The sequence below is a fragment of the Salvia hispanica genome, chromosome 1, assembly GCF_029641045.1.
Source record: "Salvia hispanica isolate PSC_SH4W2 chromosome 1, Shi_PSC_v1, whole genome shotgun sequence".
Lineage (NCBI taxonomy): Eukaryota > Viridiplantae > Streptophyta > Magnoliopsida > Lamiales > Lamiaceae > Salvia > Salvia hispanica.
Window position 1 is genome coordinate 58625558 of NC_142692.1, and position 72089 is coordinate 58697646.

At 40.2% G+C, this 72089-nt stretch overlaps 1 protein-coding gene and 1 pseudogene across 1 annotated transcript; one reads left to right on the forward strand and one right to left on the reverse strand.

Moving 5' to 3' along the window:
* The first annotated feature begins 369 nt into the window (after window positions 1-369).
* Window positions 370-3013, forward strand: LOC148934213 (uncharacterized; annotated as a pseudogene).
* A 3296-nt stretch (window positions 3014-6309) lies between these two features.
* Window positions 6310-6543, reverse strand: LOC125218812 (uncharacterized). The gene has a single exon (XM_048120585.1). It carries the CDS (start codon window positions 6541-6543, stop codon window positions 6310-6312), a length of 234 nt encoding a protein of 77 aa, XP_047976542.1.
* Window positions 6544-72089: the final 65546 nt, after the last annotated feature.

Here is a 72089-nt window from a genome sequence, read left to right on the forward strand (position 1 = left end):
TTTTTTGTGGGTTGAATCTGCAAAGAGGGAAAATTATATGTTTTTACAGTTTTTATGTGCAGCTGGGTTGTATGTTTGTTGTCTATGGTTTTTATGTGCATCTGGGTTGTATCTGCAAAGAGGGAAAATTGGTTGTAACTTTGTTTTTCTGCATTGGTGTTGTCCAGGGTTTTGGCTTGTACTTAGTGCAAATATGGTTTCCTTTGACCAGTTGGAATTGAACATATATTGTCTAGCACTAAATATGGTGATTTTGCCTCTTTGCAGGGATGATTTCACTATACAATTCCACCATGGTGGAAAGATGGTGCATGATGGAACCTTGCTGCTATATATTGGTGGGGAGGAAACATTGGGATGAGTTTGATGATGGGGGCCATTCCATCCACTGACAGAGAAGATGACACAGATTACTCCAGCTTAGATGGATTTATCTCTGATGATGATGAATATATCCATGCAAGAGACAAGTTTAAGAAATCAACTTTGAGGGTCATAACTGATGATCTGTTTAATGGTATTGTTACAAATGCTGGAGTTACCAATAGTACAGATGGATGTGGTGATTCAGATTATGTAGACTCTGATGGGGATTTTTTCTCTGATTCCACTGATGAAGAGGATGATCGTTCAAGGATCAAAGAAAGGCATCGGAGGCGTGTGTATGATCCTAAGTGTGACCACAAGTCATTGAAAGTTACACCTGGGTTGAGATTTAGGGATGGCTTCCAAGTAAGGTACGCTTTAATCAATAATGCTATAGAAAATGGTTGGGAAATACGCTTTAAAAGGGCCAGTCAGACCCAAGTGGAAGCTAAGTGTAAGAAACCGTGCAAGTGGAGGTGCTATGGGAGTTTCAATACCACTGTTGGAGCATTTCTATTGTCAAGAGTGGAGTATGAACATACTTGCTCTAGGAACATGAGAAATAAAATAGTTTCAGCCAATTGGATTGCTAAGAAGTATTTGAACGTGTTTAGGCTTAAGCCTGACACAACTGTGAAGGAGCTCCGGGCGGACTTAGTGTAGAGGTTTGCACATGATGCATCAAAGTGGAAGTTGTACAATGCAAAGAGGAAGATAATTGAGTTGTTGACAGGATCAGTGGAGGAGCATTATGCAAAGCTTAGGAGTTATGTTCTCGAGTTAATGAGGGTAGACAAAGAAGGGAGGTTTGAGATTGATGTTGGTATTGGATCTGTGTTCAATGGTATTTACATTGGGTTCAGTGGGTTGAGGAAGGGTTTTATGTTTGGATGCAGGAGAGTGATAGGGCTAGATGGTGCATTTCTTAAAACTTACTTAGGAGGTGCCATACTGACCGCTGTTGAAAGTGATGGGAACAATCAAATGTTCCCAATTGCATGGGCGGTTGTTCAGGCTGAGAATGAGGTCAACTGGAAATGGTTCCTTGGTATTCTTGCTGAAGATTTGGATTTGGGAAATGGTGTTGGAATCACCATAATCAGTGACCAACAAAAGGTACTTACTTGACCAAACTTGTTGAATATTTACATATTTATGCACTGTTAATAAACTTATTTGACCAAACACTATGAATATTTACATATTTAGGCACTGTTAATAAAGTTTGTTAATTTCAGGGCTTGGAGAATGCTATTAAGGAATTTATTCCTCTAGCAGAGCATAGGAATTGTGCTAGGCATGTGTATTCGAATTTGAAAAAGTCTCACAAGGCCCCAACACTAAAGAGTCTTTTCTGGGAAGTGGTTAGGAGCACATATGTTGAGGAATACCAGGCTGCATGCAATGAATTTGAGAAGGAAATGCCTGATGCCTTTGCTCATCTAATGACCAGAAACGTGACCAAATTCTGTAAGGCTTTCATAACTCCAGTTCAGAAATGTGACTCTATCTTGAACAATGTGTGTGAAAGTTTTAATGCATACATCGTTGATGCAAGGGCTAAGCATGTTATAAGCATGTTAGAGGACATTAGATCTTCTTTGATGGAGAGATGTTATAGGAAAATGCAAGAGGTGCGTGACAGTCATGATGTATTGTGTCCGAGGATAAAAAGAAAGTAGAGGATTTGATGTATAGGAGTCGTTATTGTATCACAACACCTGCTTTAAGGGGGCTGTTTGAGGTGACCTTTGAAGAGCACAGATTTGTGGTTAGACCATCCAAAAGGTCTTGTGGGTGTAGGTTTGGGATATTACGGGAATCCCTTGCATTCATGCTTGTTCTGCTGTGATTACATTCTTGAACGAGAAGGTTGAATCATATGTGAGTGAGCACTATACTGTGGAGAAGTACAAGTTGGCTCATAGCTTTGGCATTCCACCTTTGAATGGTGAGAATATGTGGCCTGAGGCTGAAGGATACAAAGTCATGCCACCTCCGGCTAAGAAGATGCCTGGCAGACCCAAATAATTGAGGAAAAGAGACCCATTCAAGAAGGATCTATCTAGGCCACACAAACTTCGCAAGATCTGTGTCATAACTTGTCAAAGATGCCTTCAGCAGGGGCACAATACTAGATCATGCAAAAATGATCCAGTTGCAAAGCCACCAAAGGAGAAGGTTGGTAACTTTACTTTGAAACTATTCTTGCTACAATTACCTTACAGTTGCTTACCTTAATACTTTTGAACTTGTTCTTATTAGGGTAAACCAAGTCGTCCTCGCAAGGCAGCACCACAAGTCGGCCCACATCCAGCAGCACCAGCACCAGCAAGTGGCCGCCCTGCACCAGCAGCTCCAGCAATGCGCCGCCGCATACCAGCTCCAGCAGCACCAGGTCGCCGCCCAGCACCTGCACCAGCTCGCCGCCCAGCACCAGCACCAGCAGCACCAGGTTGCCGCACAGGAACAACACCAGCAGCACCAGAACATTCGCAGCCTGCACGCCCAAAATGAGGACGCCCAAAAGCAACCTCCTCACACTCAGGCTTATCAACACAAGAGAGCAATATTTAAGTACTTGATTGGTGTATCTGAGCCTTTTTTGCCATCAAACTATATTCTTGATGATGGTTTTTTGCTATAGCTCAGTTGGGAAACAGTTTGAACCCATAACCAACGATTTGGATATGTTTTGGAAACAATTGTCTTTGATAGAAGACTACTTTAATTATTACTCTTGTTCTATTACTCATGTGTGCATGTTTACTTATAACCGTCTATTTATGTAACAAACAATCACCTAGGCAAGAAAGAACCACAAACCATGATTCTCATAACATAATAGCTTCCAAAAGGGTTCAAATATAGCTTCCAAAAGGTTTCACCATTAAGAAAGTAACACCAACATTCAAAAGACTACAACAATCCCAAATCTAGCTTTCAAAAGGGTTCACCATTAATAAAGTAACACCAACATCCAAAAGACTACAACAATCCCAAATCTAGCTTTCAAAAGGGTTCACCATTAACAAAGTAACACCAACATCCAAAAGACTACAACAATCCCAAATCTAGCCTTCAAAAGGGTTCACCATTAACAAAGTAACACTAACATCCAAAAGACTACAACAATCCCAAATCTAGCTTCATAAGATACCTAATAGCATCCAAAAGGGTTCGAATCTACCATCAAAAGCTACATAATGGCTACACATTACAACATAAAGTTACTACATAATGACAAATATTACAACACACAAAAGGAAGATCACAAGCTTCAACTTTATAGTGGTCCTGCCGAAATCTTCAATCATCAATTGCAGCATTTCACACTCTTCAATCTTAGCATTACACTCCTCAAGCTTGTCATTGTACTGCTCAATCTTCGCATTCAGTTTCTCTTCCAGAGAAATAGCCTTCAAGTGTGCACATCTTCATCTTTCTTCGAACACAGCTTTATCTTTCCGCGTCCTCTCAAGTAGAATTTCCTGGGTCAGGGAAGAAGTCAGTTCAATCCATCGAAAGAATTTTCAGTCATCATTCTACAAAATTAATACAAAACTTCAATTTTAGGTTGCTGATTACAAAAGGTTACAAGGATGAGTGGAGAATACCTTCCAAGACGGACAACGATAAAATCGTATTCCCGGATTACTATCAGTCCGCGACGTCCCAATCTCAGCCCGAACTCCATGGTTACAGATTACGAATTCACCTTCGGGCCAATTGACGTTGAAGCTTGAGGTTTGTGAAGAAAATGACATTTGAATTTCGACCTGGACATAAGAAAGTCAATTAAATCTTTTGAACATGAACACACAATTTGAATTTCGACCTACGATGTCTGAGGACATTTCAAACTCACGAAATTGATGATTTAGAAGATAGCAAATAACACCAACACCCAAATACTCAGAAAATTAACTCGCCTACCTGAGATGGAATGGAACGAAGATGAATTTGAAGGGAGGATGGATGAAGCCGCTGATTTTAGGGTTTAGGAGATTTCTGTAATGTTTTAAATGGAATTGGGTTGAAAACGACGTCGTTTTAGGGTGAAAATTCCGGCTTCCATGTCATTTTTGCGGCAGTCCACGTGGGACAGATTCTGACCGAAAATGGGTTATTCGGGTCGGGTTGGGAAATATCAACCGAAATGAAAGTTTGTGGTTTTAAAAACAAATCTCAAAGTTCATGGAAAAAACCGGAATTCGGGGAAAGTTTTTGGTTTCAAAAGCAAAAAACCCTAGATATTTCTTTGTCACGATTGCATAAAAAAATTATCTTTTCACTTAGTTCCGCCCTCTCATTCATGGAAATATTTTTGTTCTCTATTTTTCTTGTCGGAGGAGTGCCAAGTCTAGTAAAGTTGTTAAGCTACTAAATACGAATACCAAAGGAAACATCAATACTTATAAAAAGATTTAACATAATTCAAACACACATCAAGGATTCATTAACTTTAGAAGGTATTTCACAAGTTAAATTCCAAGTTGCATCATATTAAAGAAAGGAGGATGCAAAAGCATTGAGATCTTAAACACTGAAGTGCATAAACCTAGTGAGAGTAGTGTAAAACCACAGAAAAAACTGAAGTCTGAAACAACATTTTCAAGCCCCTAAGTCAGTTATAAATAAGACTCACAGTTAGTTGTGTTCTCACTCTCCCTCTCTCTCTTTGTGTGTGTGTGCATGTTGGGGGAGGGTAAGAGATTATATGTTGAAGCTCTATTAAATGTGTTCTGCAACTATTCAATCCCTAGCAGTCCCATTGACTTTTCTGCCCTCTTTTTGTAAAAATGATAAAAAATAGTTAAAGTGGAGAAATGTTATAGTAAGAGAGACAATAATGTAGATAAGACTCTTCTCTATATTATTTTCTCTCTTAATTTACCATTTCTCATTTTTAACTATTTTTTATCATTTTTACAAAAAGAGGGCAGAAAAGTCAATTGGACTGATAAAGCGGGACAGAGGGAGTAAATGACTAAATCTGCTTCTTCCAAATTAACATAATCTGGTTTACTTAATGACTGTCTTTGTTGGAACTCGTTATTAGTATGACGTATAACAATTCAATAATATGAAATACCCAAATACCCAATACGAACAACTAGGACTTAATATCTTTCTCCCACTAACTATTTCTTTCCTAAGGATTCACCCATGTTCTGATGATTTGGAAGCAACCACTTAAGTTGAAAAACTAAAATAAGATCATTCTATTAATGGGACATCCCAGCCTTCCAATATCATAATCATCACATATAGTATCTATCTTCTTCAAATATAAACAGAAAAACTGTCAATATCATATAATCCCACATAAACATCATATATCATTGTTACTTGCAAGTTCACATATACAACATGCCCACTACCATCCTTGTTGTCGAGCTGAAGATCATAACCATATTTTAGTAGACAAATTCACAGATTCAGAAGAATCTTTCCAACTGAACAAAGACATGTGAATATTAAAGAAATTGCTCTAATTATTCTCTAACATGTTGAAAAATAATAAGATCAACCAGAATAAGTGGTAAGTATATAGTGCAGGTGTGAGGCACAACTGGAAAAATCGAATAGATCACCTAAAGAGTCTAGAATCAAACTAGTGCATTCTTAGCCTATATAAAAATGTCAATCCTAATCATGAGGTTCAGTTCTCTAAAGTATTTGGAGTATGAAAGTGCATACCCTCCACTACTAATTTGTGTATGCATACGCGCACATGTGTTAACAGAGGGTTGGAATCACCAAGTTTGCAAGGAATATACTCTGACTATTAAAATACATTGTTGTTGAATATCTATTCTTATCAAACATATATGTGGCCAAGGAACCCCCTTAAACAAAGCAGTTCGATGAATACGTGAAAAGTGAAACAAAACTTACTTACCAATTAAAACAATCCCTTTAAATTAAGGGAGGCAAGCATCACCCTGACACCATTTTCACAATAATGTAGAGCAAATTGAGAAGTATAAGAGGCACTCGTAAGTACTGAGTTGCGTAAATAAGACCAAGTATTTGCCCCTTGAATGAGTTTCTCTTAATTCCAGAATACTCCTGGAAGCTCCATCCCCTAGGGGCAAGGAAATGATCTTCATTTATTATGCCCAGAGCATTTGCAAGAAGAAGAAAGCCTTCTAGAAGTGACCACAATCCCATTCTTGCACAGTTCAGAATCCCTTTCCTGGATTAGTTTGTGGCATAAAACAGGCTTTTTTCAACTTATTAATGGACCATAGAAACATCTACATAGTACAATTTGAGCCGATAGATCTAAGAAGGAAGTGAAATTCCCATTTTGAAAGGAAAGATGACTATGGAGGTGCTCGGCTTTCAGACCCTCGCCACTAAACAATAACACTACACTAATCAACTGGCAACTCAAAGGAAGAGGAATTGACTGAGTTTTTTTAATACAAAGCCCAAATCTCATCACAGATTAACAATGTCAAGGAATCCTAAATTGATCCAATGTGTCCCTACATTATCTGTGCTATGAGCGAAGACTAATGTTCAAATTGAGAAGAATGAATGTACCTGAAATCTGGTGCTGAGAGAAGCTGCGAAGGGTTACAGATTACGATCAACAGAGGCGGCGAGCGGCGGTGGTTGTGGGGAATGGGGGATCGCCGGATTTCAAATTGGGAATTTCTCTTCCTCTTTCACTTTTCACATTACTCCTTTTTCTTCCTTTTCCATTTACTCCTTCTCTTAACGCTAATTGGAACCATTTGAATTTGTTTATGTTCAAAAAATGTAGTACTACTACCGAAAATTAGTGGAATGTTAATGGTACTTTTATATACTCTCTTCATTTATAAGAAACGCACTTTACCTATTTTTTCTCTTTCTATTTCCTACTACCTCCGTCCTCCAAATATTGACACACTTTGATCCGACACAGATTTTAAGAAATGTAATAGAAAGTGGATTGAAAAGGTTGATGGGATGTGAGTCATACTTTTAAAGTATTAGTTTTTTTATAATAAAATGTGAGTAGGAATGAGTTAGTGGAATATGGGGTCCACTACCAAAAATGGTAAAAAGTGAAGTGTATCAAACTTTCACGGACGGACCGAAATGGCAAACTGTGTCAAAATTTCAGGGACGGAGGTAGTACATTTTTTTATCTTTGCTCTCTTACTTTTCCCCCTTCTCTAATACTACCCCGTCACACAAATAAGCACTACTTCATTTTTAATCCGTCTTTGTCCTACAAGAATATGCATTTTCTAATTTTGAAAACTCTTTCCTTCAGATGGGACTCATTCTCCACTAATAATACTTATTTACTTTTTCACTCTACCTCTCTGTTACTTTACCAATTTTGCATTAAAATCTATACCAAAACCAAAATGCATATTCTTTTGGGACGGAGGGAGTACTACTTTACTCACTTTTTTCTCACTCTCTCTTATTCTCTCCTTCGTCCGCGAATAGGAGTCCCGTTTTTTCATTTTCGTCCGTCCGCGGATAGGAGTCTCAGTTCACTTTTACCATAAATAGTAAAAGGGTCCCACCTTCCACTAACTCATTCCACTAACTTTTCTTAACATTTCTTAAAACCCGTGCCGCCAACAAATGGGACTCCTAATGGCGGACAGAGGGAGTACAAATTTATTATTAAAACTCGGGATGTCCATAAATAGATCTATTTTTTGGTGGACAAGGGAGTACTAATTTTATATTAAAATGTGAATGGAATAAGTTAATGGAATATGTCCACTAATAAAAAAATAATGCGATTAGTAAAAAATAAAGATGTCAAGTTGCTCTAGTGGATGTGATTATGAAGTGTGTTTCATCTAGCTCGATGCAGGTGGTATGGAATGGCAATTTAATAGAATCATTTCACCCACACCGAGGGTTGCGACAAGAGTGCCCACTTTCCCCCTATCTATTTAATTTGTTATGTGCATGGAGCAGTTAGCTCATGGTATTAAGAATGCGGTTAGAGTAGGGGAGTGGAAACCATTTCATATTTGCAAGAAAGGTCCACCGCTCACCCACCTTTTCTTTGCGGATGATCTACTCCTGTTCGGGCAGGCAGACATTATCACCTCTAAAGCTATTACAAATGTATTGGATGAGTTTTGCGCGAGCTCGGGGATGACAGTCAGCATGGCAAAAATCACGCTATTTTTCTCCAAGAAAATATACCTGGGAGTACGAGTGGAGGATGATTTTGGAAAATACCTGGGTGTTACCCTTTTAAATAAAAGAGTTTGCAAAATGACTTATTCCTACTTACTTGATCAGATGAAAAGCAAGATATCGAATTGGAATGCCTCTCATCTTTCTTTGGCTGGGAGAATCACACTCGCTCTTGGTGTTAGGCATCATGCCGTTGTATGCTATGCAGACATCTAATATTCCCTTAGGTACATGTGACGATATGGAAAGTGAAGGGGTTGGCAGCGGAAGCGCTCACATAAATCAATTACATAATAATTCTGATCTATTTAGCGGATTATTTAGACAAATTCTATTCGCGTAATTATCATATGTATCATGCTCATAACTCAAATAAAACATGCTTTAAATTAATTGAAACCTAAAACATGCTTTTCTACAGTTTAGCCATTATACCTTGAAGATTCTCCAAAGAATCGAAGATAGCTAGCGCCTTCTCTACGTGAAGATCTTTAGTACAAAACCACGGATCTTCTGTCTAGTTCCCGGACTGTAAACTGATATCAGGGTGGGCTGATCTCACCAGTGCACTAGGGCTTAAATAGAGAAGACAGAAATCCTATCCCACAAAGGAGAAATATTCGACCACTCCCAGGAATAGGGGGGGCGAAAATTTTGAGTATAATTAAGTATATTTTCTGTCTCCTTTATTCTCTTATTTATAATAAGTCACATATTGGGCCCAGACAGGGATCTATGGAAGGCTTTGGATATGGGCTCCTTCAATTAGCTTTTTACTAATTAAATTAAACCCAATTTAATATAAGCTTAAAATTGGAATTATACGAGCAGCCACTACAGAAGTAATATTGCACTCCCCATCCAAAACCGAAATTATAAGTACTTCAGGTTTCCATTACTTGATATTCATTTCCCGCGCTTAAGATAGAAATATCCATTAATTAATTATTGTCTGCTATGGACTTAATTAATTAATATCTTATTTATTCCAAGAGAGGACTCGCATGAAAAACTTATTTATTATTCTTAGAGTAATTAAACTCCAACTAGCTAGGTTCTGAATAATAAAACCTTATTTCAAGCTTCTCTTGAGGATGTTATCAAACGAGATTCACCTCGCGCACGATTAAACATAATAGCAATCCTAGCACCGCTAGATATTAATCACCATTACCCAATATACTAGGCTTATTGGGTTGCGAAAAACCCGCACCATTTGGTAAGTCAAAGTAGTGCATGATCTATACCGTATGCTCAATGCTAACGTACATTGATTTAGAAATAATAATTTACAAGACCTTGTCTCGCTGTTAGATCCATTCAGTGCTATACCACACCAACGCCATCTTATTTCAGTAAGGCTTAGAAATAATCGGATTGACATTGCAACCTTTCACGATAGGTAGTTGATAAGGCTAATTTCATGCATCGGTAATGTGCAAAAAATGTTACAATTTGCTGGGTCTAACAAGTTTCCTAAGCCAGGTGTGTGAAGAAAATTGCTAGATCAAGGAAGTTATGAAGGAGATGGTCTAGCGGGAGAATGGAAAGAAATGAGCAGGAATTACGAGGAAATTGGCGTGATAAAGGAAGTCTACAGCTGAGGGCGACAAAGTCATTATCAATACCTCGCTGGGCCCACTAAAACGCCTACAAATAGAGAAGAGCATGCAGCGCAATGGAGATAGTTTTTTTTACTCTTCTTAGCTCATATATTTTTTTACACACACTTGGGATAGGTTCTGGGGGTAATCGTGATAGGGGGGGTACTTTCTGAAAGATTTCGTGCTTGGTAACACCGTCCTAGTGAGGGCGAATATACAATTGCTTTTAATTTCAGTTGTTTTTGCTAGTTTCCACCGTCGAACTTCACTTTTGGGAGTCGACTTTGATGTTGATAATGTTTTACTGCTTTACCGTTCATGGATCTGCGTTGAGCTGTTTAATTTCAAGTTATTTTGCATAGATCTCTCTGCTGTTAGCGTAATTCTTCAATTGCTATGTCGATCTTTGTTTATTTCGTTATTAAGTTGTTTGATGTGGAATTTGGTGACAGATCTGTGGTTGTTTGAGTATTCGGAGTTCTTATTTGTAAAATCTGACGTGATGGAGAGTTTCTTCTGTTTGGAGTTCATGTCGGACGCTTGGATCCGAAGTGGATTTAGCGTCTGAGGTCGGTTTTGGCGTGTGGAAAGACAGTGGTAGATAGATTTGTTTTATTTCTTCTTGGTTTCCATTTCACTTCGTCTAGGGTATGCAGATCTGCTAAGTTTTTTTTGTTTATTATGCATAGATTTGATTTCAATGTCAGTAGCTCTGTTTTTTATTTAATTATGTGTTTTCTTAAGATGTTTTACGCAAATGTGGTTGTAGAAGACGATGTCACTGTCAGTTAGTACGAGAGTTAGTTATTCTGCCAACTTTTTAGTCGTACCTTGCTTTTTTTAGACGTGGTCCCACCGTAGATTTATTTCCTAGGTCTAGCTGTTAGGTTAAAGTTTTTTTAGGTTCCCAAGTCAAGTTAATTCTAAGTTTCCTCATCCCAAGAAAATGCGTGGCAGCAGCCAACACCAAAAATACTCTCAAATCCTTGATTATGAGTCTTACGCATCCTTCTCTGTGGGATCGATCCCTACTTCCCTATACTAGGTTTAGTAATGTGGTTGAGGGTTTTTGAAAGGAAAAGTGCTTTGTGTGTCCGACGACCGGGATTCCTCGCGACCCACGAGTTCCTAGACCGAGTGATCTAATGGACTTGCTGGATCTAGGGAACCTGTTATTTTCTTATCTGAACAGCCTTAGCACAAAACCAAACTCTTTTCAAGTGGCGCCGTTGCCGGGGAATGGATGGCGTTTGTTGTTATTAAGGATTTGGTGTAAATATTTTAATTTCTGTTATTTTCTTTCTCCCTGACAGTTTATGAAAGCGGGCTTCCAATCTGGAAGTTGGGCAAGCTCATCTGGATCAGGGAGTGGCCAGTACGAGTGGCGAATCAAGGAATCTACATCTACCATCACTACTAGATCAGGATTGAGAACAGAAGATCCATTCCCGTTCGAGTCAGAAAGTGAAAAGGAGTGGAATTCATCGACAGAGGAGAACCCAGGGACATCAACCGAACCAGAGCATTCCGAGACCGAGGAGGAGAAGGACCCAGATATGGCTCACCTACTAGACCCCAATCCGGAAATAGGGTCGCTCACCGCACATCTTGATGGTGAACCCGCTCATGCTATAGTCTCGAACCCACGACGGAGGTCGATCGACATCAAGACGAATGTGCTTGGAGTTCTACCTACCTTCTCTGGGCATAGGAACGAATGCCCTTATGAATTTCTGAACGAGTTCAGTAAACTATGCAGCATTCAGAAGCGACCCAACGAGGCAACAGAAGAGGACTACCGTCTTCGAGCAATTCCGTTTGCTCTCAAAGGGGAGGCGAACACTTGGCTGCTGAGACTTCCACCGGACTCGATCAACACGTGGAAGGATTTTAAACTGGAATTTTTGGATTACTTTTTTCCATCTAACAAGACGAATGCCTTGAAGAAGGAGATTCAGGAGTGCAAACAAGAATACGATGAGTCTCTAAGTTCTTATTGGTCCCGCTTCAAGGGGCTGCTGGATGCTTGTCCAAACCACAGGATGATAGAAGCGGAGACTTACTATTTGTTCAATGAGGGTGCAAACCCTGAGTCAAAGGACTTGATGAACTCCTCGAGCGGGGGAAATTTTACTAAGAACAAAGCAAGTGAAGCCAGGGAAACGCTGGGAAGATTGATTGAGGCGAAGAAGGCCTATGATAACCCGCGAAGCATATTGAGGAGAGGATCAGCTAATGCAGTGATGGATCAAGAAGACAAGAAGGTGGAAGATAGGATCGATAAACTGGAAAAGGCCTTGCTAAATGCGATCGAGAAATGCAATCCGCATGCTCCAGTGGAAAATGAGAAATCCCCTGGTCAAGAGGAAGGGCAACTGCAACCATACTACAGTCAGCCCTGCGAAGGGGAGTGCCCATGGAAAGATGGAATCCCGATGGAAGTTGGAATCAAGGAAGGCAGAGGGACGCTCCATGGAGGACTCACCCAAACTTCAGATGGACTGACCATGATCAAAGCCAGCCACCTCCCTTCCAGCTCACGAATTTTGCACACCCTCCGGAGAGGCAGTCCAATTGGTCAGGGAAGGGCCAAGAAGGACAATTGCAGCTGGGATACTGGAATCAGGACCAAGCTAATTGGGGGAACAAAAATCAAAACAACCCAGGAAACTCCTATGTGCCACCTCACCAAAGGAATAACCAAGGCAATTTTCAGAATTCCCAACAAAACCATCAAGGGTCTGGTGGCCAGTACAACAATTAAGGGTCGAATAACCAATACAATAATCATCAAGGAAATTTTCGACAGAATCAAGGTCAAGGACAAAATTTTGGTCAATTCAACTTCAGACCACAACGGAGTTTGGATGACATGGTCCATGATTTGGTAAATTCACAGCAGTTCATGCAGGGTAACCTACATTCCAACAATGACATGGTGCACAAATTACAAGATGCTCAGTCAGAGCAAAAAGCCGCCATGGACATGATGGCAAAACAACTTTCCCAGATCGCAGTATCTTTGAACGAGATGCGAGGGAATGAAGGTAAACTTCCTGCTACCGTCAAACCGCCAGACCGGGCAAATATTAGTCAAATCACTTTGAGATCTGGGCGGGGCTACGAAGGGCCAACGTTGGGAGCTGATGAGGAAGCGCCTATGCAAGCCAAAGAAGGGAAACAGAGTCAGAAACAACAAGAAGGAGGCGCTGAACCAAGGGAGATCATTGTTCAGAGAGACCCCCAAAAGGAAGATTTAGGGGGATCTCTACCTCGACCAAGGGACCCGTTCTTCCTAGACCCCGAACCTGAGGAAGTAAGCAGGGAAGGAAACAAAGCAGTTGATGAAACCCAGGATGGTACTTCCACAAATGCAGTAAAGCGAACAAAACCATTTCCATATCGAGGGGAGGCGAAGAAGATATAGGATGACACAGAGGATCTCATGGAGATTTTCAGCAAGTTGGAAATCAACTTGCCATTCTTGCAAGCCTTGAAAATGCCCACCTTCAGTAAGTTCATCAAGGAGTTTATTGCAGGGAAAACCAAACTAGATGGGAAGATTGTGATTGGAGAAACTGTGTCTGCTGTGATACAGAAAAGAAGGATGCCCTCACAATGCACCGACCCAGGTATGTTTACATTACCCATATCTTTAGGGGATATCAAGGTTGAGCATGCCATGTGTGATCTAGGGGCGTCAATAAACGTTTTGCCACTTTCAATCTATAAGAGGTTAACTGGGGTAAGAATGGTTGATACCAAGGTAGTGATCCAGCTAGCAGATAGAACTTGCATTTGCCCTGAAGGAGTGTTGGAAAATATTATAGTCAAAGTGCATGAATTTCTATATCCTGCTGATTTTTACGTGATCAAGATGAATGATAATGAGTCTGATGAGTCTAGTGGGGTACTTTTGGGGAGGCCATTTTTGCGTACGGCTAAGACCATTATCGATGTGTTTGATGGAACAATTTGCTTGGACTATAATGGGGAAAAATATACCTTTAGCATAAATGAGGGATGAAAAGACCTTTAGATGTTGAGATTCTCTACGCTATTGATGTTATTAACCCTTTAGTCCAAGAATATCTTGAGACAGAATTGATACAGGAACAAATCGACAACTCGGAGTTGAGCCATTCGATTGACAAAGAGGTTGTGGGGTGGTGTGCAGCAGTGAACATAGAGGAATTGACAGATGAAGAGCTCACACAGGCCATTATGGAATTCTGCAGAAGCCCGGAATCAGCTAGGTCCAAGGGATCAGCTTATGTGGCCAGCTTGGAAAAATCTCCTGGGTCGGGGAAAGAGACTTCACCGAAAAATTCAGAAAAAAATCCCTTGCCCCAGGAGACGAATGGAATTAAAAAAGAGCTGAAAACACTTCCACCAGGTCTTAAGTATGCTTACTTGGAGGAGGACGGGACATTTCCAGTAATAGTCAATAGCAACCTGACCAAGGGACAAGAGAAGGAGTTGTTGGAGGTCATCAAAAGGAACAAGAAGGCAATAGGATGGACTCTCTCAGATTTAGTGGGAATAAGTCCGGATCTTTGCATGCACCACATCCGTTTAGAAGAAAGTGCAAAGGCTCATCGCGATGCACAACGGAAGCTGAACCCAAACATGCGAGAGGAAGTCTTGAAAGAGGTATTGAAGTTGCTTGCTCTAGGAATCATTTACTCCATTCCTGACAGTGAGTGGATTAGTCCTGTCCATATGGTGCCAAAGAAGTCTGGGATACAAGTTGTCAAAAATGAGAAGAATGAATTGGTACCCACCAGATTAGTGATAGGGTAGAGGATGTGCATCGACTACAGGAAGTTGAACGAAGCCACAAAGAAGGATCATTTTCCTTTACCATTCATCGATCAGATGCTGGAGAGATTGGCGGGCAAACAGTATTTTTGTTTCCTTGACGGATACAACGGCTATTTCCAAATCTACGTTAATCCAGAGGATCAAGAGAAGACCACATTCACGTGCCCTTTTGGTACATATGCATACCGAAGAATGCCATTTGGATTGTGTAATGCACCGGGGACTTTTCAACGATGTATGATGAGCATTTTTTCGGATCTGTTGGAAGTGTGCATTGAGATTTTCATGGACGATTTCACCGTCTATGGGAACTCATTTGATGCTTGTTTAGCCTGCCTTGATCTAGTGTTGCAGAGATGTCAGGAAAAGCATTTAGTGTTGAACTTCGAGAAGTGCCACTTCATGGTGACTGAAGGCATTGTCCTAGGTCACGTGGTTTCTGAGAGGGGTATCCAGGTAGACAAGGCAAAGGTGGATGTGATCTCAAAATTACCATACCCTACGAATCAAAAAGAGGTGAGAGGTTTCCTAGGCCATGCAGGGTTCTATAGGAGGTTCATAAAGGATTTTGCAAAGATCGCTCAACCACTCACTCGGTTGCTACAAAATGATGTGGAATTCGTCTTTGACGAAGGATGTGAGAGGGCGTTCCAGCTGCTTAAGGACAGGTTAGTATCAGCACCAATAATCAGGGCACCAGACTGGAACCATCCTTTCGAGATAATGTGTGATGCAAGCGATTTCACTGTGGGAGCCGTCTTAGGACAAAAAATTGATGGAAAAAGCTATGTGATCTTCTATGCTTCCAAAACACTAAATCAAGCTCAGAAGAATTATGACACCACGGAGAAGGAAATGTTAGCCATTGTGTATTCCTTTGAAAAATTCCGACCCTACCTTCTTGGGTCAAGGGTTATAGTCTTCACGGATCACGCAGCAATAAAGTACTTACAGGCTAAGAAGGAGTCGAAGCCAAGGTTAATCCGTTGGGTGTTACTTTTACAAGAGTTTGATTGGGAAGTACGAGATAAAAGAGGAACGAAGAATAGGGTAGCAGATCATTTGAGCAGAATCTTCCAAGGAGAAACAGAAGAGGCCATACTCGATGCCTTTCCCGAGGAACATTTGTACCTTTTGGAGAAATTTCCTAGACCACCTGACTGGGATGCAGTTTTGGCCTTGACCGGTCTAGGGGAATCGGATAAAGGGAAGCGCACGCTGAATGCAGAACCGTGGTTTGCTGATCTAGCCACTACTTGGTCACGGGAGAAATGCCGATTTCAGAAGAAGTTTCCCGGGCCCAGAGGATGAAGATTAAAAGCAAATCCAAATTTTATTTTAGGGATGATCCTTACCTGTGGAAAATGTGCTCAGATCAAGTGATTAGGCGCTGCATTCCCGAATGGGAACAAAGAGATGTGTTGAATCATTGCCACGCGTTAGCATGCGGAGGCCACTTTGGGCCAAGGAAAACAGCGAGGAAGGTTCTCGACAGCGGATTTTATTGGCCAACATTGAATAAGGATGCTTTCGAATTCTGCCAGTGTTGTGAGAGATGCCAACAGACAGGGGGAATTTCAAGGAGAGATGAGATTCCTCTGATCCCAGTGATTGTGTGCGATATTTTTGATGTTTGGGGAATGGACTTTATGGGACCGTTCCCGTCATCATGTGGGAATACTTACATATTGGTGGCAGTGGATTATGTATCTAAGTGGATAGAAGCTAAGGCCACCACAACTTGCGAATCGAAGAAGGTGGCAAAATTTCTCAGGGATAATATTTTCAATAGATACGGAGTTCCTAGAGCCATCATCTCAGACCAAGGAACACATTTCTGTAATCGCACCATCGAGGCTTTGATGAAGAAATATGATGTACACCATCGAGTGTCAACTCCTTACCATCCTCAGTCTAATGGCCAGGCAGAGATTTATAATCGCGAGATCAAGGCGATATTGGAGAAAACAGTTAATCCGTCAAGGAAAGACTGGAGCAAAAGACTCGGGGACGCATTGTGGGCCTATAGAACTGCTTTTAAAACACCTATTGGAATGTCACCCTACAGACTTGTGTTTGGTAAGATGTGTCACTTACCTGTAGGAATTGAACACAAGGCATACTGGGCAGTGAAAGAAATGAACATGAAGCCGATAGCATGCGAAGAAGAGAAGAAGTTGCAATTGCAAGAGTTGGAGGAACTTCGGCTGGAGTCGTATGAGTCTGCCATGTGGTACAAAGAAAGAACGAAGTTATGGCATGATAAAAACCTTCGGGTCAAGGAACTTCATGTGGGACAGAAAGTGCTCCTTCTTCAGTCTCGGCTTAAGCTCATGCCAGGGAAACTGAAGTCTAAATGGATTGGCCCATACACCATCGTTGGCATCCGAGCAAATGGAGCAGTGGAGATCCAGGGAAGTGCTCCAAACTCCGTTCCTTTCCTTGTAAACGGTCATAGAGTGAAAGTTTTTAGGGATAATTCCGAGTTGTGTGTAGTGGACGAGATTCCGCTACACACACTCCCTATTATTGCCTAAAAGGACAGGGGTAATTTCCGATGAATTCTTGGGTCAAGGGGTAAGCTGATAATTTTAAAAATTCACAACTGAACCAGGGAATCTCGGAAATACAACATGTAAATAGTTTAATTCTTCTCTAAAATACAACATGTACTTATGTGTATATAATTTCGAAGCACCAGACTCCTAGGAGAACCCGTATTTTGTGCCCTAACCTCGACCCAGGGGTCTGGAACCTTCAATTTTTATTTTGTAGGGCATGGTCGAGGGGATTCGCCAGGAGGAGAGCCTAAAGAAAGGAGTCAAGGAGGGAAAAGATATTTTGAATTTCAAATTCTGGCCGATAATTATGGGAGACGTACGGTTGCTTACATCACGCCTGCAACCGCACCATCTTTTCACCAGAAAAGGCAACCGTCGTCCTTCTCTCTCCACTCACTCCAAATTAGACAAAAATTGTGTTTGCTCTTCCTTCTCTCTTCATTCACTCTCTCTCTCCATTCACTCTCTCTCTCTAATACACGAACGAAACCCTAACCAAAAAATCGCCCAGTTTCTTTCATTTTTCAGATCTATACCGATGGATTCTACCAAGAGCACTGAGTATGACCCCACCTTGTTGGTCGAATTGACACAGAAGGTGGGAAGCATAGAGAAAGCTAAAGAGGTGTACGCCCTATTCGCCGCAAGTCTCATGCCGACTGCACCGTCACTGCCAATTCCGGCAGATTCGACCGCGACACCGGCAAGTCTCTCTGCAAAAGGATCGCAAGTCGCTGAACCACCGCATGCAAAGACCGTTCCGCAAGTGGCGGAGAAAGAGGAGGCCTTACACAGAAAAGCGGAGGACGGTGAACCGACACATGACGAGACCTTGAAGGAGACAGAAGGTAATGTACCGGAGAACCCTGATCTTGAGGGTAGGGAAATGTGTGAGGGGGAAACCCCTATTGCTGATGAAATTCTTGAGGGGGAAACCCCTATTGCTGTTGAAATGTGTGAGGGGGAAACCCCGATTGCTTTTGAAGTTCGTGAGGGGGAAACCCCGGTTTCTGTTGAAATTGCTGAGGGGGAAACCCCTATGTTTGAAACAACTACTGAGGGGGAAACCCCTATGTTTAAAACAACTACTGAGGGGGAAACCCCTACTTTGGAGAGAATCGCTGAGGGGGCAACCCCAATATTGATTGGAGAGGGGGAAACCCCAGAAAAGCTGTTGGCCGAGTCAGATCTACATTCGACGGAGGTACCGGAGCCCGAGGAAGGGCTGAAACTGATCGTGGACCTGGTTGATGACCAGGAAGCAAGTGAGCCCAAGATTGATGAAAGGGCCGAAAGGAGGCGCACTAGGAGAAGCCTCCTTGACGAAGTTGATGACTTTATACCTATAGCGACAGAGACAGAGGCGCGCTTGGCCAAGGAGAAAGCAAGAAAAGGAAAGGCGCCGGCGACTACATCTACCCGGTCAAGGAAAGCTCCCTCCGTCCAGGAGGTCGAGGAGACCCTTTCCCCTGTGACCGAGGAACCCTTTGTCGAGGAGCAAGACGAGCCCATCCCTGAACCCAGCTATAATTCTGAGGAGGTTGAAGAAGAGCCGATTCCCGGACGCCCGGTGATTTGGCTGACTAAGAGCTTGCTGGAGGAGATGAGACAGTTTGACGACCAGAAGAGGATCGCGGTGTACAAGGAAAGATGCAGCGCAGGGAAGATGGCCAAGTCGGGAAAACAGTATAGCAAGAGGGAACTCAAGATGATTGCATGTGATAAAGAATTCCGCGCCTATATCCAAGCAATAGGGTTTGAGTGGCTGTTGGAGCACAGCCAATAGAGGGTACCAGTGGATCTAGCAAGGGAGTTTTTCTCCACTTTTCGTTTGAAGAATACCATAGACCTGGACGCGGATTCTATCACATTCAGGCTTTTCAATCAGGAGCACGAGTTGAGCATTAGGGAGTGGTCCCTACGGATGGGGTTGTTCACTAAGGAAGAAGATGAAGAGGGGGCATGGAACGACAGGATGGTGGGGATGCCAAAGAACACACCTGGTTTCAAAGTCCAGACAGCATGGGAACTGGTCACGCACTCTAAATCAGGGGCGTTTAAATCCAGCTACTCCTAAGCCTCCCACATCGAGGACCGGATCCTCCGTTTTGCTCAAACATTTATAGAAATATAGAAATGACGAGCAACCCGGGGCGTCATATGTACACCTGCCACCTCATCGGCGCTTACCTCCAGAGGAATATAGAAATGAGAATTGCCAAGGCCGCTCCGCTAGTAGTCATGTGCGACCCCCCAGAAGTGTTTAGTGTTGATTATTTTTTCAACAAGGGGTTGCTGCAGACTCAAGGCACCAAAACTCTCTTCTATTCATTAGGAGACAAGGTGAAGGCAGAGCCGGAGGAAGCCGAAGAAGCCATGCCGAGTGAAGAGATCGAGGAGCTGCGAAAGGAAGTCCAGAACGTGAAAAAAGAGATGCAGATGATGAGGAGAGATATGATGAAGGAACTCGGTGGGATAAGGAACGAATTGATGGGAAATCGGGAGGCAGTGCAGACCCTGAGGGGAAATATTGCTGATTTGGCAGTGAAGTGTGCCAAACAGAATGATAGGATGACGGAAGCGGTGGAGCTTTCAATGAAGATGTTGAAGTGGATGTAGCAGACACTCCCCTTGACCCAGTTGAGGACAACTCCTGGGTCCAACAGTGAAGTCAGGTAGCCCACTCTGAGCAGTCCCTCCGTCAAGCGACCACAGCAGTCGCTTCAGTTAATCTCCCCGACCATTCCCGTGCAAGTTCCAGGCCCACCAAAATCAAAGTCTATCGTGAGAAAGTCAGTACCGGAAATCCCAGAGCAGAAGGAGGAAGAGCTGGAGCAGCCAGCTAAGAAGAAGGTGAAAGTTACCCACCCCGGAATCCCACCCCAGTCTGGCTCTCGAGGGAGCCAGTCCCAGAAGTGATCCATCGTCTCTTGACCAAGTAACTTTTATTTGTCGTTCTTTTCGTTTTTTTTATTGTCTACCTGTTATATATGTGTTTAACATTTGTTATATCTTCTCCCACTTAGCCCACTGCGTAGCCTAAGTGTGAGAAGTTTGTGTTTTCTGTTGTTTTATTTGTTTTCCTATGTTTTTCTGTGTCTTTCTCCCACTTAGCCCATTGCTTGGTCTAAGTGTGAGAAGTTTTATGATTTTAGTTTTGCATTGATCTCTCTGTTCCCCCCTTCACGACGATGGCTTAGGGACAAGCTTGAGTGAAGTGGGAGGGGGAGAGGAGTCAATGCATTACCCGTGTTGCATGTTAAGAGTCTGTTAGTTTTAAGTGTTGTCGCATGAGCCAGTGGATTTAATACGGCATGATTCCCTTAGTGAAAGTAATTGAAGATAGGAGGCATTTCAACTTAGAAGCTTTTTCCTTAAATAAGCCTAGTTAATTTGAGTGAAGCGAGAACGACAGAGAATGCCTCTACTTACTTAGTTGTGAAGCCCTACTATATAGTGAGTTATAAACCTCAGATAACTTTGAGCTAACACATGTTTAAGGGCCACCACTGAATGCTTAGGGAAGAAGAGCTATGAAGGAGAAAAAATTGGGAATTGGGTTATGAAGGTATAAGCTGGACGAAGTCCAGGGAAAGGCGTTATAAGCTGGACGAAGTCCAGAAGAAAGGAAAAAATGGAGGAATAAGCTGGACAAAGTCCAGATGTTGAAAAAAAAAAAAAAAAAAAAAAAGAAAAAAAGATGGAGAGGAGGAATAAGCTGGACGAAGTCCAGAGGGGGGAATGGTCTAAAAAAGGAATAATAATAGCCTGACCCAGGAAGGAGAAAACTCTCATAACCCAACGCTTCAGTGGTGTAGCATTAACTTAAGAGAGAATCGATCCTAACATCCCTGGTGAGGAATGAGTGATCGAGTGAATCTAACAATTGGGTAAGTAGAAAGCTATCTTGACAAGCTGACAGATTGGCTAGGTAAAGGAAGGGAAAGGGCCTATTTGGAGGAGTGCAAACTATTGGAATGACCTTAATCTTGTGGGGACAGATGCCTGAAATTGAAACTAGCTCATGTATGTGTGTTTTGCATGTTTGTGTGATTTTCTTATATTTTTTTAGTTTTTTCTTGTGTCTAGGTCTAGGAGTCGGTCAAGAGATAACCTCGCTTGAAATTTGCCTTATTCTTTCTTTTCTTTTCTTGTCTTTATACTTGAGGACAAGTATGGTTTAAGTGTGAGCAGTTTGATAAGGCTAATTTCATGCATCGGTAATGTGCAAAAAATGTTACAATTTGCTGGGTCTAACAAGTTTCCTAAGCCAGGTGTGTGAAGAAAATTGCTAGATCAAGGAAGTTATGAAGGAGATGGTCTAGCGGGAGAATGGAACGAAATGAGCAGGAATTATGATGAAATTGGCGTGATAAAGGAAGTCTACAGCTGAGGGCGACAAAGTCATTATCAATACCTCGCTGGGCCCACTAAAACGCCTACAAATAGAGAAGAGCATGCAGCGCAATGGAGATAGTTTTTTTTACTCTTCTTAGCTCATATATTTTTTTACACACACTTGGGATAGGTTCTGGGGGTAATCGTGATAGGGGGGGTACTTTCTGAAAGATTTCGTGCTTGGTAACACCGTCCTAGTGAGGGCGAAGATACAATTGCTTTTAATTTCAGTTGTTTTTGCTAGTTTCCACCGTCGAACTTCACTTTTGGGAGTCGACTTTGATGTTGATAATGTTTTACTGCTTTACCGTTCATGGATCTGCGTTGAGCTGTTTAATTTCAAGTTATTTTGCATAGATCTCTCTGCTGTTAGCGTAATTCTTCAATTGCTATGTCGATCTCTATTTATTTCGTTATTAAGGTGTTTGATGTGGAATTTGGTGACAGAACTGTGGTTGTTTGAGTATTCGGAGTTCTTATTTGTAAAATCTGACGTGATGGAGAGTTTCTTCTGTTTGGAGTTCATGTCGGACGCTTGGATCCGGAGTGGATTTAGCGTCTGAGGTCGGTTTTGGCGTGTGGAAAGACAGTGGTAGATAGATTTGTTTTATTTCTTCTTGGTTTCCATTTCACTTCGTCTAGGGTATGCAGATCTGCTAAGTTTTTTTTTGTTTATTATGCATAGATTTGATTTCAATGTCAGTAGCTCTGTTTTTGATTTACTTATGTGTTTTTCTTAAGAAGTTTTACGCAAATGTGGTTGTAGAAGACGATGTCACTGTCAGTTAGTACGAGAGTTAGTTATTCTGCCAACTTTTTAGTCGTACCTTGCTTTTTTTAGACGTGGTCCCCACCGTAGATTTATTTCCTAGGTCTAGCTGTTAGGTTAAAGTTTTTTTAGGTTCCCAACTCAAGTTAATTCTAATTTTCCTCATCCCAAGAAAATGCGTGGCAGCAGCCAATACCAAAAATACTCCCAAATCCTTGATTATGAGTCTTACGCATCCTTCTCGGTGGGATCGATCCCTCCTTCCCTATACTAGGTTTAGTAAAGTGGTTGAGGGTTTTTGAAAGGAAAAGTGCTTTGTGTGTCCGACGACCGGGATTCCTCGCGACCCACGAGTTCCTAGACCGAGTGATCTAGTGGACTTGCTGGATCTAGGGAACCTGTTATTTTCTTATCTGAACAGCCTTAGCACAAAACCAAGCTCTTTTCAGTAGTCTAAGCCTATCTAGGTTGTGAAATTATTCTTTTTCTTTGTTTAGAACTATTCGTGTTACCTTAAAGTGAAAGACGCCCACAACCGGTCAACTAAAACAAAGACTTAGACTTTGTTAAGTTACTTATACATTTAAACATGTAATAAACATCCATTAAATGTAAAATATAACAACATTATGACAAGAATAATCTGTTTATTCCTTTGGAAAATAAAATAAGAATCTTAACAGTATTCAATCACTCGAAAGGTGATTTCTAGTATACAAACTCTAACAAAATAGCTTTTGAGTATACAAAATAAAATGTGCACTACGTCTAATTCTCCCACTTATACTGAAAGCAAGTTGAGGTCTCGAGCAAGTCGAAATCCCATTCCTTCTACATGGCGCTTGAACGGTTTGACCGCCAATGCCTTAGTAAAAGGATCTGTCAGGTTGTTCTCTGACGCAATCTTGACCACTTGTATGTCTCCTCTTTGCACTATATCTCTGATGATATGATACTTCCTCTCAATGTGTTTGCTTGCTTTGTGAGCTCTTGGTTCCTTCGAATTTGCCACAGCACCAGAATTGTCACAATAAATGGTGATGCACGGGCAGATTCGTAACCACACCTAAGTCCATAAGAAAGTTCTTGAGCCATACAGCCTCCTTTGCAGCCTCCGAAGCTGCCACATATTCGGCTTCCATGGTAGAGTCTGCAATGCATTTCTGCTTCACACTCTTCCAAATTACAGCTCCACCTCCTAAGGTAAACACATAACTAGAAGTAGATTTCCTCGAGTCCTGATCAGCTTGAAAGTCTGAATCAGTATATCCCAAAGGACATAGCTCGCATGCTTTGTAAACTAGAACATAGTCCTTAGTCCGTTTAAGGTACTTGAGTATGTTCTTTACTGCAGTCCAATGCCCTTGGCCTGGATTTGACTGATATCTTGCTACCATGCCAACAGCAAAGCAAATATCAGGCCTTGTACAAAGCATAACATACATGAGGCTACCAACTGCCGAAGCGTATGGTATCCTTCTCATCTCTGCTATCTCAGATGCAGTCTTAGGACACATCTCTTGAGATAAATGGATGCCATGTCTAAAAGGTAAGAAACCTTTCTTGGCATCTTTCATGCTGAAACGACTAAGTACAGTGTCGATGTAGGGCTCTTGAGATAAGCACAACATCCTTTTCTCACGGTCCCGTAGGACCTTGATCCCTAGAATGTGTCCCGCGTCTCCCATATCCTTCATCTCGAACTGGTTTGACAACCACGTTCGTACTGATGACAACATCTTTTTATTGTTTCCAATAAGAAGAATGTCATCTACATATAAAACTAAGAACACCACATTCCCCTTTTCAACCTTCTTGTACACGCAGCTCTCGTTAGGGAATTTTTCGAATCCAAACTTATGAACAGTCTGATTGAAACACTGATTCCATGACCTGGATGCTTGCTTGAGACCATAAATGGCCTTCTTAAGCTTCCAAACCATGTGCTCTTTGCCCTTAACGGCATAACCCTCGGGTTGTTCCATGTAGATGGTCTCCTCAAGACTACCGTTCAAGAACGCAGTCTTAACGTCCATCTGCCACACATCCCAATCCATGTAAGCAGCTATAGACAATAGTATCCGGATCGATTTGAGCATGGCCACCGGGGAGAAGGTCTCGTCGTAATCGACACCTTCCTTTTGGGTATACCCCTTAGCCACTAGTCTTGCCTTTAAGACTTTAACTCGTCCATCGGGTCCACATTTACGTTTGTATATCCACTTGCTCCCAATGGCAGTACAGCCTTCGGGTAGGACAGATAAATCATAGACATCTTTGTCTATCATAGATTGTAGTTCTGAATCCATTGCATTTACCCATTGGCAATGATCGACATCCGCCTGTGCCTCTGCAAAATTCCAGGTACAGTGTTGTCCGAGGAGTGATCCATAGATTCCCCCAAACCAATGTACCTTTCGGGCTCATGAGAGACCCTCCCATTGCGGCGTGGCACTACAACATTAGGTGTAGATGTTGAAGGTTCGGGAATTGGTTGTACTATAGTTACTTGTTCTTGGTTAATGGAACTTGTAACTGAAGTGAGCTCTTCAAGAGCCACCTCACTGCTGGGTTTATGATTCATAACGAAGTCTTCCTCTAAGAACGTCGCGTGAGTACTCACTATGACTTTCTTGTCTCGGAGACTATAGAATTCATAAGCTTTCGATCCTTTGGGGTATCCTATAAACAAACATACCTCTGTCCTTAAGTCCAGCTTAGTTGGACACTTTTCCAAAACATGAGCTGGACACCCCCATATCTTGAGATGCTCTAGATTGGGCTTGCGCCCAGTCCACAACTCATATGGAGTGGCAGGAACAGATTTTGACGGTAAATTGTCTAAAATATGGCTCGCAGAAAACAAGGCATGTCCCCAAAACGAAATAGGCAGTCGTGCATAACTCATCATCGATCGGACCATGTTTAACAAGGTCTTGTTCCTTCTTTCAGCTACGCCATTCTGCTGGGGTGTGCCCGGCACAGTCAGTTGGGATTTTATTCCCTCTACCGATAAGTAGTCCAAAAACTCGGCGTTGAGGTATTCGCCTCCGCGATCAGATCGCAGGCTTTTGATACGTTTTTCATGATGCGTCTCGGCATAAACCTTAAACTCCTTGAACTTGTCAAAAGCTTCAGACTTAAAGCGTATCAAATAAACATATCCAACTTTTGTGTAATCATCAATAAAAGTGATGAAATAGCGAAAGCCGCCTCTTGCCTCGGTTGACATTGGTCCACACACATCAGTATGAACGAGTTCTAGTACTTCCTTGGCCCTATTACCTTTCACCCTAAAAGGTCGCTTAGTCATCTTGCCTTCCAAGCAGGATTCACACGTGGAAAATGATTCAGTATCTAGTCCTTAAGAAGGTCTTGATCCACGAGAGTTTGAATCCTCCTTTGGTTGGCATGACCAAGTCTAAGGTGCCATAAGTACGTTTCGTTCATTGAACTTGAAGGTTCTTTTCTTTTCTTTGAAATTTTCGATGCATTATTGAGTTCTAATTTGCGATTATTAAATTGTGTAGATATGATTGTGTACAGATTGTTTTCCACGATACCAAGACAGATATAAGAACCATCTTTCTTAATAACACAACTGTCATTAAAAGAAATCGAATATCCATCAAAAACCAATTTAGAAACTGAAATTAAATTTCTTCTAAAAGAAGGTATCAACAAAACATTCTTCATAACCAAAAATCTACCACTACTAAAACACAAATAAACGTCTTCCACTGCAACGGCCGCCACTTTAGTAGCGTCACCCAACTGGACTTCGATCTCTCCATCATATAGCCGTCTTGTCACCTGCATTAAATCAGGATCAAAACAAATATGATCAGTCGCACCAGTGTCTATAACCCAAGTATGAGATGAAGTCGAAGCCAAACATGACTCAACAACTAGAGCTTGGTGCATACTGTAGCCTTGCCCTTTTTAGGGCAGTCTGGCTTCCAATGCCCCTTCTCTCCACACTTGAAACACTTTCCGGTTTGCTTCTCTCCCGACCTCCTCTTTCTCTTTCCCTTAGCTTCCTTAGGTGCGACCTGGTTTGTCACTTTCTTCTTTCCTACGCCAGGCCTAGGGCCAGAGGAACGATGTGACGAACTGACCATCGCAGCCTTCTATTGGTTCATGAGATCCTCTGCCGACTGAAGTTCAGTCAACAACTCAGCCAAGGTGTAATTTCTCTTTTTCATCTCAAAGTTGAGCTTGAACTGCTGAAAGCTGGGGGGCAGACTATGAAGGATGATTGTAACCCGGGACTAGACAAGTATGGTTTAAGTGTGAGCAGTTTGATAAGGCTAATTTCATGCATCGGTAATGTGCAAAAAATGTTACAATTTGCTGGGTCTAACAAGTTTCCTAAGCCAGGTGTGTGAAGAAAATTGCTAGATCAAGGAAGTTATGAAGGAGATGGTCTAGCGGGAGAATGGAACGAAATGAGCAGGAATTACGAGGAAATTGGCGTGATAAAGGAAGTCTACAGCTGAGGGCGACAAAGTCATTATCAATACTTCGTTGGGCCCACTAAAACGCCTACAAATAGAGAAGAGCATGCAGCGCAATGGAGATAGTTTTTTTTACTCTTCTTAGCTCATATATTTTTTTACACACACTTGGGATAGGTTCTGGGGGTAATCGTGATAGGAGGGGTACTTTCTGAAAGATTTCGTGCTTGGTAACACCGTCCTAGTGAGGGCGAAGATACAATTGCTTTTAATTTCAGTTGTTTTTGCTAGTTTCCACCGTCGAACTTCACTTTTGGGAGTCGACTTTGATGTTGATAATGTTTTACTGCTTTACCGTTCATGGATCTGCGTTGAGCTGTTTAATTTCAAGTTATTTTGCATAGATCTCTCTGCTGTTAGCGTAATTCTTCAATTGCTATGTCGATCTCTATTTATTTCGTTATTAAGGTGTTTGATGTGGAATTTGGTGACAGAACTGTGGTTGTTTGAGTATTCGGAGTTCTTATTTGTAAAATCTGACGTGATGGAGAGTTTCTTCTGTTTGGAGTTCATGTCGGACGCTTGGATCCGGAGTGGATTTAGCGTCTGAGGTCGGTTTTGGCGTGTGGAAAGACAGTGGTAGATAGATTTGTTTTATTTCTTCTTGGTTTCCATTTCACTTCGTCTAGGGTATGCAGATCTGCTAAGTTTTTTTTTGTTTATTATGCATAGATTTGATTTCAATGTCAGTAGCTCTGTTTTTGATTTACTTATGTGTTTTTCTTAAGAAGTTTTACGCAAATGTGGTTGTAGAAGACGATGTCACTGTCAGTTAGTACGAGAGTTAGTTATTCTGCTAACTTTTTAGTCGTACCTTGCTTTTTTTAGACGTGGTCCCCACCGTAGATTTATTTCCTAGGTCTAGCTGTTAGGTTAAAGTTTTTTTAGGTTCCCAACTCAAGTTAATTCTAATTTTCCTCATCCCAAGAAAATGCGTGGCAGCAGCCAACACCAAAAATACTCTCAAATCCTTGATTATGAGTCTTACGCATCCTTCTCGGTGGGATCGATCCCTCCTTCCCTATACTAGGTTTAGTAAAGTGGTTGAGGGTTTTTGAAAGGAAAAGTGCTTTGTGTGTCCGACGACCGGGATTCCTCGCGACCCACGAGTTCCTAGACCGAGTGATCTAGTGGACTTGCTGGATCTAGGGAACCTGTTATTTTCTTATCTGAACAGCCTTAGCACAAAACCAAGCTCTTTTCAGTAGTCTAAGCCTATCTAGGTTGTGAAATTATTCTTTTTCTTTGTTTAGAACTATTCGTGTTACCTTAAAGTGAAAGACGCCCACAACCGGTCAACTAAAACAAAGACTTAGACTTTGTTAAGTTACTTATACATTTAAACATGTAATAAACATCCATTAAATGTAAAATATAACAACATTATGACAAGAATAATCTGTTTATTCCTTTGGAAAATAAAATAAGAATCTTAACAGTATTCAATCACTCGAAAGGTGATTTCTAGTATACAAACTCTAACAAAATAGCTTTTGAGTATACAAAATAAAATGTGCACTACGTCTAATTCTCCCACTTATACTGAAAGCAAGTTGAGGTCTCGAGCAAGTCGAAATCCCATTCCTTCTACATGGCGCTTGAACGGTTTGACCGCCAACGCCTTAGTAAAAGGATCTGTCAGGTTGTTCTCTGACGCAATCTTGACCACTTGTGACCTCTTTGCACTATATCTCTGATGATATGATACTTCCTCTCAATGTGTTTGCTCGCTTTGTGAGCTCTTGGTTCCTTCGAATTTGCCACAGCACCAGAATTGTCACAATAAATGGTGATGCACGGGAATATTCGTAACCACACCTAAGTCCATAAGAAAGTTCTTGAGCCATACAGCCTCCTTTGCAGCCTCCGAAGCGGCCACATATTCGGCTTCCATGGTAGAGTCTGCAATGCATTTCTGCTTCACACTCTTCCAAATTACAGCTCCACCTCCTAAGGTAAACACATAACTAGAAGTAGATTTCCTCGAGTCCTGATCAGCTTGAAAGTCTGAATCAGTATATCCCAAAGGACATAGCTCGCATGCTTTGTAAACTAGAACATAGTCCTTAGTCCGTTTAAGGTACTTGAGTATGTTCTTTACTGCAGTCCAATGCCCTTGGCCTGGATTTGACTGATATCTTGCTACCATGCCAACAGCAAAGCAAATATCAGGCCTTGTACAAAGCATAGCATACATGAGGCTACCAACTGCCGAAGCGTATGGTATCCTTCTCATCTCTGCTATCTCAGATGCAGTCTTAGGACACATCTCTTGAGATAAATGGATGCCATGTCTAAAAGGTAAGAAACCTTTCTTGGCATCTTTCATGCTGAAACGACTAAGTACAGTGTCGATGTAGGGCTCTTGAGATAAGCACAACATCCTTTTCTCACGGTCCCGTAGGACCTTGACCCTAGAATGTGTCCCGCGTCTCCCATATCCTTCATCTCGAACTGGTTTGACAACCACGTTCGTACTGATGACAACATCTTTTTATTGTTTCCAATAAGAAGAATGTCATCTACATATAAAACTAAGAACACCACATTCCCCTTTTCAACCTTCTTGTACACGCAGCTCTCGTTAGGGAATTTTTCGAATCCAAACTTATGAACAGTCTGATTGAAACACTGATTCCATGACCTGGATGCTTGCTTGAGACCATAAATGGCCTTCTTAAGCTTCCAAACCATGTGCTCTTTGCCCTTAACGGCATAACCCTCGGGTTGTTCCATGTAGATGGTCTCCTCAAGACTACCGTTCAAGAACGCAGTCTTAACGTCCATCTGCCACACATCCCAATCCATGTAAGCAGCTATAGACAATAGTATCCGGATCGATTTGAGCATGGCCACCGGGGAGAAGGTCTCGTCGTAATCGACACCTTCCTTTTGGGTATACCCCTTAGCCACTAGTCTTGCCTTTAAGACTTTAACTCGTCCATCGGGTCCAAATTTACGTTTGTATATCCACTTGCTCCCAATGGCAGTACAGCCTTCGGGTAGGACAGATAAATCGTAGACATCTTTGTCTATCATAGATTGTAGTTCTGAATCCATTGCATTTACCCATTGGCAATGATCGACATCCGCCTGTGCCTCTGCAAAATTCCAGGTACATTGTTGTCCGAGGAGTGATCCATAGATTCTCCCAAACCAATGTACCTTTCGGGCTCATGAGAGACCCTCCCACTGCGGCGCGGCACTACAACATTAGGTGTAGATGTTGAAGGTTCGGGAATTGGTTGTACTATAGTTACTTGTTCTTGGTTAATGGAACTTGTAACTGAAGTGAGCTCTTCAAGAGCCACCTCACTGCTGGGTTTATGATTCATAACGAAGTCTTCCTCTAAGAACATCGCGTGAGTACTCACTATGACTTTCTTGTCTCGGAGACTATAGAATTCATAAGCTTTCGATCCTTTGGGGTATCCTATAAACAAACATACCTCTGTCCTTAAGTCCAGCTTAGTTGGACACTTTTCCAAAACATGAGCTGGACACCCCCATATCTTGAGATGCTCTAGATTGGGCTTGCGCCCAGTCCACAACTCATATGGAGTGGCAGGAACAGATTTTGACGGTAAATTGTCTAAAATATGGCTCGCAGAAAACAAGGCATGTCCCCAAAACGAAATAGGCAGTCGTGCATAACTCATCATCGATCGGACCATGTTTAACAAGGTCTTGTTCCTTCTTTCAGCTACGCCATTCTGCTGGGGTGTGCCCGGCACAGTCAGTTGGGATTTTATTCCCTCTACCGATAAGTAGTCCAAAAACTCGGCGCTGAGGTATTTGCCTCCGCGATCAGATCGCAGGCTTTTGATACGTTTTTCATGATGCGTCTCGGCATAAACCTTAAACTCCTTGAACTTTTCAAAAGCTTCAGACTTAAAGCGTATCAAATAAACATATCCAACTTTTGTGTAATCATCAATAAAAGTGATGAAATAGCGAAAGCCGCCTCTTGCCTCGGTTGACATTGGTCCACACACATCAGTATGAACGAGTTCTAGTACTTCCTTGGCCCTATTACCTTTCACCCTAAAAGGTCGCTTAGTCATCTTGCCTTCCAAGCAGGATTCACACGTGGAAAATGATTCAGTATCTAGTCCTTTAAGAAGGTCTTGATCCACGAGAGTTTGAATCCTCCTTTGGTTGGCATGACCAAGTCTAAGGTGCCATAAGTACGTTTCGTTCATTGAACTTGAAGGTTCTTTTCTTTTCTTTGAAATTTTCGATGCATTATTGAGTTCTAATTTGCGATTATTAAATTGTGTAGATATGATTGTGTACAGATTGTTTTCCACGATACCAAGACAGATATAAGAACCATCTTTCTTAATAACACAATTGTCATTAAAAGAAATCGAATATCCATCAAAAACCAATTTAGAAACTGAAATTAAATTTCTTCTAAAAGAAGGTATCAACAAAACATTCTTCATAACCAAAAATCTACCACTACTAAAACACAAATAAACGTCTTCCACTGCAACGGCCGCCACTTTAGTAGCGTCACCCAACTGGACTTCGATCTCTCCATCATATAGCCGTCTTGTCACCTGCATTAAATCAGGATCAAAACAAATATGATCAGTCGCACCAATGTCTATAACCCAAGTATGAGATGAAGTCGAAGCCAAACATGACTCAACAACTAGAGCTTGGTGCATACTGTAGCCTTGCCCTTTTTAGGGCAGTCTGGCTTCCAATGCCCCTTCTCTCCACACTTGAAACACTTTCCGGTTTGCTTCTCTCCCGACCTCCTCTTTCTCTTTCCCTTAGCTTCCTTAGGTGCGACCTGGTTTGTCACTTTCTTCTTTCCTACGCCAGGCCTAGGGCCAGAGGAACGATGTGACGAACTGACCATCGCAGCCTTCTATTGGTTCATGAGATCCTCTGCCGACTGAAGTTCAGTCAACAACTCAGCCAAGGTGTAATTTCTCTTGTTCATCTCAAAGTTGAGCTTGAACTGCTGAAAGCTGGGGGGCAGACTATGAAGGATGATTGTAACCTGGGACTAGGCATGAATGACACCTTCCAAAACCTCAATTTGATTGAGGTGGCTCATCATCTCGAGGACATGGTCCCGCACAGACGAGCCTTCCTTCATAGTCTTGCACATGATACTCCGAAAAGCTTGAGACTTAGCCGTTCGATTCTGAGTACCAAAGAGATTTGTGAGATTTTCCATAATCTCAGTGGCAGTTGCCATGGCGGCATGCTGATGTCTAAACACTGTTGACATGGAGGCCAACATATAACACTTAGCCATCTCATTCGCCTTGTGCCACCGTCTATGGGCATCTCGCGCTGCCTGCGCGGCGTTAGCCGCCGGCACTGGGGGCCGTGGAGTAGTGAGAACAAACTTGTACTCATCAGCCGTGAGAACGATGTCCAAATTTTGTTTCCATTCTATGTAATTTTGGCCCTCGAGTTTGTTTTCTTTAAGAATTGCAGAAAGAGGATTGAGTGACATGTTGACGATTTAGTTTGCACCGCAAAACATAATATTTACTATTTATCATAAACTTATGTGATGAAATTGAGTAGATTAACCATAAAACTTTTCAAATTCTCACAACTGTAAAATTAAAATTTTGTACCCTCAATCAGAGGTCAATACGTATTAAAATTTTAACATTTTTACTGGTGACAACACCGACGAATAGTCCAGAGACCGCAGCACGGCATGGCCGCCAAATGTTACCTAAGCACGACCATCAGATTTAGCATTACAGAATCTCATTTCTACAACACACTCCCATAATAATGCTCATGCGTTGATACCAAGACCAAGCTATCTCGTAAATTCTGTTTGAACTTCTGAAACTTGTAATTTCTTAGGATATTGTCCCCACAGCATGGGTGGCGATAATATTGGAAACTACTTTCTAGTCCACACTATTTACATATGAGAAGTCCACCTATATGAACTCGCTATTTCTTAGGATTACTGTCCCCACAGCGTGGGTGGCGATAAGATTCAGAAATTAGCTTCATAAGTTGTTGACCAATCGATGGAGACCATATACAAACTTAGTTTGTAATTATCGCTTAAATATTTAAGTTATGGTTTTTCATTAATTATCCTTAGCCTTAGTGCAGATTAAAGGCTTAATTAAATTCTGTTGGTATTTAAATTACTGGATAATTAAATCTTTTATAATCTTTTATATATCTTATTAAAGGATAATATATTAATTACTAAAGTTTAATCCATATTCATGTCTTCTATAAGATTTATCTAAAATAATTAATTATTTATATCTTTGACTGACATGAATAAATAAACTTTAAATTAATTCCTTATTAAGATTAGGAAGAGAATAATATATATTATTATTTAATGAAATCCTACATATCTATCCTTATTAGGACTCTAGATATATATAATATAATTAGGAAACTATTAAATTATTCTTGTCCATATCATCTAGGAATAGAATAAATCCATAGATATGGTCAATAATCTAAATATTCCTAAAATCCAGGGAAATCTTCCCAAAATATTTTATTTCCATTAAATAATAATATTTTATTGATATCTTTTAATATAGGAATCAAATAATCATTAAAAATAATATTTCATCGGTATTTCATCATACGAGGTTGGCACGTACAACGAACGACGAAGATATGCGCCGGGGTTGACCCGCCGGAATGGCGATTTCGCCGTCAGCCACCGCCGGCAGCCCGCTCTCGGCGCGGCTGCTCCCGTTTTATCCCACTGCGGTGCGAACGCGCCGCTACTCCCTCCACCGTCGTCGCGCAGAGCGCCGCTGACGCCGCGCAGCACCGGCGATCTTCCTCCGGCGCCGATCGTACTCGCCCCATCCTGCTAACGCCGGAAGCGGCGTCGCAGTTCTTGGATTGGCGACGATCAGTCAAAGGTCGACTAGGGTTAGGGTTTAGGCTAGGGTTAGGGTTCCGGTTTGGAGAAGTTGTCGCGGTCTTGCCGGCGGCGTGGACGAGCCGAAGCTCGTATTCACGTCGCCTCATGACCGCAGCCACCCTCCCACTCTATTGGCCGCGATTTGTTGGAGTTCGTCGGTTCCGGTGGTCGCGCCGGCGGCGCACACGAGACCACTCTCGTTCGTGCATCGCCGGTTGATCACCCTCCGTTCGCTCCCACTCGCTCGACAACCCTAATTTGAATCGCATGTCGCGCGATTCATCTAGGCGCAAGCGCCGACGAATCACACGTCTCGTGCGTTCCAAGTATTTGAGTTCTTTGTTTCGATTGTTCTTAAGTTCATCATGCAGTGTTATTTTGTGAGTTAAAGAAGAGAGAGTAAAGTAAGAGAGAGGGAAAAGTAGAGATAAAGTTATTTCTATTTTAAGAAACGTTTCATTTTTAATGGGACAATCCAAAAAGGAAAATGTTTCATTTCTAGTGGGACAGAGGGAGTAACAACTAAAAACAAGAACATGCTTCAAAAACAAAAACGCATGCATACATGAATTTCGCGAAATTTAAATCCAAATAATCAGAGCCAAAGACTGGCTCTGATACCAATTGAAGGGTTTGGCAGCGGAAGCGCTCACATGAATCAATTACATAATAATTCTGATCTATTTAGCGGATTATTTAGACAAATTCTATTCGCGTAATTATCACATGTATCATGCTCATAACTCAAATAAAACATGCTTTAAATTAATTGAAACCTAAAACATGCTTTTCTACGGTTTAGCCATTATACCTTGAAGATTCTCCAAAGAATCAAAGACAGCTAGCGCCTTCTCCACGTGAAGATCTTTAGTACAAAACCACGGATCTTTAGTCTGGTTCCAGGACTGTAAACTGATATCAGGGTGGGCTGATCTCACCAGTGCACTAGGACTTAAACAGAGATGCAGAAATCCTATCCCACAAAGGAGAAATATTCGACCACTCCTAGGAATAGGGGGGGCGAAAATTTTGAGTATAATTAAGTATATTTTCTGTCTCCTTTATTCTCCTATTTATAATAAGTCACATATTGGGCCCAGACAGGGATCTATGGAAGCCTTTGGATATGAGCTCCTCCAATTAGCTTTTTACTAATTAAATTAAACCCAATTTAATATAAGCTTAAAATTAGAATATTACGAGTAGCCACTACAGAAGTAATATTGCACTCCCCATCCAAATCCGAAATTATAAGTACTTCAGGTTTCCATTACTTGATATTCATTTCTCGCGCTTAAGATAGAAACATCCATTAATTAATTATTGTCTGCCATGTACTTAATTAATTAATATCTTATTTATTCCTAGAGTTTTAACAGTATTCAATCACTCGAAAGGTGATTTCTAGTATACAAACTCTAACAAAAAGGTGATAAGAAGCTTATATGGGGTAATAAAGAGCCAGAGCAGAGACGGAGTAAAGTGGCCTGGAGCAAGGTCACACGTCCTAAAGAAGAGGGTGGCCTAGGGATCCATGACTTGCGTTCACTTAACCGTGCATTTGGGATGAATGTTGGGAGATTTTTAAGAAACCAAAGTCTTTGTGGAGCAGACTTTCATGCTCAAAGTATCATTTTGATCCTCCATTGGATTTTGATCCATGTGCACCCGTTTCATGCACACCGTTCTGGAGGCTTATTTGTATCTCTTGGGCAATAATGCGGAGGAATCTAGTTTAGGCACTAGGAGCAGGTACAATCGTGCAGTTCTAGAACCATCGATGGGTCCCAAATATAGATGGGCCACTTAATGAAGTCGTTGTACAACGTATTCTAGACCATATGCTTTATAGATCCGTGGATTATTTTGCGGATGGTTCAGCGTGGGATTGGTCGAAATTTCAACATCTGTTGCCAGCTGAAATTATTGATCTCATAGCTTCCATTATGCCTCCGTCAGTGTCGTAAGGGGAAAATGAAGTTTTTTGGGGCCTACCATCATCTGGAGATATCTCGAGTAAAATGGGCTTACAAAGATTTGGTGGAAGGCCACATTACACATGATTTCCTGCCATGGAAAAGGGTTTGGAGTTGGTATGGTTTGCAGCGGATAAAGACATTCTTCTGGTTGCTGTTGAATAAAGGTATTTTGGTTAATGAAAAAAGAGCGTGGAGGTGCATCTCTTCAACAACAATTTGTAGTATGTGTGGTAAAAGATCTGAAAGTGGTATGCATATACTTCGAGACTGCCCCGATGCAAAGAAAACTTGGGAGGGACTATTGAGATATGGTGGGGTGGATGGTTTTTTCGACATGTCTTTGCACTTGAAAGTATTGGCTTTCAGACCCTAGCCACTAAACAATAACACTACACTAATCAACTGGCAACTCAAAGCCCAAATCTCATCACAGATTAACAATGTCAAGGAATCCTAAATTGATCCAATGTGTCCCTACATTATCTATGCTATGAGCGAAGACCAATGTTCAAATTGAGAAGAATGAATGTACCTGAAATCTGGAGCTGAGAGAAGCTGCAAAGGGTTACAGATTAATCAGCAGAGGCGGTGAGCGGCGTCGAAATTGGGAATGGGAGATCGCCGGATTGCACCCAATCGGTTCAAATTGGGAATTTCACTTCCTTTTTAACTTTTCACATTACTCTTTCTTCCTTTTACATTTACTCCTTAAGTCCACGTTAATTGGAACTATTTGAATTTGTTTATTTTTTAAACAAAAGTACTCCACTGAAAATGAAGGAAAAAAGTCAGTGGAATGTTAATGATACTTTTATATTTTCTCTTAGTTCATAAGAAATAGTCATATTTTATTATTTTTGAATGTCTACAAAAAATAATCTCATTTCAGAAATGAAAACTTTTTCTCATATTTTACCTATTTTTTCTTATTCGCTTTCTTACTTTTTCTTGCATCTCTCTTATTATTCTCTCTTCCCTCATACTACCTCGTCCCACAATAATATGCACTATTTATTTTTTAATCTGTCCAAAGATATGCACTTTCTAATTTAGAAAACTCTTTCCTTCAAATGAACTCATTCTTCACTAACAATACTTTATTTTTTTCTCCCCACATCTCTCTTACTTTATCAATTTTGCATTAAAGTTCATGCCGAACCCAAAATGCATATTCTTTTGGGACGGAGGGAGTACAACCTTACTCATTTTTTTCTCACTCTCTCTTACTCTCTCCGTCCACGAAAAATAGGGCATATTTGCCATTTTTGGTTGTCCACAAAAAATAGGACACATTCAAAAAAGGAAAGTTTTCAACAACTTCTCTCTTACTTTTTTCTCTTCCCTCTTACTAATAATATGAATCCCACATTCCACTCACCGTGCGAATTTCAGGTCATTCTTCCACAGACAAAATCCAACGTAAATACGCATAAAGTGATTAATTATTAGAGTTAAACCTTATATCTATGGTGTGTCCTAATGACATCTCAGCCCGATTTCTAAGCACCTTGCGAATTTAATTTCATCGTGCGAATTTCAACTCATTCTAATAAATCAAATTCTAAAAATTACAAAAAGTAAATCAAATCTTAACAACTGATCAATAAATCATAAAATAAGCTAAATAGTCATATAAAGATATTATTCTTTCTACTATTGGTGTCACACTTCCTAACTTTTGATGTCGTCGGAAGGCCACGTTGGTTTGATGGAGGCGGAGAAGGCGGAGGCAAAGACGAAGGCCCAAGGGTGTTTGCTGTGATCCTTCAAGCCTTGGATGAAATAACCGAAGATAGAATTGCTTCTTTCCGAGTGAAGATGGATAAAAATTTGGCTCGTATATATATATATATATATATATATATAGGGATGTACTAATATGCTAACTAATTTTAAAGTGCTAACGTACATCCAATCACGTGTTGCCACGTGGCACGAAAAATGCAATATTATATACAGAAAAATGCAATATAAATTTCGACAGGTTGCATTTTTGTTATATGAAGATTGCATTTTTTATTGTTGAGTTTTGCATTTTCGATATTGACTATTTAATTTGCATTTTATATCTATACAGATTGCATTTATATATGTGAAAATGCAAAACTTAACATTATAAAATGCAATTTATGTGAAAATGAAAAACTTAACGATAAAAAATGCAATTTTTCTATAACTAAAATGCAATATGCGGAAATGCGTGAACAACTTCACAAATGTGTATTGCATTTTTATATATACAATATTGCATTTTTCGTGCCACATGGCAGCACGTGGTTGGATGTACGTTAGCACTCTAATTAAGGTTGCGCCTTAGTGCTCCCTTATATATATATATATATATATATAGTCCTATTAACCACAAATCCACCCTTAAAGACCGAACCAGAGACCAAATTAGGGCCACTCATTTTTCTTAATCTTATGGTTATGATTAATTTACAATTAATTTAATATTTTATTAAACAATTTTTTATTTTTTATATTTAGATTTTTTTAATTTTTTTAATTTTTTTTTAATTTTTTAAAAAAAATTTAAATTTTTTTCTAATTTTATTTAATTTTTTTTAAACAAAATTTTTAAAATTTTTTTTTTTTAATTTTTTTTATTCGATAAAAACTTGCTGGAGTAAATAATGAACTAAATGAATGTATGTTATGAACTTATTACTTTATTCAGTCGTGCTATTACTTCATTCCGTTAGTTTATTACTTCATTTATTCATGTTATTACTTCATTCTATTAGTTTATTACTTCATTCAGTCATGCTATTACTTTATTCCATTAGTTTATTACTTCATAATGTGTTATGACATAATTATCTTTCAATTGAGTTTAGGGTTATTACTTCATTCCGTTAGTTTATTACTTCATTCAGTCATGTTATTACTTCATTCCGTTAGTTTATTACTTCATTCAGTCATGCTATTACTTCATTATGTTAGTTTATTACTTCATTCAGTCATGTTATTACTTCATTCCATTAGTTTATTACTTCATAATGTGTTATGACATAATTATCTTTCAGTTGGGTTTAGGGTTATTACTTCATTCCGTTAGTTTATCACTCCATTCAGTCATGTTATTACTTCATGCTATTAGTTTAGTACTTCATTCCGTTAGTTTATTACTTCATTCAGTCATGCTATTACTTCATTCCGTTAGTTTATTACTTCATTCAGTTATGTTATTACTTCATTTTATTAGTTTACTACTTCATTTTATTAGTTTATTACTTCATAATGTGTTATGACATAATTTTCTTTCAGTTGAAGTAAATTCAGTATATAATAAATGCGAAACATTACTTCATAACATACATTCATTTAGTTCATTATGTAGTGAATATAGTTCATTATTTACTCCAACAAGTTTTTATCGAATAAAAAAAATTTAAAAAAAATTCTAAATATATTTTTTTAAAAGTTTAAATTTTTTTTTTTAATTTAAAAAAAAATTTAAAAAAAATTAAAAACGTTTTTATTTAAGAAGGGTCTCTAGTTCGGTCCAAATGAGTGGCCCAAATTTGGTCTCTAGTTCGGTCTTTAAGAAGGGTTCGACATTGATCACAACTCTCTCTCTCTCTCTCTATATATATAGGGGTGCATTAAGCTCCTTTTACCCCTTAAGATACTATTTCCTTCTTAATCACATCCATTAAATTATAGTATTGGACGGTCAAGATTAGATTTATGAAATGAATCCCGTGTTGCATTATGAGTAACATTCTGTGCATTATAAGGTTATAATAGTAAAAACATATTGTCTGGAACACGTTTCAAAACGGAAGTCCCGATAATTAAGCGGGATTCTGATACACCTTTCCAACTTCTTACTCTCTCTCTCCCATTCTATCAAATCAAAAACCGAACATAAACAATTCTCTCAATTTTCAAAACCAGTTGAACCCTAGCCGCCGCCGTTGAAATTGCATTGAACCGGTCGTGACTTCGATTGTTACAGTGAAAAGCGACGTGGGTCGACGATTCCCAGTCTCACGGTTCAGTTTTAAGAGCGCGGTCACCGTCGGTCAAGTATACATCTCCGATCTTCATATACGGTACGAGTATGAAGTCTCAATTTTTACTAAATTTTATGTGATAAATGTGAAATTGTGAGCATTAGATGATGGGTTTTCAGTATTTGGATGTTTATTGTTGGTTTGTGAGTTGAATTTGGTTTAATGTTAGGGTTTTGGGTTGTATCGTCCTCAATTTGACGATTATTGTCACTTTTGCATTAGATGTTCCTTTCTTGTGGTTCTGTTGTGTTTTCTAACGCGGTTTCTGTTGTTGGTGTTGTTGTTCTCTGTGTTAGTTTTGCGATGTCGAAAAGAGGACACCCCTACAAGAGCCAGCCCATGCAGACCGAAGGTGAGAATGCTGCGCCTTTATACGAAATTGAAAGTGTGATTTTTCATTGTGTAGTTCATTATTTAACGTTCGTTGTGCATTTTATGTTTATTTGTTTGCATTACAACTCATTTACATTGCTGTGTAGTTGTTCTTACAAGTGGTTTCTGAATTATTTATTTCGGTTTCATTATTTTTTGGTCTACAGTGCAGCTGCACAGAAGTTTGATAACTTTGTGGACATTTTTTGTGGATTTTGTTCCTGTTTTTTTGCTTTACAAATGTATTCCATCTCTTTGTTAATGTTGGTAGAAGTGGTTTACCTTTTTGTTACATTAGTAAGTTCTTTTTATGCATTATTCAATGGGATATCAACATTATTGTTGTTGATTGCAAATTTATGAACATTATTCATGCATTCTCTTCTTGTCTGTTTGCATTACAACTATATTGCATCTCTACTTTAATGTTGCTAGAGGTGGTTTACCCTTTTTTTACATACTGCAGTTCTTATTCTGCATTATTTGTGTTTGTGTTAGTTTTGTTGATGAAGGTGTGTAGCTCTAGTGGTTAATGTGGTTGGAATACTACATTGCTGCTGCTTAGTGAGCTTTAACAATTAGTAGGTGGCTTGCAGTTTAGATTTCTACATTATTTAACTTTTTTGGTGCATTTTGTTCCTGTTCTTATGCATTACAACCACAGGGTGGACTAGAGATAAGTTTCATACATTATGAACGCATGTTGGTGCATTTTATTCCTGTCTTTTTGCATTACAACTGTGTTTCATCTCTGCTTTAATGTTGCTAGAGGTGGTTTACCTTTTTTTCACATTATTTAGGTTCATTATCTGGATTATTTGTGTTTGTGTTAGTTATGTTCATGAGGGTGTGTAGTTGTAGTGCTTATGTAGTTGGAAAACTACATAGTTGCTAACAGAACTTTAAGGGTTAGTAGATGGCTTGTAGTCAAGATTTCTCCATTATTCTACATTTTTGCTGCATTTTTGGTCATGTTTTTTTGCATTACAAATATATTCCATATCTGACTAAATGTTGCCAGAAATTGTACACGTTTTTGTTACAAGTACATTATCCAGTTATTATTATGTATTAATGGTAATTGTGTACTTATTCCTTTTTGCAGCTTCCAAACATCCAAGGTTGGATATAGATCAGGCTGTGGATGATGTACTGCCTTTATCAGTAGCACAAAAGTTTAGGGATAGACTTAAGGAACAGCAGAGGGCAGAGGCTAGTACCTCTACTGAAGAAGAGGATAAGAGGAAGGCACGAGGGAAAAAGGTTGACCATTTATACACCAGGAGCACCACAAAATTTGTAAATTGTTTGAAAGGTCTTACCCCACGGCATAAGGAAACAGTGGAAGAACTTGGATTCGGGGCCATGCTACACTACAACATCAGCGAGATCCCCGGGTACATCGCCTACTGGTTCTCAACTCATTGAATCTTGCACGCTGCCAGATACCTTTGTGTGGGGGTGGAGGCTTGACGATCGATGAGGACGATGTCCATCTGACGCTAGGTTTTCCAAAAGGGCCAATACCAATCTCAAGGCCAGTTGATAAGCAAACCGAATTCCAGTTCAACGACTACGTTGCAGAACGTTATGGAAAGAGTCGTTACAAAATGACAGCGGGTGACGTTGCGAAACTGATTAAGATTCTACATGTCATCGACGACGTTGATGAGATTAGGAATCTCAACTGGTGCGGCTACGTCTTATCAGTATTGACTCAAGCGAGGGAGGATGAGGAGGAGTACAGTCAAGAGTGGATTGATGAGATGGAAAAGATGATGGCGGCATATGACAAGAAGAAGACGATTGCAAGAGGCTTCGATAGGCCATCTTTTGTGCTGGACGGATTTGAATGTCCTGACCCGTTTGCTACACAACAAACCCAGACAACAGACGGGGCTGGTGGTTCAGGGACAAGAACCAATGATGATACAGCACAAGATGAGCCGGTGGGCGCTGCTGACCAGCCTGAGGACATGCCCGTGCTAGAAGAAATTGTCAGTGATATCCCTGATAACAGAGCAGTCAATGATGGTGGTGGCCGGCCTGAGAAACCTTCCAGGTTAGCAGCGACTGAGGTATGTACTAAGAAACAAAATGCTTAAGTGTTATTAATTAGTAACAGTATTACACATTTTTTATTTGTGTTCCATTGTTTGCAGGTGCCTAGAAGCAGTGTCGAAGATGATGGGATGGATAGGGAGGATGCAGCGGCCAAGAGTAAAGCCGAGAAAAATAAAGACAAATCAAAGAGTGCAGCCGTAGAGGACACCGTCAAGGTAAATATATGCCCCAAGCATTACTTGCATTGGGTAATAAAATTCTTACATTATTGAAAGTAAAGTTGTACATTATATGTATATATTACTACATTAATCAGTTCATTTTGTTTAACTATTTTTTAAAATAACCCAGACAACCAAAGGGAGACGCGCTGAGGTTCCGGCAGCCAAGAGAAAACAGCCAGCTAGGGGGGAGCTTCAAAGGCAACAAAGGGCAAACAGATGGACATTCGGCAGGAGGTTGAATATCTAAATTGAGCCACAATTTTATGCATTATTACGTTGATGTCATGCATTATTAAATTGTAATACTTTTTTCTTGTTTACATGTACAGACTGCTGCACCCCGTAAGGGCGTAGAGATTGGTGTTGCGCAAACAAATGAGCCACTACAACTTGTAGTTCCTAAACATGGAGGTCGAAAGGTTGGTGATCAAGAAAAGGCGAGAGGGAAACACATTACAGAGGAGTCGGATGCGGATGAGGTATCGAATAGCGTAGTTAATTCAAAGACTAAAGTAATAGATCCACTAATTGCTTTATATGTGTCTTTATTTTTTTCCAGAACGGAACATGACGAATGAAGAAGCCTAGTCTGGCTGCCCGGTCTCCATTCAACGAGAGAGCGGTAAGACTGACCACAAAGCCACACACATTGGACAAGCAAATCTACTACTGGGTTCTTAGCACAGCGGAGAAGAACAAGTAAAAATTATACTTTAGATATTCTCATTTTTGGGACATGTGAATTTGTTTTAACTGGGTAAACATGTACAGGGATTCAGTTATCTACCACGACAACTTTAAGAGTACTGTGCAGATCGAGATGCAGTCATTAGCACCATTCAAACCAGTGAGCCCCGATGTTATCGACACATGGAGCTCTTACCTGAATACAATGGAAAAGAACAAGGCGCCGGAGACAGTTTCTAGGCTTTTCTTCTCAACAAGACCATGCGTGAGTGTACACCGTTCTCTCCATGTTTCTGTCAAGTTACTATAATAACTTAAAGTTTGTAACGGCTAACACAAACAAACTACAGATTCAATCAATGGTGGACGCACAACCCGAATGGACGGAAGAATTCCAGTTTGATACGTTCTGGACCAGGGTGTTGGAGGAAACAATTGGAACGGGCAGCTATCAGTAGGACAAGTATGAAATGGTGAGTTATAGTGAAATAATGTAGTCGTTTCTTAGATGTACTGGAGATAATAATGTGTTGTAATGGTCCTTCCGTTCTGCAGTTCTTCTTCCCAGTTTGGGGAGCGTCCCATCAGTATGTGGTCTGTTTTGATCTTCGAGATTCCAAGATGAACATCATTGATCACACATTGGCTGAGACACACGGGACATTTGGAGAAAAATATGGGGACACACCCTCTGTTCTGGTAATATACATTACAGTACATAATTTCTGCATTACACATCACAAATTGCACATTATATTCCAGTGTTCATTTTTTATTTTTTTTGCCGTGTAGAAAAAGTTCTTTGCAGCAGCCCTTACGAAGTCCAAGGTTTCAAAAATGGCGGCACACGTCAAAAAATGTAGTGCGCATGTCGTGACAATGCCGTGGAGGAACAACAGTGGCACCGTAGACACGGGGGTGTATGTGATGAGGCATATGGAGACGTACTTCGGAGAGAGGGAGAAGGATTGAGACTGTGGTCTATATGGCAAAGGAACGAAGAGCCTGGAATTGTTGCGAATGAAGTTTGCAACTGCTCTGCTAACTTCTCCACACAACTCGAAGACTGGGACCAACCAAACACAAGCCACGAAGCATTGGATGGATAGGCCGCCAAAATTCAGCTTTGAAAAGTGGGTCGAGAATTATGGGATCGAGTGAACTAGATGGTTTTTGATTTGGATATGAAGTAGATGTTTTTTTTATGATGGAAGGGTGAACATTGAATTTGTGGGATCGAATGCTTTGTATATGGTGGAATGTTTTGGATATCTTGGTACTAAATGTTTTGGATACCCATAAACTAGGTGATTTAGAATGTTTTGGATATCTTGGTACTAAATGCTTGCTGCACAAAACTGGTAATGGCTTCAAATAACTTAATAATTACAAATTATTTCCTAATAATGTACAATATTCAGGGAATAATGTATTAAAAAACTACGACCATATTAATGTTATACATTGTGTAAAATACAATGCATATAAGTGAACAAATAATGTAAATAACTTGATTTATAATGCACTTTTCCGTGATATTAATGAAGTGACATACCAATGCATATAACACAATAATGTAACACTTATGCATGCATAATGTATGTAAATATGCATATAATGCACGGTTATTCACATTATGGAAAATACCATTTCTCCAAAACACCCGGCTCCTGTAATAATTCAGAATACGTTGCAAGTAGTAAATTCAAATAATGTAAAAAATAGATAACAATAATGCACAAATAAAACTTTTATAAAGAACAATCAAAAAACCTTGTTCAAGGTGGGAAGAAATAGACTTAAATGTTGAGCATAAAACGCAAAAAAAAAGAAAAATAATGATGTTATAATGAAAATAAATCAACATTTCCTCTTTCCCTTACGCAGCTCATTCTCCGTTTCAAGCTCTTTAAGCATTGGACAATTTCTAGAGTCGTGATGGCACAACTCATCGCATGCCTTACACCGTTTAAGGGACCTAGTAGCATCCTTGATAGCCTTTTCTCTCTTGGAAATCAGACGACTAGCGGAGCTGCTCGCGTGCCCCTTCGTCTTTACCACATCCGGGGGGTGGACCTCGACGACTTCCGGCCTTTCAATTCCATAAAACTGTTCAATCATTCGCCTCTTCTCAGAAGCGGATGTTAAAGGAGTTCCATCTTGAAGTGAATTACCAAGTTCCTCTAGTCCACCTACGAATGCACGAAGCACATCAATGTTCGTCTCAAATCGACGAAGAAAACCATAGAACAGTGAGATCCCTTGCTTTGAGACGTTTTGCCTTTCATCAACAACGTACTATGTAGGTAAAGTCTCATCAACATGTCCATGGACAACCTTAGCTAGCGGAGTCTTCATCCATCTACATGCTCAGTAGTTATCCGAAATCTTTTTCACTTCATTGTTCCTAAACAAAAAGAATATATGACTGCACAGATATCCCTGCCTACCGAAAAGTTTGCAATCGCATGAGTATGACTCGTCACTCTTATCATGTCTCACAAAGTACGAATTGCGAAGGCTGTCTCCGAGTTTGTAGGTGTCGACCATGTCTGCAGACGAGAACCCCAAAACGCGGCTCCCTCAACAATCTCCTCTTGTATTTTCTTGAACATACTATCTGTGTACAGAGTAGAAGCATGTTTCTCGAAAGGCAGAGTAGTGGCCAATATAGGCAGGGCAGTCGCGTCTTGGTAGTCCAGCTTTGTTCTACTATTTCGCTGAAAATCCACAGCTTGGTTGAAATTCAAGTAGAATTCTGCAATGTTGTTGCGTGGCTTCATAAATTTTTTATAGAAGTTGTTCTCTGACTCAGAAATAGAGGTGGTCCTAATCATTGAGCCCATCGGGAAATCTCTGAAGTATGCAGGTATCCATAATTTCCTGTAGTCTTACAATGTCTTCAACCAACCATGGTCTTCCAGGTCGTAACGTTCAAGTACTCCATTCCACTCTTCTTCGAACTCGTTGGGTTCAAGCAGATCCGACCAGTTGCAGGCATTGAACTCTTTCTTGAAATCTTCGTCCCGCAACAACCGACCAGGAACTTTATTGGCCAACTTATGCATGATATGCCACATACACCATCTGTGGCAAGTCCCAACAAGAATCTCTTCAATAGCCGATCTCATCCCCAAATCTTGATCTGTAACAATCATCTTCGGAGCAACACCCATACATTGGACAAAATGTCTAAACAGCCATGCAAAAGCGTCTGTCTTCTCGTTGCTTACCAAACCAGCAGCGAAAGTTACTGGTCGTCCATGATTGTCCTTTCCCGTGAATGGCGCGAAGATCATATAATACCTGTGTAACATAAGCCAACATAATTCAAGCAAAGCACATGTATAATGCATAAACAGTATATATTAATGCATACAATAATGTACATATTAAACTGTTATAATGCACGACAGGTATATCTATTGGTGTTGTAGGTGGTGTCAAAAGCCACAATATCATCGAACATGTGGTAATTCCTCTTCATCAAACCATCACACCAGAACAGAGCAACCAGCTGGTTGCTAGCATTAACCTCGTACTCATATGTGAATGCCTCGGACATATCCTTCTTCCTAGCCATATCATCCAAAACTATTTGTACGTCAATACCATAAGCGTATGCTTTGATGTCTCGTGAAGCATTCCTTATATCCCCAACATTGCTGTCAACGAGCTGAAAACCACCGAGATTTTCCTTCAGCACATTAAACGTGAGCGTAGGGCCTATGTTAGCCTTTGAACAATCAAGGATAAATTGATGATGTACGTCGTCCAACTTTCGATTGATTGACATAAACTGCTGATGCTCTGTCCCAACCATGTAATGGTTATGAACTTCATTAAACTCCTCGACAGTATAACCTGAAACTCCTCCCTCGGAGAAGAACTTGAATAAGATACTGGCTTTACAACCACAACGCTTTGATAAATGTCGATGTTTTATCGAAAAACCAGACCGTGCATTTGCTTGGTCATCCTCGCTCGACTTCTTGCTGCCTTCCCTATTACAAACCACGTTATACCAAGTAATTATACCATCAGTTTTCCTCATTTGTGAATTGCGAGTATCAAAACCAACAGCACGGGCATACACATCGTAGAACGCGAAACAAAAATCCAGTGATTTGAACTTCTGCCCAACCACAGGCTTCAAATCTTTCGAGCACTCGGGTACAACAACCACTGCACATAATCACAAAAACAAAATCTCAGCTAAAATAAACATTATGAACAATAAAACGTGCATTATTTATCTAATAATTTACATTATACAGTACTAAATCTACATTATATGTATCTAATAACACAACACCCTAGTGTAATTAACGTGTCTACACCATAACCAATACAAAATAAAACGTGCATTATCTATCTAATAATTTACATTATACAGTACTAAATCTACATTATTTGTATCTAATAACACAACACCCTATATTAATTAACGTGTGTAAGCCATAAGCAAGACCAAATAAAACTTGGAACATGTATTCACAACTGTACATTATCTATTAATGAATGAACATTAAGATTAACAAAAAATACAACATCCCAGCCGCCGTTTCTAAACCCTAGCCCATGCAAACTCATGCTCCTTTTGAAGTAATGAAACGTGGATACAATAAACTATGACTTTTCAAAAAAATTTACCTTCGTCCATGTTTGAATCATAAGCTTCGTCCTTTGTTGAAGAACCACTTTCTTCCATTGTTTTGCACGAACGCAGGCTTTGTTAAAGCCGGAATTTAAAACCGGAATTTTAACGAACGAATAACGAAGAAAGATGAAAGAGAAGAAAGATGAAAGAACGACGAACGAGAAGAAACAATTCTGGGAGACAATGAAAAAACCGCTGTAAGATTTTGTGAGGGAGAAAATCATGGACTTTCCATAACCAACGATTTTGTCATTCCCTTAAAATCCCTTTTCCATTTTTTTAATTAATAAAAATTACTAGATCAGGCCCTAATTTCGGCCATTAGATATTAAGAATGAATGGTGGAGATTAAAAAGGAAAATGCATCAAATATAGGAAAAGTATATGAATACACCTCTATATATATATATATAGGGGTGCGTTAAAATGACAACACTCTTAAAATGACACTATGACACCACGCTAGACTGCAATATTATATATGTTAGACTGCAATAGTATAAACGCTAGACATCAACCTACAACAATTTATAGATTGCAGTCTAGCGTATTGGATATTGCAGTCTAGAGTATTGGATGTTGCAGTCCGCGTAAATTTACCCTTGTGAATTTTTTATGATTGCCACATGGCAGCTGGTTATTCGTCCACGTGTACAAATGATTGGCTAGCACTGGTATTATGGTGTTATTTTAAGATGAGTTGTCATTTTAACACATCCCTATATATATATATATATATATATATATATAGGGTTGTGATCAATTGAGATTATTTAGGCTAATTGAGAAATGAGATGTAATATCAGCCACTCATTTCTATTAAATGAGTGGTCCAGATTTTGACACACAATAAATATTATTAGATTAATTTAATATGAAAGGGTATAAGGGTCTTTTCACGTTTTAATTTAGGGTTCTTCATCATATTTCATCTTTGATCGGCGATTCTGGTGAGAATTTCATGATTCAATCCTATCATTGATTGAATCTATTTTAACGATTTATGATTCAATTGATTCGCAAAATTAGACTCGGCCGGTGTCAACGATTTCAACGATAGCAGATTTGCGATTCAATTTTCGAAAAATAGACGACCAGTTCGACTGATTTCTGTGTTGATTTTGAAGTTTTTCGGTCGATTTTTCCGACTTTGATTCTGTTTTTATGTTCTATTTGTTTATCTCCAGTCGAATTTGTTCCTAATCTATTTTTTTCTTTTTTTGCCTTACATATCATCTCTAGGTTCGATTTTTTCTTTTTTTGATTTTCTCATCTCTAGGTTCGATTTCAGTTCGTAATCAACCGCTAAGTGTTCTTTGATGGATTCTTCATCTTATTCCGAGTCTACGTCGACGAATGGTGGAGGTAGTCTGGTTTGATTTTCGTTAACATGAATTTTTTGTGTTATGTTGGTGATTTATGCTCTGTTGACATGATTTGAAGATCTATTGACATGATTTATGTTACTTGGTAAATATTCTATGTTATTGTTATGCTCTTTGTGGACATTCTGTTTGATTAACATTATTTTGTTGTGTTATGTTGGTGATTTATGCTCTGTTGACATGATTTATGTGTACTTGTTAAATATTCTGTTGACATCGTGTGTTTGAATTGGTGTATTCAGATTAAACTGAACATTTTGATCCTGGTAATTTGAAGCATATTCTGATATTTTGCCTTACATAACTTATAACAATTGTCTAAGAATTTTACAAGAGTGGAGCCACCTCTTTAGATATAACTATAGGGGTAATTTTCTGTTTTAATTGAAGCTACTTGAGAAATCAGCTCATTAATTCTTGACTGATGAAGTAAACGTTAGTCTAAGTGGATCAATGTTTTGTTGGATTTTCTTGAATGTAAAAGTCCATATGATATAACCATGATGAGAGTCCTTAATTTGACATAAAAAAATTGGTTAGTTATTGGCTAAGCAAATGATCACAAGACCTGATAAGGTTAAGAATCATGGCTGAGTTTGGAATCCATGGATACTTTAGGTGCAGACTGTTTAACCCTTTTTTCTTAATCAGTTCTGAGCTTTCAAGGGAGAAGTATGGGTTATGAGCTCTTTGTTGACATTCTGTTTCATTAACATTATTTTGTTGTGTTATGTTGTTGATTTATGCTCTGTTGACATGACTTGAAATTTGTTGACATGATTTATGTTTCTTGGTAAATATTCTGTGTTGTTTCTATGCTCTTTGTTGTCAGTCTGTTTCATTAACATTATTTTGTTTTGTTATGTTGTTGATTTATGCTCTGTTGACATGACTTGAAAAATCTGTTGACATGATTATGTTCCTTGGTAAATATTCTGTATTGTAGGGTCTGTGGAATTCAATAATTACACCTCTTAATTACACCTCTTAATTACACTCTCTTCTTTTCTTTCTGGAGGATACTACTTCATTATTGAAGCCTATTCACAGTCGTAAATTTGTTGGTCCTTAACTCACAGGAAGTGGAACTAAAAAAAAAAAAAGCAATTATGGTGCAGACTTGGCAGGGATAACATGTTATGTTAATTCACAACTGCCCATGCTCCAGATGTGGTTAGTACAAAAGGAGGTGCAATTGACAAGAAAAGCAGGATTAAGTCAAGCATAGAGAAAGCAATTGAAAAAGCAAATAAACCTCATAGGCGTTGTGGAAAGTGACATAAAGTTACTGATCATAATGCTAGAAGCTGCGGCAGAAACTAGACATGATTGTTTTTTTTTTAATAGTCAGAGTTGTTTTTTAGTTGTTGACATAGACTATAAATTATTGACATTTTCTCATTAGTTGTTTATATCTTATTTTACTCTCTATTGACATCTATTTATGATTCTGTTTTTTTATTTTAAGATTTGTTTTCTGAGTTGTAAACCTTTATACAAGGTGTTGACATTTGGTTATAAGTTGTTGACATTTCAATATAAGTTGGACCTGCCTTGCTTTCATGCTCCTTCATGTTTTAAAGGTGCACATGTCAACAACTTAAAAATTATGTCAACTATATATACTGGCCATGTCAACAAGTAATATAATTATGTCAACTATGGTGCACATCGTGTCAACGACACATACCAGTCATGTCAACTATGCTACATATCATGTCAACTACACGCACAAGTCATGTCAATTATGTTACAAGCCATGTCAACTAAACGTACTAGTCATGTCAACAACTAATATAATTATGTCAACTATGGTGCACATCGTGTCAACGGCATATACTAGTTGACAAGCCATGTCAACTATACATAGAAAACATGTTAATATCAGTATTACAATTATATCAACTATGGTGCATATCATGTCAACGGTACATAAAATTCATGTCAACTACTCGTTAGAGCCGTGTCAACTACACCTACAAGCATGTCAGGTATATTACATAGTATTTTAACTACACATAGAATCATGTCAACAAAAATTATAAGTCATGTCAACTACGTATAGACCCATGTCAACTACGTTACATACTATGTCAATTACGCACATAATCATTTCAACAACAATTATAAGTCATGTCAACTATGCACAGAACTATGTCAACAATAATTATATCAACTATGGTGCATATCTTGTCAACTGTACATGAAAGTCATGTCAATTACACGTTAAAGCCTTGTCAGATATATTACATACTATGTTAACCACACATAGAACCACGTCACCAAAAATTATATCTCATGTCAACAACAATTATAAGTCATGTCAACTACGCACAGAACTATGTCAACAATAAGCATAAGCCATGTCGACAACAATTATAAGTCATGTGAATAACAATTATATCAACTATGTTTCATATAGTGTCAACAGTACATAAAGGTCATGTCAATTACACGTTAAAGCCGTGTTAACTATATTATTTACTATTTTAAGTACGTATAAAACCATGTCAACAACAATTATGAGTCATGTCAATAACAATTATAAGCCATGTCAACAATAATAATAAGTCATGTGAATCATAACAAAATTAACAGAAAATATACATTCATTCAAAAGTAAGAAACCACAATAGTAGTTGTTTTGAAATCCATCCCAAAACAAGAAAGTTAACAACATTAGCATAAAGTTGCTAATTTCACAAGTCAGAATGCATAATAATCATTTTAAATCCAATCCAAAAAATAAGTTAACATCAAACATTAAAATCAGTTTTTGTTCACTTCCTCTTTCTACAACTAAACAATTTCTTGTATTTGTTGTTTAGCTTAAGCAGTTTGTCCATGTTTGCTTCCATCCAATCATGAGCCAATTGTAACATTGGCGATCTCTGGTTATTGTAAATTGATGCAATCATCGTGCAGCAATATCTTCCCCTGAGTACTTGGATAATCTTCAGACTACGCGCAGAGAAGCCGATATCCCAGTCACTGCCATTTTTCCCAACATAGGTCTCCATGTGCCTCATCAAATAGACACCGCAGTCCTTTATGTTTGTGGTTGTCGCCCATTCTAAATTCAGAAAGTTGAATGAAGACTTGTTTATATTTTCTGAAAGATCTAGCAATTTCTTCTCTATGAAGTATGCTTCGAACATATCTTTCTGCAAAATATATAAATAACTAAATTAAACTACACATACAAAGCATTTCAACACAATGTAGAGAATATGTCTATAACATAGATAAAAGCATACCATTAAGCCAATATCAATGTCATAATTCTTCAACGGATCTGTATCATTAGCTGGCTTCATATTATCTATGATGTCAATGATGTTTTTCTTCATCTAAAATACTACAAGGTAGTAATGGTTATCTGCACAAACTGGGAAGAAGACCTGTATGACATGAAAGATAAAATTATATTCATAGAATACTTGTTCATATTCTAACATAGATATTATTGTTAGATCTTATTACCAAATCAAATTTTCTCCAGTTGAAATCTGGTCTTCTTTCAACCTCATTATCTATCTGAGAAATGAAATTTCTCTTTGCTGTCAAAGCATCCCAATTTTCCTGCCGATTTGTTACATTGAAGTTCTGCATTTAACATGTTTGGTTAGGGAGACATCTGACTCAAACAGTTTACATATAATTTAAGATTACTTACACATGGAGATATACTCATAAAAAAGCGTGAAAGTGATGTTGTTGGCCTTTCATTTTCTCTGTTGTTCAGGTGTGAAGCCTATGCGTTAATTACACCCACATTAATTTCTACATGGGGCTTCAGTGATAAAAACAATTCCTTGGTCGCCCAAGTAAAATCATCTTCATAAACGCATGCATTTCTGAAATGAAGTTATACAAATTACATATGAAAATATTCATAAAGTATGTTTACTGCATAGAAAACTAAAAATACTTTTAAGATCAATGAAATAATTAAATAATGCATACTCATCTGTTCCTTCTGTTTCTAGTATGTAGTAGTAGACAGTTCTTTCATAAGTTTCCAGGTATGTTTTTGTATCTACAGCTCTTATGTCAACTGGAGAGCCTAGGAATGGGTCGGAATGCGTTTTATCATCAGACCTTTTTACACTAGCTTCTGGCAGTGGAATCGCAGAGAATGGAACAACAGTCTTCTGTCAGTGCAAATAAAATTCATGTTAGTTTCAATTAAAAATCATGTCAACTATATATACTAGTCATGTCAACAACTAGTATAATTATGTCAAGTATGGTGCATATCATGTCAACAACACATACGATTTATGTAAATTACGGTACATACTATGTCTGCTAGACACAGAACCATGTCAACAGTAAATAAAATTAATGTCAACAACAATTATAAGACATGTCAACTACACGTATAAATCATGTCAATAACAATTATAACCAAATCTAAACCACAATTTCAAGCAATTTTAACAACAATTCAGTCATTTTATAAAAACAATATACTATTTAATCTTAGTTTTAGTTACTTTACTTTAACAATATTCTCTTCTTTCTCTTTTCCTATCTCCTGTTGCTTTGTTTTGTTCATTTCAACATATGCGTCATCCATTGGACCTGCACCTGGTGTTGAGATAGGAGAGGTTGATTCACTATTGTCATCACCCACTGTGTCTTCTTTTGTTCCTTCATCTTCTTTTTCTTCAACAGCCTATTAAATTAGTAATTTATAATTAATATCAAATTAATTCTAAATACAAAAGATGAGATTTGGCTCACCCCTTTAGGATCAGAAACTGGCGATGTAGGGATAATTACTTTGTTTCTTTCTCCTGCCAACTGCTTTTAAATTAGTTTTACAACGTTAGTATCTAAATTATAGGAATAATCTAATGTCAACTCAAAGAAACATATGTAAACAAAATGATGTACTTACTTTATTAACGAGATGTCCGTATCTGAAAGTTGGAAACTCTGTCAAATCTTCAAGTGCTTCCTTTTCCTTTTCAATAGTAACTATTGATTCAATGATTGTTTTCCAGTTATCAAAATTATCAACCTTGTCTTCAAGGAACGTGGACAAATTAACAAACTTTTCGTTCACAGATTCAATTGGACTTGTTTGGCTTCCAAGTGCAGATCTAGCCATATCACACATCAATTCTAAAACAAATTTATTTTTGATGTGTGAGGGAGCTTCTGTAAAGGCCCTGATAAGATTCATCTTCCCATAATTCATCATAAGAATGTTTTTCACTACTTTCTGCAGGAATTCTTTTGGGAGTAGATTCAGGGGAGACTCAACACCATTGTCATCAACATTAGAACTTTTTTCTTGAAGCAACTCCTCCTCCTCCTCGTCCTCCATCTCCTCTTCCTCTTCCTCGTCCTCATTCTCATCTTCTTGTTCTTCCTCCTCCTCTTGATCCTCTTCCTGCTCCTCCTCTTGCTCCAGGTTATGGACATATCTCTTCTGGATAAGTCCCAAACCAAATTTTCCTGCATCTATCTCCTCATTTTCTCTATCTTGTAAATGTTGACTTGTCCATCCTTTCATTAAAGGAAGATTGCGAGGAACTGAACGTTTGTCTTTAGTAACTCTATCCATGTAGCAGAGCTGCATATACAATTGATTCTAAGCTCCCTCTGATAAAGGACAATCACAAAAATAAAGTTTCGCGAATTCACATGAAGAACAAAATCATTAGCTGGAGTTTTAAAAAAATTCTAACGAAATTCAAATAAGCTAGCGCCTGCAGAAACATCTAATTCACGCATTCTGCCTTAATCACAACAAGCTAACATAGCATAAACCTAACAATAACTCGATTTCGGTACTGAAATTGAACGAAACACAAATGTCGATCCTAACAGCCATTGAAACAAACATACCCTATGTCAATAGTTGTTGACATACTACTACAACCATACATTTGTATGTTTTCTACAGCCACTCTAATAAGCATACAATATGTCAATATTATTATGTCAATACCAAGCACAATTAACAGAATTATTTCATTAGATATCAATTGTGTGTATATTACTAAAATTATTTCATTAGATATACCAAGCACAATTAACAGAATTTCAGGCATTAAGTATGCTATGTCATTAACATAGCATACTTTGTTGACATAACCTGTTGATTATCTTATAAAGTTTATGGCAAGTATACTCTGTTTACATAAATATGACTATGTCAACTATTATTTAAATAAGCTTAGAATACGTCAATAGCTATTGACATACTACTAAAACCATACATATGTTTTGTACAGCCATCCTAACAGCCATTGAAACAAGCATACCCTATGTCAATAGTTGTTGACATACTACTACAGTCATACATTAGTATGTTTTCTACAGCCACTCTAACAAACATACAATATGTCAATATTATTATGTCAATACCTATTCAAACAACAATACACTACTGTCAACAGCATATTATTATAGCTATGTCAATAGCTAGTATATAAAATGTCAATAATTTTAAAAATTTAAACAAATCTTAACTGGAAGGTGAAGCTTCTTCTCTTCCTTTTTTTACAGCAGCATTTTTCTTTGCAATCTGTTCCGATTCCACCATCGCAAATCAACAAAAAAATTTAGCAAGTATCGAATTCATAAAAAAACGAAATCGAGATGTTTTTTCAAAGCAATATACTTAAAATTTGAATCAATTTCTTAACCTGAAGAAGTAGCTTCATGCATCGCCGATTTTGACTGCTGTTCCTCAGCTTCAATCGATTTTTCAACCGATTCTTTCCGATTTTCCTCTTCGTTCGTCATTTAGATCAGCGAGATTTTCAATGTTTTCGGTTTGAATTTTGAAAATCAGCGAGTTTTTGCAAATTTTGAAGGATTCGAATTGTATGAAGATCAACGAGATTTGAGATTTTTGACGAGAGATTTTAGAGAAATTTTAAGAAACTGGATTGAAATCAGTTTGGATGTTTCACGCTTTTTTTATTTATGAAATTACAATTTTACCCCCTTTTTGACATAATGTTGTATTTGTTGACATTTTGTTTAGCTTGTGGATTAGTGGCCCATATTGCATCTCATTTCTCTATTTAGCTAAATAATCTCAACCTAACAAGACCCTATATATATATATATATATATATATATAGGGTCTGCCCCAGATACGGGCTGTGAAGTGAAAATTGGGAATGGCTAGTATGACAGACGCACACTTATAACAAACACATATTATATCTAAAAACTTCTCACACTTAGACTATGCAATAGGCTAAGTGGGAGAGTTTCAGATATATTCCTTGATTTATAAACAAAGCAGAGCAAAATATTTACAAACATGAAATATAAACATATAAACTCCTCACACTTAGACTACGCAGTAGGCTAAGTGTGAGGTAACATGCCCACGACAAAACACAAAGAAAAACATAATAAACATACATGCATCAAAAGTAGCAAACCCTTTACTTCTTACGCTTAGACTATTAAATAGGCTAAGTGCTATGAATGTGGTTTGCATACAATTAAAACACATAAATCTACCTATTAAAAAAAAAGGTACGAAAACATAAACAAAAGAAAAACTTAAAAATTAAAAAGAAAACTAACTGGTCAGTTGGGGGTGGTTCGGTCAGATGTTCCTTCTGCTCCTTCTTGGGGCAGGGTTCTGTGCAGGTGGTTCCGTTGGTTCTTCTTCAGTAGGTCCGGGTTGGTTGTCATCATCCTCCTGTTGTCCATCGCCTTCTTCTTCCTTAGGTCCGGTGGGTTCTTCTTCCTGTCCTCCATGTCCGCTTGTTCCAGCTCCACTGCTTGCTTTGCCTCTTGCCAACTCCTTTAGGACGCTCTCCATTAGGGCTGTCAGCTTCGCCATCTCTGCCCGCGATTGTCTATTCTCCTCAGCCAGCTCAGTCACTGCCCGCTCCAGATTTTCTTGCCTCAGCCTCTGCGCTTGGTCGATCTGGGCAGCTTGCACCTCCTGGCCTTGTTGTGCCCTTCCTCCAGGGGCTTCTCCCATTTGGTAGAACTGGGGTACTCCTTCTCTGTAGTATACCAAGTTGGTGCGGACGAAGAAGGGTATATCAAATAGGCCAGGAGCGTCGACCATGTACATTGGAGACAGGTCCTCTGCCTCTGTTATGATGATGTTGTTGCGCACGAAGGCTCCTAGTATGTGGCAGAGCGACAAGTTTCTGGCTGGGTAGGTGGCTATCAGGTGGCATTGGTAGGCTGTCCAAAACCCTAGGTGCAGTTTCCTTCCATGCTTAGCGCACCATACCAAGTACAATTCGGTCATGAACGTTCTTGCAGCGGAGTTGCTCTGCCCCAGTAGGTTATAGCCTAAGTAGAGCTGCAGTAATCGCAGCATGGAGTTGTTGAAGTGGGTGGATCTGGATTTTGTGGAGACAAACTGGCCAGCATTGGGGTGGGTTAGCTCCTCCCCGGCTTCCTGGGGCTCAAATTCTATATGTCGCCTCGGTACCCCCCTCTCACGGCTTCTCCAGTCCGGACCTATAGCCTCCTCCAGGCTACACATACCCAATCGCACAGTCCACTCTATCAGACTCATTGACAGTTCTCCACCGAATATCCTAAAGGAAATTGACACCTCGTCTAGGTCCGTAGTGAGTTGGAACCTAAACGTGGTGAAGAACTCCTTCGCTAATCTCACAGATATCTCTGGGTCCCTATTCTCTAACAGCCATTCAAAACCCAATGCTTCCATACTGGCCAGGAAGGAATCATGAACAAACAACTCATCCAAAGAGGGTATATGGAGTACCTTTCCGCATTTGACTTGCTTGCTACTGTCATCCTTGTCGTCGAATACATCTTGAAGCTTTTTGGTGTCGTAGTGCTTCATGTCCTCCATAAGCTCATCAGTGAGCGTTACCCTCCACCGCCGGTACACGATCCTCTCTACCGGAGGGTGGACTAGTTCAAGGTGGTTGTCGGGGAGTTGCTGTTCGTGATAGTCTTCTCCTTCCAGAGAGATATCGCTCTCTGAGTCAGAATCCTCGCTGGAAGTGTAGTCGGTGTCGCTTGATCTCTCTTTCTCTTCCGGCTCTCTGATCACTATGCTTGCATTGGCAGTGCGCTGTTTATTCATGACTTGTTTATTCTTGACAGGGGCTTTCCCCTTCCTCTTCCTTTCTTGAATGTACTTGGTTTTTTCGATTTCCATTTCCTCTGCTTCTTCGTCAGCTTGCGTTGAGATGTCCTCCTGGGCGGTAGGCTCGGCCACCATGCGGGCACTAGTATCACTTCTCGCTGCCTCCTCCCGACCTACTGACTCTGATGCGAGGTCTAGACCCTCAGCCACCTTGTCAGTATTCTCCTCCTGGTCAGTAGGCGTTGCTGATACTGTCCCTGTTGCCAGTTGGGTGTCCTCCTGGCTAGCATTCGAGGGCTCCTCCCCAGGTTTTGTAGGAGTAGTCTTCTCGTCTTCACTCGAAACCTCCACTGCATCTGATGCTGTGTTTGCTCCTGCCTTGTTGGACGTCCACTTTCTTAAGCATCGCTGTGACACTCTTTGGGGTTTCTGCCTTTCTGCCTTGGGGTCGTTTTTCAACACTAGCCTCCTCTTTACTGGTTTCGGTTTAGTTACCACTGAGGCTTCCTCTTGATGTGTTTCTGGCTCTTGCCTCTCCTCCTCAAGTTGTTCGGCTCTGTTCGGTTGTTCGTCTGTCTTCTCCTCTACTGATTGGTGGGCTACCCCTTCCGACCTTTCCGCTTCCTTTGTTGCTTCCCTCTTCCCAACTGCCTGGGATACGAGGTCCAGTACCTCAGCCACCCCTTCAGGGTTTACCACGATCCTATCCCCTTTGCCCAAAACCGTTTGGAATTCTTCATCCGTCATTATCCCTTGCTTCCTGGCCGTCTCGTTCAGATCTATCTCCTCCTCCGCTACATCGATTTTTGCGTCAGTGGCCCTAATCTCCTCTGCTTCACCTTTCTCGCTCTCGCTTGCTCTCCATCCACTCTCCTTGTCTTCTGTTTCTCCCCAGTTGGGATCTTGATAGGCGGAAAGAGGGCTGACGTCCAGCGGCTCTGTTTGTTGGTGTATGGGAGAAGGGTGGGAGGGTTCTGATTGTGCAGCAATTGTTGAGGGAATATTTTCGGACGTTGGAATTGAGGTTTTTGGGGTGGTGGTGGGTGGGTGTTCTGTGGTTGCAGTTGGGGTAGGGTTTGATGTCGCCGGCATTCCTCCGGTTAGGCTAAATCCGGCTAGGGTTGTTGTCCAGTCTCTGTTAGGGTCTTTTTGCCTTAGAAACGCCGCCAGTGCGTCTAAAGGAACCATCGCCGGAATTTGTGTCGTCGGCGGTGGTTGTGATCGTTGTGGGATTGGCGACCGCGACTTAGCTGCTGGCTGGAGTTCTGACGAGGCTTCGCCGGTGGTAGATGCCGGGTTGTTGGTTGCCTTTCTCTTTGCCATGACTGTACCGGTGGTGGTTTACGGTGGTTTCTGTAGTGGGTGGTGGTTTTCGGAGTGGGGGTGGTGGTTGTGGGAGAGAGAGTGCAAGTAAGGGTTTGTAAAGTGAAGGGGAGTAGGCGGTGGGGTGTTTTATAGAGGGGTGGGTAGTTGAGGGTTTTGACCGGTTGTAGGCGGTCGCTCGGTAGAGACGCTTCGTGTGGAAGGCGGTTGTGCTTGCTGGCAGCCGATTGGACGTTGCTTGTCACGTCCTTGCTTCACGCGCCTCCCAGCCTCTGTACTCGCCTGCAAAGCTGCAACACCCCAAAATTCAAACTTTACTCAACTCCCTCTTCTCAATTAGCTAGAAATAGAAATAAAGCAAATAAATGGCTCTTTAATATAATTCAGAGTTTCACCCAAGTGGTATTCTCGTGGTCAGTACGAACTCTGAATTAATATTTAAGATCCGAAAAAAAATCTTTTTGTTGTTTTTCTTTCTTGACTTAAATTAAATTACCAAATATTTACAATATTTACATCATTACTAAGGGTATTTGAAGTTTTACCCGGTCAGTAAGTACATTACTTATGACGTTGACCAGGTGGAACTTCAAATCCCTTTCCTACTGGTCATTTAGATGCTCTTAACGTGTAGTGGAATTTCTTCCACTACACACACTTCTTCATTTTCCCTATATATTTTTAATCTATGTCCACTAACGACAAAAGGTTCAGAGTTAGGGATACTCCCTGAAATCTCGACCGCTCCATTAGCACGTAGTGCAGTGATAATGTAAGGTCCTGCCCATTTGGACTTGTGCTTCCCAGGCATTAGCTTCAATCTTGACTGGAAGAGTAGTACTTTCTGACCAACTTGGAGATCCTTGGTTCTCAGATTTTTGTCGTGCCACATCTTTGTTTTCTCCTTGTACCACATGGCTGAGTCGAACGACTCCAATCTGAGTTCTTCCAGCTCTTGTAGTTGTAGCTTCCTTTCCTCTTCACAGGCCTTAGCATCCACATTAACCTGTTGTACTGCCCAGTATGCTCGGTGTTCAATTCCCACTGGCAAGTGACACATCTTTCCAAAGACGATGCGATAGGGGGACATCCCTATAGGAGTTTTATAGGCTGTCCGATATGCCCACAGAGCATCTTCCAACCTTGTGCTCCAATCTTTTCTTGAGGGGTTGACTGTCTTCTCTAAAATGCTCTTTATTTCTCCGTTTGAGATCTCTGCCTGCCCGTTGGCTTGAGGGTGGTAAGGACTGGATAGGCGGTGATGAACTCCGTACTTCTTCATCAATGCTTCGACCGTTCGGTTGCAGAAGTGAGTCCCTTGATCGGAGATGATTGCCCTCGGTATCCCAAATCGGCTGAAGATATGACTCTTAAGGAACTTGGTGACTTCCTTAGATTCACAAGTACTTGTGGCCTTGGCTTCTATCCATTTTGATACGTAGTCAACTGCCACCAGGATGTAGGAGTTCCCATAAGATGAGGGAAAAGGACCCATGAAGTCCATACCCCAGATGTTGAACACTTCACAGACTATTATTGGAACTTGCGGCATTTCATCCCTCGCGGAGATCCCACCGGTCAGTTGGCAACGGTCACAGCCCTTGCAGAACTCGTATGCATCTCTATTTAGGGTGGCCAGTAGAATCCGCTATCTAACACTTTTCTGGCAGTCTTCCTTGGCCCGAAATGTCCTCCACATGCCAAGGAGTGGCAGTGCGTCAGTACATCCTGTTGCTCCCAGTCAGGAACACATCTTCTAATGACCTGGTCTGCTCCTGCCTTCCACAAGTATGGGTCATCCCAGAAATAATACTTTGCTTCACTCTTGATCTTCATCCTCTGAGCCTTTGTCACGTTTGGCACCATTGGCAGCTCTCCTGTTACTAGGTAGTTTGCCAAGTCCGCATACCAGGGTTCCTGTCCCACTTTCTCCTTGCCCTTGGTTGTTGCGTCCTGACCAGTGAGTCTCATCACTTCTTCCCAATCGATCTTCCTTGCGGAGAAAATTACTTCACATAAATGCTCTTCCGGGAATCGATCCCTTACATCTTCACTGTTGCCTTCTTGTATTATTCTGCTCAAGTGGTCCGCTACGTTGTTCTCAAGTCCCTTCTTGTCTTCTACCTCCCAGTCGAATTCTTGTAAAAGCAGCACCCATCTGATCAGTCGGGGCTTTGACTCCTTCTTCGCAATGAGATACTTGATCGCCGCATGGTCAGTATAGACGATGACTCTGGATCCCAGTAGGTACTGCCTGAACTTCTCGAATGAATAGACAACCGCCATCATCTCCTTCTCAGTGGTGTCATAATTCTGTTGGGCTTGATTCAGGGTTTTTGATGCATAGAATATCACGTACCTTTTCCCATCTATCTTCTGACCCAGTACGGCCCCCACTGCATAGTCACTAGCATCGCACATCACCTCGAAGGGGTGATCCCAGTCAGGAGCCTGAATGATCGGTGCTGAAATTAATTTTTCCTTAAGGAGGTTGAAAGCAGCCTTGCAATGCTCATCGAAGACGAACTCCACCTCGTTCTGGAGAAGCCTGGTAAGAGGTTGGGCAATCTTGGCAAAATCCTTGATAAATCTTCGATAAAATCCAGCATGGCCAAGGAAACCTCTTATTCCTTTCTGATCAGTAGGGAAGGGTAGTTTGGATATGACATCTACTTTAGCTTGATCCACCTGGATTCCCTTTTCTGACACCACGTGTCCTAGAACAATTCTTTCTGTAACCATAAAGTGGCGTTTCTCAAAGTTCAAGACCAGACTCTTTGCTTGACACCTTCCTAACACCATATCCAAATGTTGCAAGCACGAGTCGAAAGAGTCTCCATAGACAGTGAAATCATCCATAAAGATCTCTATACAATATTCAATCAAGTCTGAGAATATGCTCATCATGCACCGTTGGAAAGTACCGGGGGCGTTGCATAGGCCAAATGGCATACGCCTATACGCATAGGTTCCAAACGGGCACATGAACGTGGTCTTATCCTGGTCCTCCGGGTTCACATAAATTTGAAAGTATCCACTGTACCCATCCAAAAAGCAGAAGTACTTCCTCCCAGCCAGTCGCTCCAGCATTTGATCGATGAATGGCAGGGGGAAGTGGTCCTTCCTGGTTGCAGTGTTCAGCTTTCGGTAATCTATACACATTCGCCACCCAGTAACTAGTCTGGTGGGCACTAGTTCATTCCTCTCATTCTTAATCACCTGGATCCCTGACTTCTTGGGGACCATATGGATTGGGCTAACCCATTCACTGTCTGGCACCGAGTATATAATGCCCAGTGAGAGCAACTTCAAGATTTCCTTCAGTATCTCTTCTCGCATATTTGGGTTCACCTTTCTTTGAGAGTCCCTATGCGCCTTGGCTCCATCCTCTAGCAATGTGGTGCATGCAGACGTCCGGGCTTATACCTACCAGGTCCGTAAGGCTCCATCCAATAGCCTTCTTGCCTCTTGCTCTTCAGTCAACCCGCTGTTGATGATTACAGGGAATGAGTCTTCCTCCCCTAGGTAGGCATACTTAAGGGTTGCTGGCAACTTTTTCAACTCCACTTGCGGGGGTAGTGTGTCTGTAGGTAGAGGGTTCTTCTTTGAATCCTCCTCTTGTTCTTGTTCAGCATCTGATTTTTCCTCCATACTGGCCGGTACCACGGCCCCTACGGATCCTGCTAGTTCCGACTTCTGACAGAATTCCATAATTGCTTCTTCGATCTCTTCGTCAGTCAACCCTCGGCTACTGATCAGATCACACCAGGCGGCTGCTTCCACATCAGCCTGGGCATACACATCCAAGGCTTGGAGCTTTTCCTGCAATAATTCGGTCTCAAGAAATTCTTGGACTAGGGGGTCAATTACATCAACATAACATAGATTTTCAGAATCTATTGGTCTTTTCATGGCTTCATTGATGTCAAAGACAAATTTCTCACCATTGAAGTCAATGCATATTGTCCCCTCGGCCATATCCACAATTGTCTTAGCCGTTCTTAAAAATGGTCTTCCTAACAATATCCCGCTAGACTCCCTAGCTTCTGGTTCACTCATTTTAATGACATAAAAATCAGCGGGATAAGTAAAGTTCTGTATCCTGACCAACACATTTTCTAACACACCCTCAGGATTGATACATGACCTATCAGCCAGTTGGATCAACACCCTAGTATTCGACAATTTTACCCCCTTTAACCGATTATAAATGGATAATGGCATAACATTGATAGATGCTCCCAAATCACACATTGCATGCTCGATTTTCACATCTCCAATCGTTATGGGTAGGGTAAACATACCTGGGTCGGTTCTCTTGGGTGGTAGCTTCTCCTGTACAATGGCTGACGCTATTCCCTCCACCATGATCTTTCCATCCTCCTGGGCCTTCCCGGCTATGAACTCCTTTATAAACTTTCCCAAAGGGGGCAGTCTCACGGCTTAGAGGAATGGTATGGTGACATCCAGCTTCCCAAAGATCGACATGAAATCCACCGGGTTTTCTTTCTTCCTCTTCGTCACAAACCGATATGGAAACGGTTTTTCTCCCTTAGCCTCTCCAGTCAGTCCTTGTGGAATTCCCTTTGGCTCCTCTTGGGCTTGAGGTTCCGATGTGGGCATTACTCCTCCCGGTTGCTCATTCCCAGGTTGTGTTTCTTCCTCCTTTCCCTCCACGGTAAGCTCCTCGTTTAGAAAAGACGGATCCTCCATCTGAGGCAGAGGCCTCTTGAGCTCTTCCGCTGAGATGGTGTCGCTCAGCACCCTTTCTCTACTAGACTCCCCAACAGGATTCTTGAGTTGAGGTCCATTGTAAGCTGTTCCGGACCGCAGTGTAATCTTGCTCACATTTGCCTTTTCAGGTACATGGACTGTAGATGGGAGTTTCCCTGAGTTCCCTTTCATTTCGCCCACCGAGTTAGCGATCTGGGCCAACTGCCTGTTCATCATATCCATATTTTCCCTATGCTCCTTCTGGGCACTTTGCATTCCTTGCATTGTTTCAGTACTGGACTGCAAGTCATTTTTAATGCTTTGCTGCGAGGCAAGCATCTCTCCCATCATGTCCTCCATGGACCTCCTCGACTGGTTATACTGAGGTGGTGGGTTTGACTGGTAGCCTGAGAAATTTTGTTGGTTTTGGTTTGGTGGGTACTGGTTATACTGGGCAGGAGGGTTATACTGATCGTGGTTGTGCTGGTACTGATTTTGGTTTTGGTGGTGGGTGTTATGTTGAGTCCCTGGGTTAAATTGGTTCTGGTTCTAGTTTTGGTTTGGTGAGTTTCGCTGATGGGGTGGCACATAGGTAGGGTTCGGGTTCTGGTTTTGAGAGTTTTGGTTTTGAGGATGCTGGTTCCTTCCTACCCAGTTAGACTGGTAGTCAGGGTTTGTTGGTCCGCGGTTGGGATGTTGGTTCGGTTGGGGGTTGGGTTGATTTGGAGCCTGATTTTGGTTCTGATTCTGATTTCCATCTCCCCATCGGAAATTTTGGTGGTCCCTCCAGGATGCATCTCTTTGTTTTCCCGGAATCCAATTGCCGTTGGAATTATAGTATCCTGCGGCATTTGCTTGCTCCACATCCAGTGAGTTGTCCGGCTGATCATATGGTAGTGCTGGGGCTTCTTGGCCTCCAGTTGGAGAAGGTGGTGGAGTGTTCTGTTTGATTGCAGTCAGCAATTCCTTCTTTAATTCCTCCATCTTCAAGTCCATCCGTTCCTCCTGGTCAGTAACCGAAGCACTCGCTACCCTTTCTCTGCTGTACCCATCTCTCGCGTTGTCGCACGTCTTCTTCGCATTCAACAGCTTGCGTAACACCTTTTTGGCTTCACTTACTCTCAACTGGGTGAAATCACCTCCCGATGATGAATTCGCCAGATCCTTGGTTTCCTTGTTCATCCCCTCATAGAAGGTGTGGTGCACCTCTATCTCCTTCATGCGATGGTTGGGGCATGACTCCAGAAGGCTCATGTACTTCTCCCAATACTCGCTCAGGGTTTCATCATATTCTTGCCTTATGCACGATATTTTCCTCTTCAATGCACTTGTCTTCGAAGACGGAAAAAACTCGGCTAGGAAAACTGACTTGAAGTCGGCCCATGTATTGATAGAGTCGGCTGGCAGTCGCATGAACCAAGTGTTGGCCTCTCCTTTTAGGACAAAAGGTAGGGCCTTCAGTCTGTAGTCGTCTTCGCTCGCTCCTGCTGGCCGCCTCTGCGCCTTACAGATCTTGCAGAACTCATTTAAGAACTCGTAGGGTCCTTCATAACTCTTCCCACAGTACGTCGGTAGGATTGCAATCACGTGGGGTTTCACATCACAGGCGGTCTGGCCTGGGGTGACCACTATGGCTTGTGGGGGATCTCCGTCGGCGTGTGCGGTAAGTGTTGCGAGCTCGGGATCGTCCTCACCTTGGTCAGCCATCCTTACTAGTGTTCTTACTGGTTGGGGTGGAAGCTCCGGGAGTTGGTACTCTAACTCCTCCTTTTCTTCGTCGCTACGCGTGCCTAGGTCGGACAGTGCCATTGACAGGCCAGAACGAGTGGTAACGAGTATTGTTCCTCGGGGAAGTATCCTTGTTCTCCACTGGCCAGGAGCCGAGCCACTTCTCATAAACTGAAAACAAAAAGAAAAGAAAAATTATAAACAGTATGTACACCAAAAAGATCACACACAATAACAGGTATGAACACCATCCATCCCCGGCAACGGCGCCATTTTGAACGGTCTCAGGTTTGTTCCCCCTTTTTTGGTTTTTCGTATGTGAATTGGAGTGTATCCAACTGATCAGGAAGAGATTCCCGACCCAGCTGAGTCGTTGGTACGATAACCGGGACCTGGCTTCAAACAAATTTCCTCAACCCACTTCTACTGGTTAGTATAATGGAGGTAAGGGTCGAATCCCACGAGGATGGACACGTTTTGATAATTTTGGTGACTTTCCTGCGTGTTTGGTTAGCTACCACGCTTGGGTTGAGATTTTACCTAGACAGGAAATAAAGGTGGTACTCTACTGACTAGTAGGCGGGAAAATAACAGACATGTGGGAGTGTTCATGAAAATAGGGGACAAGGTGTATCAGAGACATATGGAAAGTGGACAGTTACTAAAAGGGGAAATTTAGACAACAAGGTATATCTGATGGCTGGGGGCTTTCTGACAGGTCTGGATAGTACATCTGAAAAGTAGGGAACAAAAGCAAAAGTAACTTAAAAGTAAAAGTGATCCAATAAAGTTGATTTTGACGTTTTCTTCCTCACCAAGTATTGACAAAAATCATATGAACACAGACACCATAACTAAAACTTCAGATTCATAAATTCAAACTCAAGATCCATTGATTAAAATGCTTAAACTTAAATTAAACAGTAAACTGCAACTTTTACTTCTACTGACTGACATGCAAGGTGGTAATCACGGCGCAGAAAAGAAACTCATGCACGAAAACTTGACTAAACTAGCTACAACTTCAAATCAACAACTCCCGATGAGAAAACACTTAGAAATTGAAAGCAATAACTAAATCTAACTTTCCTAGGCAGAATGAAGCAAACTCGAACCAAAGTGACATGCGAAATAGAAACTTCATAATGTAAATGTTGGAAAATAACAAAGTACTTCAAAAGAGCAACAGCGATGAGTGTTTGCAAATAACTTAAATGATGAAAACAAGTAAACTTTAAACTAAGAAAGCGATTAAGATTGTTTGTGCCACTCCGGGCGATGATACTACTACACTGCTACGATAACTGGCTGGAACGGCGAACTGATGACTTCTCCGGCAAACTCTGGACGTCAAGTGACCATGGCTGTGGCGAGGAACGAGAAGTGGGATAATGCTGAAGGATGGATCTTCTAGAGAGAATTCTACTAAGTGTAATTGTCGAACTGCGAACTGAGAGCTTCTAAACCCAACCTCTTCTCTCTCTCCAAGTGGCTTCTTTTATAGGGAGGCTTGCCCTTGCTTTTAGGGTAGACTTCTCCCGCACTTCGACCTTTTTGCCCTTGTCAAAGATCATCCCAGCTATCCTCCTTCTCCATCTCGAGCCTTTTATCTGGCATGCATCCTGGTCAGTATCGCACCCTTCTGACGGCCTTTTCACTTGCGTCACCTGAATCGTCTCCTACTGACTTGGATCCTTCAATCCTGCACACTTAAGCAACTGTTTTGCAGATAATACATGCATTTCACTACATACTGACCAGTAACCAAGGCTTAGAATACGACTTATCAATGAGATAAAAGAGCTACTCCCTCCGTCCCGGCTAAGATAACACATTTATTGGCCGACACGGGATTTTAGGAGTTATTGGTTAAAGTATTTAATTGGAGAGAGAAAAGGTGGGTGTAAGTACAAAAAAAGAGAGAAAAAGAAAGATGGATATCTTAATAGGAGTGAGAAAAAGTAGTTGGTTGTGTTAATTGGAGAGAGAAAGTTATCAAAAAAGGAAATGTGTCATCTTAGTTGGGACAAACTAAAAAGGAAAACGTGTCATGTTAAGCGGGACGGAGGGAGTACAACCGTAGGACCTTGACCAAAACAATGAAAACAACCCTTGGCAACTTTCATTAGCTCTATCATCCCTTGGCTCCACTACTCAATGGATACACTCCATTACTGTATACCTCTAATTGAATTACTCTAGGAGAAAGACAAGCAACCTTCAAGGAAGGAATTGGATACAATTCTCAAAGAGGAAACTCTCTAGGGTAGAAACTTTAATTCAATCACAATCTAAGAAGAAAATGGGATGAAGTCCTATTTATAGTTGAAGGCCAAATTCCAAGAAAAATGCCCAAAATATCTGGTCTCTACGTCTCTGCGTGGGCCACCCGCCCGGGTGGCTTAGCCATCCAAGAACCACCCGCCCGGGTGGACGTCGCTACCTCAATTGTGCCTTCGGGTGGCCACCCGAGAGCCGCCCAAGAGCCACCCGCCCGGGTGGACTCTGCTGCCTCCATTGTACCTTCTGGAGGCCATCCAACCGGGTGGAATTTATCGGCCGAAAACCACCTCCCCGTGTGGCACTTTTCTGCCACGCGCGACTTCTGTAAAACGGTCATATCTCCCTCATCCGGACTCCGATTGGAGTGTGCAAGGTACCCACGCGAAGCTCTATCAAAGAAGAAGATAATGGTGACAGTTTCAAAGCTTTTGGACTGCATCTCGACAGGCAGAATACTGATTGAAGACAACTGCAGGTACAAGCTTTGATGCGCGACTTCCATGATCGTATCAATGAAGGGTATTTTTTAAAAATTTAATTACATACCATACATGTGATTTCTTTTTTATTCCTTTCTTCTTTCTTTTTTCTTCTTCAATTTATGCCTTTTCTTCTTTCTTTTCTTCCTTTTTCTTCTTTCTTTTGTTTTTAATTTTTTTTAACAAATACTTATTAGTTGAACCACTAAATTGTTTCCTTTTCATTTAATTTTATGTTCTTTTATATTTAAGTTTTGGATTTTTTAAATAGATACTTATATGACTAAATAAACTAAAATAAAGTACAAATTTTTGTAATAATTAAAAAAAACTCAATATAAATTACTAAATTGAAATAAGTAACATAAAGTAATATTTATAAAACTAAAGTAATGTTTATAAAACCAACTTCCTCATTATATTCATATCAATATAATATATTGGAATAAAACATAGATACTCATATTTCAAATGTATAATTTACGTGATACTAAGATGAAGTTTTTTGATAAAAAAAATATAGAACTTTTTTTTTTGTAAAAACATAACAAAGAAAACAAAAATGATTTTTGTAATATAATTTTAGAGCGTAAAAATGTGAAAATATGTTATTTGGAGGCCTTTTAGAGCGTAAATTATCATCCGGTACCAAAAAGGTGATTTCTATGTACCAAAAACGATATTAAATAAAGATAAGGTACTATTGTTGTTCAAAATGCAAAAATCAGGTATTTCCTCCGTCCCACTGTAGCTGAGTCGCATTCCTTTTCGGGTTGTCCCACTGTAGCTGAGTCATTTTCTTTTTGGCAAAAAATACTTTACTCTTTTTTCATCTCTCTACCTTTTTCCTTTCTACTACCTTTTACTTAACTCATTTAAAACAATTTTTCTTACATCCCGTGCCGAAAAGAAATGCCTCTGCTACAGAGGGACGGAGGGAGTACTATTTTTGAAGTGTACTCTTTATTATAAAGAGGGAAAATATTATGGTTCATGACAAACTATCATTTTTGGTCCGTAAACTTTGAAAAAAGGTCCGTAAACTACGAGTAAGTATCAATCGAAGTGCATTTTTACTATTTCCAAGTTTATCTGGATGGAAATACCCTCAATACCTTGAAGTGAAATTCCGTTGATTTATTAATTGTAGTATTTAAAAATTAAATTAAATATTTTAATATATTTTTTAATAGTAAAACAATATATCAATATTCAAGTATCAGTAGTGTTTATTGATTGTGACATTAATGTTTATGAGTATCCATATCTCAAAAATTAAGTGATACTCCTTTTGTCCCTTATAATTTGTCACCATTTCACCCGACATGAATTTTAAGAAATATAATAAAAAGTGGATTGAAAAAGTTAGTAGCATGTGGGTCCTACTTTTATATATTAGTTTTATAATAAAATATGAGTGAGAATGGGTTAGTGGAATGCGGGGTGCACTACAAAAAATGGTAAAAGTGAAAGGTGACAAATTTTTATGGACGGACGAAAATGGAAATAAGTGACAAATTTTTAGGTACGGAAGGAGTACTCCATATTGAAGGTCAAATTATATTTAAAGAATTCATCTATAGTAAAGATATTTATAAAAGACTCTTCGTTCCACGTTGATAGAAGTGTTTCATTTTCTGCACTCGTTTTAGAAAAATAACAATAAATAGTTAAAGTGGAGAAAGAGTAAAGTAAAAAGAAAATAATATTCATAAGAGTCTTCTGCACATTATTCTGTATCTTACTTTATAAGTAAAATAAAAAGATATTGGTCCCTAAAATAATCAAATTTTGATATTTTCAACGAAGTTTAAAATTGGTCTAAAATATCACAAACTTTATGTTTTATTTATTATTTTTCATGACATGTGAATCACCATATTCGACTAACTTACGTGCATTTTTTTTTATCTTACTTGACACTTCTAAATCACCTTGATTTTCTATGTGACTATTTTCTCCTACTTGATACGAACTTAAAATATGGTCTAAAATATTTTAGTATAAACATTTCATGGGTAGAATACGTTTTTCACTGAAGATATAGTATTTCGTAAGTTGAGTTGGTAAATACTTTCTCTGTCCCACAAGAGTATGCAATTCTGGTTGGACATGAGTTTTAATCCATAATTGGTAGTGAAAAATGAGTCCTATCTCATTAGAGAGAAAAAACTTTCCAAAATTAGAGAGTGTATACTTTTGTGGACAGACTAAAAAGGAAAGAGTGCATACTCTTATGGGACGGAGGAAGTAACAAAAAAAATGTTATGTTTGTAATATTTTAGACCAATTTCAAAGGATCCACAACGGCAGCTCGTAGGGGAGAGCAGCACGTGCCGTTGGAACGGTACCCTCACCGTTGGACTCGTGCCGTCGGCAGGGACAAGCTCTTGCAGGTGCGCGTGCTCTCTGTGGGTATTTGCAGACTGCTTTCCACGCCCAACTGGCCCCATACCTCCACCTCAACCTATAGAGCTAAGCCCAACTGGTCCCATACCTCCACCCCAACCTATCCCTTCCAATGTGAACATGCTATTCGGGTATTTGCATACTGCTTTCCCTAAACCCATAGAGCCAAGCCCAAGGGCCCCCGTACCTCCACCCCAACCTATCCCTCCCAACATCCCGAACGACTCAATTACAAAAAGTTGCGACTGATGATTGAAGCACTCGAAGTGCAATTTAGTATACGCTTTCCTGCCACCGCCGGAAGAGTAGTTTTCATCTATCCGAACCTGAAATATGTAATTTTAATTTTTTGAATTTAAATTATGCAATTTTAAATTATTAGGATTTTAATTATGTATGTTTAATTTTTAGGAATTTGTAATGGTATTTCATATTTTTTTAATAAAACTTTATTATTAAGAATTTTTTTTAATGTAATATTAACATTAAATAATGAAATAGTTGAAGAGCATGCTCGTTGGAAGAACATGGTTGGAGGTGTTGTGTCTTAGCTAAGAGCACAAAATTAAAATGGGTCGAGCCCAC

Coding starts and splice junctions, on each gene's coding strand:
- LOC125218812 (XM_048120585.1), bottom strand. CDS start 6,543: ATGGGATTGTGGTCACTTCTAGAAGGCTTTCTTCTTCTTGCAAATGCT.